This window comes from Bufo bufo, chromosome 9 (assembly GCF_905171765.1).
Source record: "Bufo bufo chromosome 9, aBufBuf1.1, whole genome shotgun sequence".
NCBI classification, from domain to species: Eukaryota; Metazoa; Chordata; class Amphibia; order Anura; family Bufonidae; genus Bufo; species Bufo bufo.
The window spans coordinates 70,015,063-70,087,151 of NC_053397.1; the positions used below are offsets into that span (position 1 = coordinate 70,015,063).

At 46.8% G+C, this 72,089-nt stretch overlaps 1 protein-coding gene across 2 annotated transcripts; it reads right to left on the bottom strand.

Moving 5' to 3' along the window:
- Positions 1 to 21,794: 21,794 nt before the first annotated feature.
- On the bottom strand, positions 21,795 to 53,606 carry NUF2 (NUF2 component of NDC80 kinetochore complex). 2 transcript variants are annotated; one of them, XM_040407288.1, is made up of 14 exons: positions 53,480 to 53,606; positions 51,684 to 51,853; positions 43,895 to 43,969; positions 39,956 to 40,032; positions 39,345 to 39,406; positions 38,482 to 38,579; positions 38,320 to 38,393; positions 36,046 to 36,142; positions 35,311 to 35,373; positions 34,972 to 35,109; positions 34,069 to 34,209; positions 33,776 to 33,951; positions 31,855 to 31,990; positions 21,795 to 21,980 (listed from the first exon to the last, which is right to left on the bottom strand). In XM_040407288.1, exons 2-14 carry the CDS (start codon positions 51,804 to 51,806, stop codon positions 21,852 to 21,854), a joined length of 1,389 nt encoding a protein of 462 aa, XP_040263222.1. In that variant the 5' UTR covers positions 51,807 to 51,853; positions 53,480 to 53,606; the 3' UTR covers positions 21,795 to 21,851. The 2 variants fall into 2 exon arrangements, with proteins under 2 accessions (XP_040263222.1, XP_040263223.1); XM_040407289.1 differs by lacking the exon at positions 53,480 to 53,606 and adding an exon at positions 52,320 to 52,358 and having other exon boundaries at positions 51,684 to 51,871.
- Between the last annotated feature and the right edge of the window lie 18,483 nt (positions 53,607 to 72,089).

The following is a 72,089-nucleotide window of genomic DNA, read 5'->3' on the forward strand; positions in this document are numbered from 1 at the left end:
AGTCTCCCGGGGGGGATTCCCGCTCCATCCTGTCACTGGTCGCCTCTAAGGCATTTGACAGGGTGGAGTGGAATTTCCTTTGGAAGGTATTAGAAAGGATGGGATTTGGCCCTAGGTTTATAAGTATGGTTAGACTTCTGTATAACTCTCCCACCGCGAGATTGAACATCAATGGTATCTTGTCCCCTAGCTTTTGGCTGTTTAGAGGTACTCGTCAAGGTTGTCCCCTATCACCATTATTATTTGAGATTTATGTTGAGCCCTTAGCACTCAGTATTAGACAAGATACAATTATAGAGGGCTTTGGAGTATCGGGAATAGGGGATCGGATTTCTTTATATGCGGACGATGTACCATTTTATATAAATCAGACCAATACTACTCTTTCAAGAGTTGTACAATTAGTTAAATCCTTTGGGGAAGTCTCTGGACTTGATATTAACTGGTCTAAAACTACACTTATGTTATTGGATAATTTTGAGTATTTGAGTGCGGTCCCCACTACAATGCTAAAGGTAACCGAAACAGTAGAATATCTTGGTGTAATGATATCACTTAGGATTGAGGATTATATTCAGCTTAATTTGATACCACTGATAAGCAAGCTAAGATCGAAAATTGCTATATGATCGCGACTATTTTTAACCAGAGCTGATAGAGTATCTTTAATTAAGATGGGGATCTTGCCCCAACTTCTTTACATTCTTAGGAACTCCCCAGTCTGGATCGAGGACAAGTTTTTCAAACTCCTGGAAAGGATGATGAATGACTTATTCTGGATAAGTAGAGTTGAGCGAACCCGAACTGTAAAGTTCGGGTTCGTACCGAACTTTAGGTTTTTTCGGCACCCGAACCCGAACATTTACGTAAAAGTTCGGGTTCGGCGCTTTCTTGGCGCTTTTTGAAAGGCTTCACAGCAGCCAATCAACAAGCGTCATACTACTTGCCCCAAAAGGCCATCACAGCCATGCCTACTATTGGCATGGCTGTGATTGGCCAACTGCAGTATGTGACCCAGCCTCTATTTCAGCTGGAGTCACGTAGCGCCGCCAGTCACTCTGCTCGGATTAGTGTAGGGAGAGGCTGCAGCTGCTGTGAGGGAGAGATCAGGGAGAAATTCTATCAAGAACAGTTTTTTGTACTCAGCGATCTACAGCAAATGTGTTTTGTGGGTGCAGTGCATAATTTTTTTAAGCCTGCCCTGAGCCAACTACTGCTGAAAACTAACTTTTTTTTCTTCAGTTAGTCAATATCAATACATAATCGGCAGCCATTTTATGCAACGATAGTGCACCAGCACAGGCTATCTGCATGTCTGCAAGTCCAGAAATACAGCTTTTTGCTTACTGGGGTTAAAAAAATACATCTGTTAAATATAGTGCACATCTGGGATTACACGTGCATAAGTGATTGTCACATTTAGAACAGAAATACAGCTTTTTGGTTACTGGGGATAAAAAACCCTCTAATATACTGCACATCTTGGATTAGACAAGCATAAGTGACTGTCACATTTAGGCCATAAATACGGCTTTGGCATACTGGGGTGAAAAAAGCCTCTGATATACTGCACATCTGGGATTACACGTGCATAAGTAACTGTCACATTTAGGCCAGAAATACGGCTTTTTGGTTACTGGGGTGAAAAAAGCATACTGCACATCTAGGATTATACAAGCATAAGTGACTGTCACAATTAGGCCAGAAATACAGCTTTTTGGTTACTGGGGTGAAAAAACCCTCTAATATACTGCACATCTGGGATTAGACAAGCATAAGTGACTGTCACATTTAGGCCAGAAATACGGCTTTTTGGTTACTGGGGTGAAAAAACCCTCTAATATACTGCACATCTGGGATTAGACAAGCATAAGTGACTGTCACATTTAGGCCAGAAATACGGCTTTTTGGTTACTGGGGTGAAAAAAGCCTCTAATATATTGCACATCTGGGATTACATGTGCATAAGTGATTGTCACATTTAGGCCAGAAATACGGCTTTTTGGTTACTGGGGTGAAAAAACCCTCTAATATACTGGACATCTGGGATTAGACAAGCATAAGTGACTGTCACATTTAGGCCAGAAATACGGCTTTTTGGTTACTGGGGTGAAAAAAGCCTCTAATATATTGCACATCTGGGATTACATGTGCATAAGTGATTGTCACATTTAGGCCAGAAATACGGCTTTTTGGTTACTGGGGTGAAAAAACCCTCTGATATACTGCACATCTGGGATAAGACGTGCATAAGTGAGTGTCACATTTAGGCCACAAATACCACTGTCATATAGAGTTAAAAAAAAATAAAATTAGTGCAATACCCTACATCAGGGTTTTTATTGGCGGTTAATTATTTTTAACAGACTTAACCACTTTTTACTTTGCTTTGTAAACGCTAACTATGAGACAAACATCTAATAAGGGACGCGATCATGGACGTGTTGGTTGAGCCTCTGGTGCTGGGAGAGGACATGGCCGTTCTGCCACAGCTACACGTCCTACTGAACCTACTACCTCAGGTCCCAGTAGCCGCCAGAATCTACAGCGATATTTGGTCGGGCCTAATGCCTTTCTAAGGATGGTAAGGCATGAGCAAGTACAGGCGCAAGTCAATTGGGTGGCCGACAGTGGATCCAGCACGTTCACATTATCTCCCACCCAGTCTTATGCAGAAAGCGCACAGGTGGCGCCTGAAAGCCATGCCCATCAGTCTGTCACATCACCCCCGTGCATATCGGGGAACCTGTCTGAGCCTCAAGTCAAGCAGCAGTCTCTTATGCTGTTTGAAGACTCTGCTGGCAGGGTTTCCCAAGGGCATCCACCTAGCCCTTCCCCAGGGGTGGAAGACATAGAATGCACTGACGCACAACCACTTATGTTTCCTGATGAGGACATGGGAATACCACCTCAGCACGTCTCTGATGATGAGGAAACACAGGTGCCAACTGCTGCGTCTTTCTGCAGTGTGCAGACCGAAAAGGAGGTCAGGGAGGAAGACTGGGTGGAAGACGATGCAGGGGACGATGAGGTCCTAGACCCCACATGGAATGAAGGTCGTGCCACTGACTTTCAGAGTTCGGAGAAAGAGGCAGTGGTGAGACCAAGCCAATAGCGTAGCAAAAGCGGGAGCAGGGTGCAAAAGCAGAGCAGCCGTCGCCAAAACAGTTCGCCTGCTACTGGCCACCGTCACCAGGCACTGAGCACACCAAAGGCAGCTTCAAGGAGTTCCCTGGCATGGCACTTCTTCACACAATGTGCTGACGACAATACCCGAGTGGTTTGCACGCTGTGACATCAGAGCCTGAAGCGAGGCATTAACGTTCTGAACCTTAGCACAACCTGCATGACCAGGCATCTACATGCGAGACACGGGCTGCAGTGGAGTAAGCACCTTCAAAACCAGGAAAGGGCTCAGGCCCCTCCTGCTGCTGCCTCGGCCTCTTCCTCCGCCTCTGGAGGAACGTTGGCACCTGCCGCCCAGCAAACAGAGGATGTACCACCAACAACACCCCCTCGTCACCAAGCATCTCCACAATGTCACACGGAAGCGTTCAGCTCGCCATCACACAAACCTTTGAGAGAAAGCGTAAATTCCCACCAAGCCACCCTCGATCCCTGGCCCTGAATGCCAGCATTTCTAAACTGCTGGCCTTTGAAATGCTGTCATTCAGGCTGGTGGAGACGGACAGCTTCAAACAGCTCATGTCGCTTGCTGTCCCACAGTACGTCGTTCCCAGCCGCCACTACTTCTCCAGGAGAGCCGTGCCCTCCCTGCACAACCAAGTATCGGATAAAATCAAGTGTGCACTGCGCAACGCCATCTGTGGCAAGGTCCACCTAACCACAGATACGTGGACCAGTAAGCACGGCCAGGGACGCTATATCTCCCTAACTGCACACTGGGTAAATGTAGTGGCGGCTGGGCCCCAGGCGGAGAGCTGTTTGGCGCACGTCCTTCCGCCGCCAAGGATTGCAGCGCATCATTCTTTGCCTCCTGTTGCCTCCTCGGCTTCCTCCTCCTCTTCTACCACCTCCTCATCCGGTCAGCGACAGACCTTCACCACCAACTTCAGCACAGCCAGGGGTAAACGTCAGGAGGCCGTTCTGAAACTGATGTGTTTGGGGGACAGGCCCCACACCACTCCAGGAGTTGTGGCGGGGTATAGAACAACAGACCGACGAGTGGTTGCTGCCAGTGGGCCTCAAGCCCGGCCTCGTGGTGTGCAATAATGGGCGAAATCTCGTTGCAGCTCTGGGACTAGCCGGTTTGACGCACATACCTTGCCTGGCGCATGTGCTGAATTTGGTGGTGCAGAAATTCATTCACAACTACCCCGAAATGTCAGAGCTGCTGCATAAAGTGTGTGCCGTCTGTGCGCGCTTCCGGCGTTCTCATCCTGCCGCCGCTCGGCTGTCTGCTCTACAGTGTAACTTCGGCCTTCCCGCTCACCGCCTTATATGCGACGTGCCCACCAGGTGGAACTCCACCTTGCACATGCTGGAGAGACTGCGCGAGCAGCAGCAGGCCATAGTGGAGTTTCAGCTGCACCACGCACGAGTGAGTCACACTGCGGAACAGCACCACTTCACCACCAATGACTGGGCCTCCATGCGAGACCTGTGTGCCCTGTTGCGCTGTTTCGAGTACTCCACCAACATGGCCAGTGGCGATGACGCCGTTATCAGCGTTACAATACCACTTCTATGTCTCCTTGAGAAAACACTTAGGGTGATGATGGAAGAGGATGTGGCCCAGGACGAGGAAGAGGGGTCATCTCTAACACTTTCAGGCCAGTCTTTTAGAAGTGGCTCAGAAAGAGGATTTTTGCAACAGCAGAGGACAGGTACAAATTTGGCCAGCCAGGGCCCACTACTGGAGGAGGATGAGGAGGATGGGGATGAAGCATGTTCACAGCGGGGTGGCATCCAACGCAGCTCGGGCCCATTACTGGTGCGTGGCTGGGGGGATACGGAGGACGCAGACGACAGCTTGTCCTTACCTCTGGGCAGCCTGGCACACATAAGCGACTACATGCTGCAGTGCCTGCGCAACGACTGCAGAGTTGCCCACATTTTAACGTGTGCTGACTACTGGGTGGCCACCCTGCTGGATCCCTGTTACAAAGACAATGTGCCGTCCTTAATTCCCTCACTGGAAGATACGCGACTACAGGCGCACGCTGGTAGACGCGCTCCTGAGAGCATTCCCGACTGATGCCGGGGGACAAGTGGAAGCACAAGGTGAAGGCAGGGGAGGAGGAAGAGGTCGCCAACGCAGCTGTCAGCGCCAGCACCTCAGAAGGCAGGGTTAGCATGGCCGACATGTGGAAAACCTTTGTCACCTCGCCGCAACAACTGGCCCCAACTGCTGATATGGAGCGTGTTAGCAGGAGGCAGCATTTGAACAACATGGTGGAACAGTACCTGTGCACACGACTACACGTACTGACTGATGGTTCTGCCCCATTCAACTTCTGGGTCTCCAAGTTGTCCACATGGCCAGAGCTTGCCCTGTATGCCTTGGAGGTGCTGGCCTGCCCTGCAGCCAGTGTACTCTCTGAACGTGTATTTAGCACGGCAGGAGGCGTCATTACAGACAGACGCAGCCGCCTGTCCACAGCCAACGTGGACAAGCTCACGTTCATTAAAATGAACCAGGCTTGGATCCCACAAGACTTGTCTGTACCTTGTGCAGAATAGACATTTATACCACCATCAAACATACATTCTTGCACTCAAGTCAAGTGCAATGATTCTTTGTTTCCTTTTTTTTTTTTTGTCCCAATATTTTGGGGGCTACCTACCCCAATAAAAAATAAAAAAAAACATTGTTGGCTACCTCCTCCTCCTCCATTGCTGCACCACATTTACCGCCTCCTCAACCTCCGACTCCATATCCACCTCCTTCTCTGAGTTGCAGGTATATAATTTGTAATTTTTAGGGCTCTTTCACACTTGCGTTGTTGGGTTCCGGCATAGAGTTCCGTCGTCGGGGCTCTATGCCGGAAGAATCCTGATCAGGATTATCCCAATGCATTCTGAATGGAGAGAAATCCGTTCAGGATGCATCAGGATGCCTTCAGTTCCGGAACAGAGCGTTTTTTGGCCGGAGAAAATGCTCTGGCCAAAAATCCTGAACACTTGCCGCAAGGCCGGATCCGGAATTAATGCCCATTGAAAGGCATTAATCCGGATCCGGCCTTAAGCTAAACGTCGTTTCGGCGCATTACCGGATCCGACGTTTAGCTTTTTCTGAATGGTTACCATGGCTGCCAGTACGCTAAAGTCCTGGTTGCCATGGTAAAGTGTAGTGGGGAGCGGGGGAGCAGTATACTTACCGTCCGTGCGGCTCCCAGGGCGCTTCAGAGTGACGTCAGGGCGCCCCACGCTCATGGATGACGTGTCGCATGGATCACGTCATCCATGCGCATGGGGCGCTCTGACGTCATTCTGGAGCGCCCCGGGAGCCGCACGGACTGTAAGTATACTGCTCCCCGCTCCCCACTACTACTATGGCAGCCAGGACTTTATTAGCGTCCTGGGTGCCATAGTAACACTGAACGCATTTTGAAGACGGATCCGTCTTGGATCCGGACAACGCAAGTGTGAAAGAGTCCTTAGTTATTTTATTTGATTTTAAGTTATTACCCTTTCCCCATTTGTTTGCAGAGCAGTTGCCATGCTCTTAAGCACATTTTACTGCCTTTTACATCCCTCTAGCCTTTTCAAGGACTATTTTAGAGCCCTAAATTGAAAAAAATTGTATTTTCAATTGTCGGGTGACATTTTACCATTTTTGGCGTATACAAACCCCTGCTGTGACTGGGGGACAAGGGCCTAAATCTCTCAAAATCCTCTGTTGTATTGCTGGGTGACATGAACCCCCTTTTGCCGTGAATGAACCCCTGGTGTGCCTGGGTGACAGGGGCCCAAATCTCTCAAAATCCTGTTCTATTGCTGGGTGACATGAACCCCCTTTTGCCATGAATGAACCCCTGCTGTGCCTGTGTGACAGGGGCCTAAATCTCTCAAAATCCTCAGTTCGATTGCAGGGTGACAAGAACCCCCTTTTGCCCTGAATGAAACCCTGCTGTGCCTGGGTGACAGGGGCCTAAATCTCTCAAAATCCTCTGTTCTATTGCTGGGTGACAAGAACCCCCTTTTGCCGTTTATGAACCCCTGCTGTGCCTGGGTGACAGGGGCCTAAATCTATCAAAATCCTCTGTTCTATTGCTGGGTGACTCGAAGCCCCTTTTGCCATGAATGAACCCCTGGTGTGCCTGGGTGACAGGGGCCTAAATCTCTCAAAATCCTCAGTTCTATTGCTGGGTGACATGAAACCCCTTTTGCCGTGAATGAACCCCTGCTGTGCCTGGTTGACAGGGGCCTAAATCTCTCAAAATCCTCTGTTCTATTGCTGGGTGACATGAACCCCCTTTTGCCGTGAATGAACCCCTGCTGTGCCTGGGTGACAGGGGCCAAAATCTCTCAAAATCCTCAGTTCTATTGCTGATTGACATGATCCCCCTTTTGCCGTGAATGAACCCCTGCTGTGCCTGGGTGACAGGGGCCAAAATCTCTCAAAATCCTCAGTTCTATTGCTGGGTGACATGAACCCCCTTTTGCCGTGAATGAACCCCTGCTCTGCATTGCTGACAGGAAACAAAATTTAGTGAAAACATCTGTTACTGATCGGAAGATGCGCGACTACAAGCGCACGCTGCTGATGGCATTCCCACCTGACAGCGGGGGCACAGTGGAAGCACAAGGCGAAGGCAGAGGAAGAGGTCGCCAACGCAGCTGGGGCACCGCCAGCACCTGAGAAGGCAGGGTTAGCATGGCCCAAATGTGGAAAAGCTTTGTCAGCCTTGGAGGTGCTGACCTGCCCTGCAGCCAGTGTTAGTGGGAACGTGTGTTTAGCACGGCAGAGAGCATTATCACAGGCCACAGCCAATGTGGACAAGCTTACATTTATTCAAATGAACCAGGCATGGATCCCACAGGACTTGTCTGTACCTTGTGCAGAATAGACATTTATACCAGCCTCAGCCATCCATTCTTGTACTCAAGTGCACTTATTCTTTGTTTTATTTTGTTATATGTCCCAATATTTTGGTGGATACCCCAATTTAAAAATAAAAAATAACACAAATCAGTGTTGGCTACCTATTCCTCCTTCACCGCCGCTTCCACCTACACCACCACCTCAACCTCCTACTCCTAGATCCAGATTGTTATTTTTAATTTTTCTGTATTTTATCCCTTTCCAGGACTCTAGCCCTCTAGCCCTTTCCAGGACTATTTTAGAGCCATTTTGGTGCCCAAAAGTTCGGGTCCCCATTGACTTCAATGGGGTTCGGGTCCCGAACCCGAACTTTTTTTTCAAGTTCGGCTGAACCTGCCGAACCTGAACATCCAGGTGTCCGCTCAACTCTATGGGGAAGAAAGCGAGTGAGGCTAAAATTAGGCTACTTTCACACTAGCGTTCGGGTGTCCGCTCGTGCGCTCCGTTTGAAGGGGCTCACGAGCGGCCCCGAACGCATCCGTCTGGCCCCAATGCATTCTCAGTGGAGGCGGATCCACTGAGAATGCATCCGCCTGCCAGCGCTCAGCCTCCGCTCCGCTCAGTGAGCGGACACCTGAACGCTGGTGTCCGCCTGGCCGTGCGGAGGCGAGCGGATCCGTCCACACTTACAATGTAAGTCAATGGGGACGGATCCGCTTGAAGATGACACCATATGGCTCAATCTTCAAGCGGATCCTTTCCCCATTGCTTTACAATGTAAAGTCTGAACGGATCCGCTCAGGCTACTTTCATACTTAGAAAATTTTCTAAGTTTTAATGCAGACGGATCCGTTCTGAACGGATGCGAACGTCTGCATTATCGGAGCGGATCCGTCTGATGAAACATCAGACGGATCCGCTCCGAACGCTAGTGTGAAAGTAGCCTTAGACTATTTCTATAAACCATTGGAACAGGGAGGATTAAATCTTCCTTATTTCAAGGGTTATTTTATTGCTGGGCAGTTATTTTTATTCTGTCAATGGGAGAAAAGTGCCTTATGTAAGACCTTGGTGAACCGATCTCACTTTGACCATTTGTTTACTCTATTAGAATTGGGGCAATTAATTTTGAAAAAGAATATAGAGTAACTGGGAAATTATTCTCCAGAGAGTGGACTACTATCAGAGGATGGATGGGGATAAATGGTTCTCTTCAGTGTACTCATTTGTGGCACTTTTTTTTTTTTTTCACAAGAGGTTGATAAATTACTTGCTGATAGATTCTGGTCAACAAGTAGAATTAGGTACAGTCATGTGAAAAAATTAGGACACCCTTTGAAAGCATGTGGTTTTTTGTAACATTTTTAATAAATGGTTATTTCATCTCCGTTTCAACAATACAGAGAGATTAAAGTAATCCAACTAAACAAAGAAAACTGAAGAAAAGTCTTTTCAAGATCTTCTGTAAATGTCATTCTACAAAAATGCCTATTCTAACTGAGGAAAAAGATAGGACACCCTCACATGTATTCCCTCTTAAATTGGCTCAGATCTCACCCAGGTATATCACACCAGGTGCACATAATTAGTAGATCGTTACTCTGCATGTTGAATGAGGCTTGCCCTATTTAAACCTCAGACATTTAGTTTGGTGTGCTCCTGACTGTTGAAGTGAGAGTGAGCACCATGGTGAGAGCAAAAGAGCTGTCAGAGGACTTCAGAAAAAAGATTGTAGCAGCCTATGAGTCTGGGAAGGGATTTAAAAAGATCTCAAAAGATTTTGAAATCAGCCATTCCACTGTCCGGAAGATAGTCTACAAGTGGAGGGCTTTCAAAACAACTGCCAACATGCCCAGGACTGGTCGCCCCAGCAAGTTCACCCCAAGAGCAGACCGCAAGATGCTAAAAGAGTCTCCAAAAACCCTAAAGTGTCATCTCGAGAACTACAGCAGGCTCTGGCTACTGTTGATGTAGAAGTACATGCCTCTACAATCAGAAAGAGACTGTACAAGTTTAACTTGCATGGGAGGTGTGCAAGGAGGAAACCTTTGCTTTTCCAAGAGAAACATCGAGGCCAGACTGACATTTGCCAGAGATAAAGTTGACAAAGACCAGGACTTCTGGAATAATGTTCTTTGGACAGATGAGTCCAAAATTGAATTATTTGGACACAACAGCAGAGGACATGTTGGCGTAAACCAACACAGCATTCCAAGAAAAGAACCTCATACCAACTGTGAAGCATGGAGGTGGAAGTGTCATGGTTTGGGGCTGCTTTGCTGCAGCAGGACCTGGTCAGCTCACCATCATAGAATCCACGATGAATTCTACTGTGTATCAGAAGGTGCTTGAAGAACATGTGAGACCATCAGTTAGAAAATTAAAGCTGAAGCGGAACTGGACCATGCAACATGACAATGACCCAAAACATACTAGTAAATCAACCAAAGATTGGCTGAAAAAGAAGAAATGGAGAGTCCTGGAATGGCCAAGTCAAAGTCCAGATTTGAATCCCATTGAGATGCTGTGGGGTGACTTGAAAAGGGCTGTACGTGCAAGAAACCCCTCAAACATCTCACAGCTGAAAAAGTTCTGCATTGAGGAGTGGGGGTAAAATTTCCTCAGACCGATGTCGAAGACTGGTAGATGGCTACAAGAACCGTCTCACTGCAGTTATTCAGCCAAAGGAGGTAACACTCGCTATTAGGGGCAAGGGTGTCCTATCTTTTTCCTCAGTTAGAATAGGCATTTTTGTAGAATGACATTTACAGAAGATCTTGAAAAGACTTTTCTTCAGTTTTCTTTGTTTAGTCGGATTACTTTAATCTCTCTGTATTGTTGAAACGGAGATGAAATAACCATTTATTAAAAATGTTACAAAAAACCACATGCTTTCAAAGGGTGTCCTAATTTTTTCACATGACTGTATGTCTCACAGGTGGTGAAGCAGGGGGAGATATTGCCTCTCTCTCTCTCGCCTAGCACTATTGGGGAACTTAGGCAATTTAAGCTAGTTTCGATATGGTCAGTTACGTTCAGCCCTGTTAAGGGTTAAACAAGGAACTATTTTGGAGATAGACACTTCTTCACCTTTGAATGTTGTTTTGGGAACTTCTGGTTATAAGGGTAAGATGTCCCAACTATATAAATTACTTGTTAAGTCACTCTTTTCTAGAGGTGCATCACTGGGTCAGAGGGCCTGGGAAAATGATTGCCCGAAAGTTATAGCACAGGAATGGGGAAATATATTCACTCACTTGAAATCGGTTTCTCATAACTTTAATCATATAGTGATTCTGTTTAATAGAATACATAGAGTATATATCACGCCGATTTGGCTTAATAAATGTTGTTTACGAGAATCCTCAAATTGCCCCCGGTGTGGGTCACAGGGGGCAGATTTCCTCCATCTCATCTGGTTGTGTCCAGATTAAAAAATATATTGGGATTCAATTTGTAATTTTATTACTCAAAAATTGAAGATAGTAATTCCGATGAGCCCTGAGTGTTGGATTTTGAATGATATTAGTAATGTAATCTGCCATAAGCATCGAAAGACTCTTTTGGTTAAAATTATGTTCCTGGCCAGACTATTAATCACCCAAGTCTGGTTTTCTCAAAACACTCCAAAACTCAATGATTGGATATGTTTGGTTAACAAGGTCAAGAGTTATGAGAAGATTTTGTAAACCCAGAGGAACTCTAAAGATAAATGGTCTAAGATATGGGGAGACTGGAAGTGGTAAGGCTTTGGTTTGCAACCCTCTCCTCTCTTTCCCTTTTCGCTCTCCACCCAATTATGTTTCTTTTTTTATATTAAGTTTATTCCTTGATGAAGAGAATGAGACGCATCGCGGGGATGGGTGGTCGGGGTTTGGATTATTGGGGTGGGTTTGGGGAGAAAATTATATTGTATGTTTTGATTATTTATGTAATTGCCTTCTATGACCAATAAAAAAAAAAGAATAGTCGTCAGTGCATATTGCGCCTCATTTATCATCCTCTTATCGGCAGAAATGGCTCAAATTGTTGCAGACAATTAAGCCAGTTTATGTGGTGGTGTTTTGTGTAAAAAGTCACATTTAAGAAAAGAAAAAGCAACTCGTCGAGGGAACAAGTGACAACGCAAAATTAAAACAGGATGCATTTATTTTAATCTAATAGAAACAAGCTAAAAAACAGGGTTTTGTCAGTAAATTGACATTCAACAAAAACGTCCCCCGAGTCTGAGAAAAAAGTTGTAATTTACTACTGGAAATGTAGCAAATATGCTTCAAAAGTCACAAATATGTTTCAAGAGTCTCAAGTGTTGTCTGGTAGGGTTGGCTGAAATGGGCGCATTTTGGTTTAAAAAAGTCGCATTTTAGTGCCATTGGCGTTAAAATGGCACATTCGAGAGAATAGGCGGACAATCAAGCTTGTAATTTAAAAAGTCACATTTAAAAGTGAAGTGCGCCTTTTGATATATTTGAAACAAATCACTACTTTTGATTTGTAATGTATTTTTTTTGCCACAAATTACGCCATTGTTGATATACACTCACCTAATGAATTATTAGGAACACCATACTAATACGGTGTTGGACCCCCTTTTGCCTTCAGAACTGCCTTAATTCTACGTGGCATTGATTCAACAAGGTGCTGATGGCATTCTTTAGAAATGTTGGCCCATATTGATAGGATAGCATCTTGCAGTTGATGGAGATTTGAGGGATGCACATCCAGGGCACGAAGCTCCCGTTCCACCACATCCCAAAGATGCTCTATTGGGTTGAGATCTGGTGACTGTGGGGGCCATTTTAGTACAGTGAACTCATTGTCATGTTCAAGAAACCAATTTGAAATGATTCGAGCTTTGTGACATGGTGCATTATCCTGCTGGAAGTAGCCATCAGAGGATGGGTACATGGTGGTCCTGAAGGGATGGACATGGTCAGAAACAATGCTCAGGTAGCCCGTGGCATTTAAACTATGCCCAATTGGCACTAAGGGGCCTAAAGTGTGCCCTGAAAACATCCCCCACACCATTACACCACCACCAGCCTGCACAGTGGTAACAAGGCATGATGGATACATGTTCTCATTCTGTTTACGCCAAGTCGGAACTCTACCATTTGAATGTCTCAACAGAATTCGAGACTCATCAGACCAGGCAACATTTTTCCAGTCTTCAACAGTCCAATTTTGGTGAGCTCGTGCAAATTGTAGCCTCTTTTTCCTATTTGTAGTGGAGATGAGTGGTACCCGGTGGGGTCTTCCGCTGTTGTAGTCCATCCGCCTCAAGGTTGTGCGTGTTGTGGCTTCACAAATGCTTTGCTGCATACCTCGGTTGTAACGAGTGGTTATTTCAGTCAACGTTGCTCTTCTATCAGCTTGAATCAGTCGGCCCATTCTCCTCTGACCTCTACCATCCACAAGGCATTTTCGCCCACAGGACTGCCGCATACTGGATGTTTTTTTCCTTTTCACACCATTATTTGTAAACCCTAGAATTGGTTGTGCGTGAAAATCCCAGTAACTGAGCAGATTGTGAAATACTCAGACCGGCCCGTCTGGCACCAACAATCATGCCACGCTCAAAATTGCTTAAATCACCTTTCTTTCCCATTCTGACATTCAGTTTGGAGTTCAGGAGATTGTCTTGACCAGGACCACCCCCCTAAATGCATTGAAGCAACTGCCATGTGATTGGTTGACTAGAAAATTGCATTAATGAGAAATAGAACAGGTGTTCCTAATAATTGAGTAGATTGGTGGTTGGCTCACACTCAGGTGATTATGGGTAGGTGCTGCAAACTCACAACTTGGGTGCCCGAACCCAAAGATTAGTAGACAATATAAAAAGAAGAAAGGAGTGAGCACTCACACTATCTGGACCATGGGGAATAAATGGTATTTAATAAATGGTAATTTGTATACAAATTACCATTTATTAAATACCATTTATTCCCCATGGTCCAGATAGTGTGAGTGCTCACTCCTTTCTTCTTTTTATATGTTCCTAATAATTCTTTAGGTGAGTGTATGTCCCTCATTATGTTTCATGGTTGTTGCCAGACTTTGGGGGAGATTAATCAAGGCAGAGTGTGCCTAATTTATTAAGAGCAGATGCACTAGAACAGAGATCAGCAACCTTCGGCACGCCAGCTGCTGTGAAACTACATCTCCCAGCATACTAACATGCTTGACTGTTCTTCTAACTCCCACAGAAGTGAATGAATCATTCTGGGAGTTGTAGTTTCTGAACAGCTGGAGTGCCGGAGGTTCCTGATCCCTGCACTAGAAACTCAAATCTATGCAAGCTAGTGGCTGGTGTAGACTTCAGCTATAATTTATTACGGTTTCTGGTGTAAATCCGGTGGGCTCGCATTGTCGCTTTCTTAATTGGCAGTGAATAATGGACAGCAGAAAATAGAACATGTTCTATTGTGTCCATACAGGCCCAATACAATTGAAGAGGGACTTTTTAAAGTTCCTTCAGAAACTGTGTGCAAGTGTACCTAGGAGAACTGATACGGATTTGAAGGCAAAGGGCGGTCACACCAAATATTGATTTGATTTAGATTTTTTTTTGTTCATTCACTTTACGTTTAGTTTATTGATAAAAGTACATTTTTAACACTTACATTTTTTTTTTCTAAGAAATCTTATTTTGCAGCTATTTTCCCACACCTGTCTGAAATGCTTGCACAGTAATGTATACTGAGATGAATGAGAGCTATATGAGGGTCCAATTTAACCTGAAAAATATTTAAAAATTAGCATAACCCTTATATATGCCAGGGATGCTGGGAAAAGGTTGACCTCAAATGATCCTTCAGGTCACAGTGGTGCTTGATGGATGATGAAGAGATCACCAAGAAGTCCAGAGCGACTCCCGGTTCTGGCGCCTGCATGTGAGGCAGCAGAGAACAGCAGCTCCTGGCTCCCTGACCGAAAATCATGATATATTGCCCCTTCAACAGTGGAAACTGGAGCTATTTTTGGCTCCTTCAACCCCCACAGGTCATGGGATACTGAATGGACCGTTTCGTCATCAGTATGGGCAAGAAAATAAGAATCAAAATGCAAACGGAACTTCCCGCCGAGCAGGCAGAAGAAGCAGACATGGCACCTAACACTCCACCACTCTCCACAGCCGATGGAGACAACTCACCCCCCCCCCCGAGGAGGCCAATTCCCAGACATACTGAGATATAATTTGACAAGCATTTTTCACCATTGTAGGGATTGGTTAGGTCAGACATCACATTACTCAAATATTTTTGGGGAAAAAGAATTAGCCAAAGGATGGGATCTGGGAGCCCTTTTACATTCCAAACTAGCATCATTACATTCTGACATAAAAACATCGGTGGTGATCAGAGACACAGTAGTAGCGTGGAAAGAGGTGAGGAAGATGTTCGGTTTGTCATTTTTAGCATATAAACATATGCCTCTGTGGAATCACCCACAATTTGCTATAGGGAAGACCATCAAGCTGTACATGTAGATCAATGGGTACATGATAGTATTACATAGCCTGCCCTGTAGGCAAACCATACCTATCAAACTATGGCATTTTGTAAATCAAGATTGAGAAATGTACAACAGGAATAGGTTTCTAATAGTTTTGATCTTCTCCTAGAACAAATGGAACATAAACTTCACTTTCTGATAGATAAAAAAAAAATTATATATATAATCTATCTAACTCTGAGAGAAAGAGAAAATAATAAGCTTACTCCACAATTATTTCATTGTTAGGATCTATAGTCTGGAGAGACAAATTGACAGAATGGGCAAAAGTGAGGAGAGCAGTATCATGTGAAAGATGGAGAGAAACAAACTTTAAGCTAATACATAGGGCAATTTATGCTTTGAATATCCCAGCTTCAGTTATAAATCCAAAGATAATAGTTTGCCCTAAGTGTAATCTGCCAAAGGCAGGTTTAGATCACTGCATTTGGGGTTGGCCACTGATTCAGGCCTATTGGGAAAAGATCTTATCTTGGATTAAAGCAACCTGGCAGAAAGAATTACCATATGACCCACTAGTGGTATTATTTCCTGGCTATCCGGAGACGATGAAAGTGCCTACTTTAGTAGATGGTGTCTTATTAGTAGCACTTCATTGTTTGATGTGCACTTGGTTAGCACCATACACACCCTCAGATGCAGAAATTCAGATGCAAATGAGATACTTTTTATTAATGGATCAGCTGGAGGCGGAAAAACAAAAAAAACTATAGATCAGCATGCTTCCTTGACAAGTGGAAAACGTATAAATCGGCAAACACTTGTCCAAGGAAGAGAGATTCAAAAACCATGTCGTAACTTTTCAATATACAGAGTGGTATTTGCTATTGGATCTGAAAGGGAAAGTTGGGAATCTGAATTGTAGTTTAAGTATACTTTTCAATTCGATTGGCTGAAAAAATTGGGGGGAAAGAGTATGAGAGAGGGGGAAGAGAGTAGAAGGTGGGGGAAGAGAGTAGAGAGGAGGGGGAAGAGAGAGAGGTAGGGGGCAGAGAGTAGAGAGGAGGGGTGAAGAGAGTAGAGAGGGTGGGGGATGAGATGGTGAGAGGGGGGGGAAGAGAGTAGAGAGGAGGGGGAAGAGAGTAAGAGGAGGGGGAAGAGAGTAGAGGAGGGGAAGAGAAGTAAGAGGAGGAGGAAAGAGTAGAGAGGAGGGGAAGAGAGTAGAGAGCTTGGGGGTAAGAGAGTAGAGTGAGGGGGAAGAGAGTAGAGAGGGGAGGGGGAAGAGAGTAGAGAGGAGGGGGAAGAGAGTAGAGAGGAGGGGGGAAGAGAGTAGAGAGGAGGGGGAAGAGAGTAGAGAGGAGGGGGAAGAGAGTAGAGAGGAGGGGGAAGAGAGTAGAGAGGAGGGGGAAGAGAGTAGAGAGGAGGGGGAAGAGAGTAGAGAGGAGGGGGAAGAGAGTAGAGAGGAGGGGAAGAGAGTAGAGAGGAGGGGGAAGAGAGTAGAGAGGAGGGGGAAGAGAGTAGAGAGGAGGGGGAAGAGAGAAGAGAGGAGGGGGAAGAGAGAAGAGAGGAGGGGGAAGAGAGAAGAGAGGAGGGGGAAGAGAGAAGAGAGGAGGGGGAAGAGAGAAGAGAGGAGGGGGAAGAGAGAAGAGAGGAGGGGGAAGAGAGAAGAGAGGAGGGGGAAGAGAGAAGAGAGGAGGGGGAAGAGAGAAGAGAGGAGGGGGAAGAGAGAAGAGAGGAGGGGGAAGAGAGAAGAGAGGAGGGGGAAGAGAGAAGAGAGGAGGGGGAAGAGAGAAGAGAGGAGGGGGAAGAGAGAAGAGAGGAGGGGGAAGAGAGAAGAGAGGAGGGGGAAGAAGAAAGAAGAAGAAGTCCAGAGCTTAAAGGGGTTATCCAAGAGTCAGGCAGACCTCCCACGGTGGCCAAACGCAGTTGAGATGATACTTACCTAGTCTGCACAGCTGGGTTCGGTGTATAACGCTCCTGGGACGCTTCATCTCCATACTGATCAACATCCACTGAAGGGTGGGGAACACGTGGCCGCTGCAGCAGTGACCTGCCCCCCCCGCGGCACGTGACCAGTTGTCATGACGCAAGGGGAGGGTCACGGGAGTGCTGAACGCCTTTTCTTCTACAGTTACAGCAAAGCGTGCATGTGACAAAAAATTGGGAGACGTTAATACAAAAGGATCAGGGATGCTGACTTTCTATCAATAACTAAAATAGTAAAAATGATGGCAGAGTTTCTAATGCAATTACAGTTGTATGAGTGAAACTGTATGCAGAACACAGACTAGATCCTCAGAACAAGACGGTCATTCATTACATCCTTGGTTGACAGCAGGAGTTCAATTCATTTTCAACTTAGAAAGGCAGCAATGTTTGAGATTGCTGAGAAAGGGATCGTATCCTGCTGTCATCTCCATGACTACTCAAAAGGGGTCAACATACAATGCTTTCGGAAAGTCTTCAGACACAAATATTTTTTCTCATTTTGTTGGAGTTGTGGCCTTGTGCCAAAATGACAAAAAATAAATAAAAATCAAGTTCACCCCCATTATTTTTCCTCATAATGATTCTAAACCATCTTTTTTAAAGGACCAATTCAGTTCTGAAGTCACTTTAAAAGGGCTTTCATAGTAGAAACCACCCATTTTAGAAACTACACCCCTCAAAATTATTCAAAACTGAATTTTGGAACTGTGTTAACCCCTTAGGTGTTCCACAGGAATTAAAGCAAAATGGAGGTGAAGTTAAATAAATAAAATAATTTTTCGACCAATTTTCCATTTTGATCCATTTTTCCCTTTAACACAGCAAAACAAACCTCATTATTAATTACCCTGATTGTGCAGTTTACAGAAACACCCCATATGTGGTTGTGAACCTCTACATTGGCACACGGCAGGGGTTAGACAGAAAGGAGCGCAATATTTTGCTGGATTAGTTTTCGGGTGCCATGTCACATTCAAGAGACCTGAGGTGTCCCTAGAAAGTAAACACCCAAAAGGTGACCATTTTGGAAACTAGTGAATGTTTTGACCCAACAAGCATTTCACAGAATTTAGTAACACATGGCTGTGAAATTGAAAAATTATTTTGTTTCCAAGAAAATGTTGCTTTAGCCCCAAATTAGTCACTTACACAAGGCGTAACAGGAGAAAATGCACTCCACAATTTGTTATGCATTTTTTCCTGAATATGGCAACACCCCATATGTGGTCGTAAACTGCTGTTTGGGGACACACTAGGGCTCAGAAGAGAAGGAGCGGCATCTGGATTTTCTAACATGAAATTATGTTAAAATTGTTTTTAGAGACCACAACTTTTGCAGAAACAAGCTGTAGCTTTTTCTCTTTTGTACCATTTTGGGGTACAAATGACTGATCGCTTTTTTTATACTTTTTTTGTTTAGGAGGTGGGCATTTGCAGGATAAAAATCACTTTTTTAGTAAAAATATGTTATATTTTGCATCGCCATATACTATAATCCATAACATTTTTAAGCAAACGTAGCTGTCTGGGGGCTTGTTTTTTTGAGGAACGGGCTGTAGTTTTTATTAGTACCACTTTAGGAGACATATGACTTTATGTTCTTTTTATTCAATTTGTATGGGAGAAGATGAAAAAATAGCATTTCAGTCATTGGTTAATGTTTTTTTACTGTGTTCACGTGGGATAAGTAATGTGATCCTTTTTTAGATCAGGTCGTTACAGATGCGGTGATACCAATTATGTGTTTTTTATTTTTTAATCAATGAGCCATTATAGGAAAAGGCAATAAAAAAATTAATAAAATTGTGTGTGTATATACACACACACACACACACAGTACAGACCAAAAGTTTGGACACCTTCTCATTCAAAGAGTTTTCTTTATTTTCAAGACTATGAAGGCATCACAACTATGAATTAACACATGTGGAATTATATACATAACAAACAAGTGTGAAACAACTGAAAATGTGTCATATTCTAGGTTCTTCAAAGTAGCCACCTTTTGCTTTGATTACTGCTTTGCACACTCTTGGCATTCTCTTGATGAGCTTCAAGAGGTAGTCCCCTGAAATGGTTTTCACTTCACAGGTGTGCCCTGTCAGGTTTAATAAGTGGGATTTCTTGCCTTATAAATGGGGTTGGGACCATCAGTTGCGTTGAGGAGAAGTCAGGTGGATACACAGCTGATAGTCCTACTGAATAGACTGTTAGAATTTGTATTATGGCAAGAAAAAAGCAGCTAAGTAAAGAAAAACGAGTGGCCATCATTACTTTAAGAAATGAAGGTCAGTCAGTCAGCCGAAAAATTGGGAAAACTTTGAAAGTAAGGGCTATTTGACCATGAAGGAGAGTGATTGGGTGCTGCGCCAGATGACCTGGCCTCCACAGTCACAGGACCTGAACCCAATCGAGATGGTTTGGGGTGAGCTGGACCGCAGAGTGAAGGCAAAAGGGCCAACAAGTGCTAAGCATCTCTGGGAACTCCTTCAAGACTGTTGGAAGACCATTTCAGGGGACTACCTCTTGAAGCTCATTGTATGGATGCTATGTTATCATGGTACTTTGGTTGGGGCTCCTATTGAGCATTGACTAGCATTGTTCTGGGAGCTTTAAAGAGGACCTGTTACCACAAAATGCTATGCAATCTGAAAGGAGCTTTCGTGTTATAGAGCAGGAGGAGCTGAGCAGATTGATATATACAGTCCTGATCAAAAGTTTAAGACCACTTGAAAAATAGCAAAAAAAAATCATATTTAAAATGGCTGGATCTTAACAAGGTTCCAAGTAGAGCTTCAACATCCAACAATAAGAAATGGGAGTGAGAGAAAACATTTTTTGAGCATTCAATTTAATGAGAACAACGAATAAACTGAAACAGGCTGTTTTTCAGCTGATCAAAAGTTTAGGACCACACCTCCAAAAAAACAAAAACAGAAATTTTTTATTTTTAGATGTGGGATATTTAGATGTGTAGTTTTCCCATATAGGTTGAGTGGCTTGTATGCTTAGTACTAAATAATGACTTTTTGTGCTTTGAATGGTTTTAATATAGTAATAGGATCCGATTTTAGGTTATTTTCTTCGATTTGGACCCAGTGTCCTTTCGTTAAGGTTGAATTTATCCACCAGTGTTTGGTCTAATAATGCTGCTTTATAAAAAAAATAAAAAAATTAAAAAAAATTGTCCTTTAAAAAGGGGTTCTCCAGGCTTTTAATATTGATGACCTATCCTCAATATCAGATCAGCGGGGATCCAAACCCGACACCCACACCGATCAACTGTATGAAGGGAAGGCGCGCGTGCAGTCTCCTTTCCTGCTATGTCTATGGCGAGCAGGAAGGGAGACGGCATGAACGCGCCTTCCATTCATACAGTTGATCAGCAGGGGTGTCAGACCCCTGCCAATCTGATATCGATGACCTATCCTGAGGGGACTTTGATTCGCTCATCACTAAATATAATCTTTTAGTCGCCATAAGGGATTGAAGGGACCTTTGAATTGTTCTGTTAGGCTACTTTCACACTAGCGTTCGGAGCGGATCCGTCTGATGTTTCATCAGACGGATCCGCTCCCATAATGCAGACGTTCGCATCCGTTCAGAACGGATCCGTCTGCATTAAAACTTAGAAAATTTTCTAAGTATGAAAGTAGCCTGAGCGGATCCGTTCAGACTTTACATTGTAAGTCAATGGGGAACGGATCCGCTTGAAGATTGAGCCATATGGTGTCATCTTCAAGCGGATCCGTCCCCATTGACTTACATTGTAAGTCTGGACGGATCCGCTCGCCTCCGCACGGCCAGGCGGACACCCGAACGCTCACTGAGCGGAGCGGAGGCTGAACGCTGGCAGGCGGATGCATTCTCAGTGGATCCGCCTCCACTGAGAATGCATTAGGGCCAGACGGATGCGTTCGGGGCCGCTCGTGAGCTCCTTCAAACGGAGCACACGAGCGGACACCCGAACGCTAGTGTGAAAGTAGCCTTTTTTCCATTGAAATTGGCGAGTGGTCAGACCACGAAACGTTGCCATTTGCCAATAGATGAATTTTGTGTTTTATGTAGGTCTAATCTACTTATAAGGGACATGTCTATTGTAGAATAAGAATTAAAGGGTATAGAGTAGAACATTATACAGACACTTGGACCATTCCCTTTCCACGTACGCTACAAAGAAAAAAAGTATCGTAGCTTAAAATGTTTGCCTATTTCCGTTTGAACATTTTTACCAAGATATAATGAAAAGTGACGCACTGTATAAATGACTATTTTGTACGATAGTAGTATTATACTTATTTAATGATCAATTAGTCAAACTATTTATAGATAAAAAAACATTAAAAAAAAATATTATCAAAAATAAATAAAAACAGACAATACAGACTGTAAATTTTTATCGTCGGCTCAGCCTCCGATTCAGCTCTGCTACTTTTTCTCTTCTCCGCTCAGCGTTGCGGTCAGATGCTTTTTGCAGATTGTCATGGTATTTCTCCAGTGCATTTCTAAAGCCTGTCATAACGTCCTGAAAGGGGAAAATTGGAAAATACACAATGAGGGAAGGGCAATATTCGAAAAAAGGCCAATATAGGCTTTGCTTATTCAAGTGAACTTACAGTTCTAAAGGATTTTGTTCATTGGTGGTAAAAATGTGTGGCGAGTGTCTGACCGTGTATCAATTATACCTCTAGCACAATTTGCTTTTAGGCCCAAAATTCTGTACCAATTAGTTTCACAACCATCAATTACTAGTGTTCTGCAATTTAGGTTTTTGGTCATGGGGCTGGGACAGGTGAATGATATGAAAATTATATTTTAGTTTGTATATAACCACTTGTGTATAGGGTATTGTCTATAGCAAGGCTGGCCAACCTGTGGCTCTCCAGCTGTTGTAAAACTGCAATTCCCACCATGCCCTGCTGTAGGCAGTCTGGGCATGCTGGGAGTTGTAGTTTTGCAACAGCTGGAGAGCCGCAGGTTGGCCATCCCTGGTCTATAGGGTTCTGAATATTTTGCATATGTCAAACTATTTAAAGAGGACCTTTCACTAGAATAAAAAATGTAAACTAAGCATACAGAGATTGAGAGCGGCGCCCAGGGATCTCCCTGCACTTACTATTATCCCTGGGCGCCGCTCCGTTCTCCCGGTATAGGCTTCTGTAGCTTCATATGTTCAGTTCAACTGGGTGGAGCCGGCCGGCGTCTCCTTCTCCCAGGCTGTAGCGCTGGCCAATCGCAGCGCTCAGCTCATAGCCTAAGAGAAAAAAAATAACCTCTCAGGCTATGAGCTGAGCGCTGCGATTGGCCAACGCTACAGCCTGGGAGAAGGAGACGCCGGCAGGCTCCACCCAGTTGAACTGAACATATGAAGATACCGGAGAGGCGCCCAGGGATAATAGTAAGTGCAGGGAGATCCCTGGGCGCTGCTCTCCATCTCTGTATGCTTAGTTTACATTTTTTATTCTAGTGAAAGGTTCTCTTTAAGGAAGATCATTTGGTCCCTTTTATCCCTTGGCTCCGTTATCTTGCTTCCTAATTTGGATTAGCACTCTCCATTGTGGTGAACAAAGGGAAACAAAAGGGCACCCACAGATCAGTGGGGTTCCTACAGCTAGGACCCCTGTACCCAATGTAGTCCCCCAAAATGAATGTGGTGGCTGATGGGCATGCGCACTGCTTCTCCAATCATTTCTCTGGGAGTTCCAGGGACAGGAGAGTACAGCGCTCAGCTATTTTTGGAACTCCCACAGAAATTAATGGAGTGGCAGCGTGCATGCCCAACTGTCCACTCTGTTCATTTTGGGGATCTCCAAGGGGTAAGGGGCCCCCGTTCTCGTAAACAGTAAGAGTCCCAGCGGCAGGACCCCCACCAGTCTAATAGTTATCCCCTATATAATCGTAATACCCCTTTAAAAGTCTACAAGATTGCTTACAACTCTGCATATTTTTTTTTGTAATACAACTGTAACTGCAGTGGCACTACAAAGTCTTAGTTCTAGCCTAAAGACGTAAATACCCACCTCTTAAAGGGGTTGTCTCACTTCAGCAAATGGCATTTACCATGTAGACACCCTGCAATCCAGCAGTGGTGATCGTGATTGCACACTATAGGAAAACGTGATTATGTGCACTCTTGCTGTCTCGGCCACCAGAGAGGCCGTTCATTTTCCCTGTGTGCAAGCACGGCCACCGCTGCTGGATTCCAGGGTGGTCATAACCATGGAAACGAGCAATGTATAACATGATGGAAAAATAAATCAAGCCAGCAAAAGGAGGCAACATGGATAATACTACATTAGTAAGTTCCTTGTATTAACTTTCTCTACATGATAAATGCCATATACTAAAGCGAGACAGCCCTTTCAGGGCTCCAGATGGCGACCAAAACGGTCGCCAATGCGCCTTAAAATTTGCAGATGGCGACAAGACTTTAGTCTTGTCGCTATTTGCGACTGTAGCGCCGCACTCCTGCGCAACCTAAGTTCTCTTCAGTAGCACAGAGGAGAAGGAGGGAGTCCCTCCCTCTCCACTGTGACGCGGCCGCCACTACTACCAATGGGGAGATAGCAGGGGAGGAGGAGGTGGTGAGGAGCTGTCCACTGCGCCACCAATGAATGTAAAACATAAGTATAGGCAGCGGTATCACAGACCCGGCCTCAATAACAGGGCATGCGATACGCGGCAATTAACCCCTCAGGTGCCACAGATCGCATGCCCCGTTATTGAGGCCGGGTTCCGGGTCTGTGATACCGCTGCAGACAATTGTATAAAGGAGTTAAAGAGGACCTTTCGTGGGTCCAAAGAATATGAACTTAGTAGCAGGCTGCATAGAGCGGCGTACAGGGATCTGAGTGCACTTACTATTATTCCTGGGCGCCGCTCTGTTCGTCCGCTGTGGCCCCCGGTATTTTCAACATTCAGAGCAAGGAGGAGGAGACGCCAGTGTCTCTCCGTCTCCATGACAGCAGCGCTGTCCAATCAGAGCACAGAGCTCAGAGCCAGGGAGAAAAAAATGGATTTTTTGTACTCACCGTAAAATCCTTTTCTCGTAGTAGGCATTGGGGGACACAGCACCATGGTATATGCCCAGCTGCCACTAGGAGGCTGACACTAGAAACAAGAAAAGTGTTGGCTCCTCCCAGGTGGGCTATACCCCTCTGCAAGAGCCGAGAAATACCAGTCGGTAAGAGAGCAGTAGGAATGGCACACCAGAACCAAAAAGGATAACAGAGCCAATAAGTCTTCAACTGGGGGACCCCGACAACTCCGGGGCCTCAAACAAGAAGAAACTCAAGGGTGGGATCTGTGTCCCCCAATGCCTACTACGAGAAAAGGATTTTACGGTGAGTACAAAAAAAATCCAGTTTTCTCGTGCATGGCATTGGGGGACACAGCACCATGGGACGTCCCAAAGCAGTCCCCGAGGGAGGGAAGCAGGAAACGCCATGCCGCAGTCTAAAGCACAGCTGCTTGCAGAACTTTGCGCCCCAGACTGGCGTCGGCAGAAGCCAGGGAATGAATATGGTAAAACTTAGAGAAAGTGTGAACTGACGCCCAGGTGGCGGCCCGGCAAACATGGGAAGCAGATGCCTGATGACGTACCGCCCAGGAAGCCCCAACTGCCCTAGTAGAATGCGCGGTCAACCTGGAAGGGGGAGCACGGCCCTTCGCAACATAGGACTCCTTGACGGCCGACCGAACCCAGCGAGAAATGGTGGCCTTGGAAGCAGGCAACCCCTTACGAGGGCCCTCAGGGACCACAACAAGAGAATCCGAACGATGGAAGGGTTCCGTGAGGCGAAGATACAGGCGAAGAGCCCGAACCACATCCAGGCAGAGATTTCTCTGGAAAAGAGATTTCTCCCTAGGGTGAGAAGGGTTAGGGCAGAAGGAAGGACGGACAATTTCCTCATTAATATGAAAAGAGGAGACCACCTTCGGGAGAAAGGAGGGGACTGGGCGCAAAACCACCTTGTCCTGATGGAACACCAGGAAGGGCGAACGGCAAGAAAGCGCCGCAAGTTCGGAGACCCGGCGGATGGAGGTAACGGCCACCAGAAAGGCCACCTTATACGAAACAAACGACAGAGAAATCTCTGCCAAAGGCTCGAAGGGCGAAGACTGAAGAGCGCTGAGAACGAGATTCAGGTCCCACGGCTCCACCGGAAAGCGAAAAGGAGGGGCTCGGCGAGCAACGCCCTGGAGAAAAGTCCTGACCTGAGCCCGCGAGGCCACAGGACGTTGGAAGAGGACCGAGAGGGCGGAAATCTGCCCCCTGAGAGAAGCCAAGTGAAGGCCCTTCTCAAAGCCAGCCTGAAGGAAGGCCAGGATGTTAGGGATGGAGAAACTGAGAGGGCGGAAACGGCCGGATTTGCAGCAGGCAAAATAAGCTCTCCAGGTCCGGTAATAAATGCGGGCCGACTGGGGCTTACGAGCGTGCAGCATCATCTGGATGACCGAGTCCGAAAGGCCGCGGGCCTTCAGGAACGCGGTCCCAGCCGCCACGCCGTCAAACGAAGCTGAAGTAAATTCGGATGGAACAGAGGGCCCTGGGAAAGGAGATCGTGACGCAGAGGGAGTCGCCATGGAATGTCCGCGAGCAGAAAAAACTGATCTGCGTACCACGCCCTGCGGGGCCAATCCGGAGCCACCAGGATTGCCGGAACTCGGGCTGCCTTGAGGCGCTTGAGCACTTGGTGCAGAAGAGGAATGGGGGGGGGGGGGGGGGGGGGAGATACAGCAGGCTGAACTGAGACCAGGGCAGAACTAGGGCGTCGACCGCGAGAGCCTGAGGGTCCCTGGACCGCGCTACATAGCACGGGAGCCTGCAATTGAGGTGAGACGCGAAGAGATCCACGTCCGGAGTCCCCCAACGGTGACAAAGCTGTAGGAACACTTCTGAGTGAAGAGACCATTCGCCCGGGTCGACGAGCTGACTACTGAGGAAGTCTGCCGCCCAATTGTCGACCCCGGGGAGGTGTACGGCTGAAAGGACAGGGACGTGATTCTCCGCCCACCGCAGGATACGGGAGGCCTCCTGTAGGGCCATCACGCTCCTGGTGCCCCCCTGGTGGTTCAGATAGGCCACAGCAGTGGAGTTGTCCGTCTGAACCCAGATCGGGAGACCGCGGAGACGTGGGGTCCAGTGAGATAGGGCTAGGAAAATCGCTCGGAGTTCGAGAACATTGATCTGCAGAGAGGATTCCTGAGCAGAGCAAAGACCCTGTACGGTGAGGGACTCGAAGACCGCCCCCCAACCCGAGAGGCTGGCATCCGTGGTGATCACTCGCCAGCTGGGGGGAAGGAAGGATCGGCCCAGGGACACCGTCCGAGGATCCAGCCACCAGGAGAGATCCTGGCGAAGCTCGGGAGGGAGACGTTTCTGGAGATCGAGCCCTGTCGGGGACTTGTCCCACCTGGATAGGATGAACAGCTGAAGGTCCCGGGAGTGGAATTGGGAATGGCCTCGAATGAGGCCACCATCCTCCCCAGGATGCGCATGCACGTCCTGATGGTCAGAGAGGACGAGTCGCGGAGAAGAGTCACCCCTGCCTGAAGAGAGGCAATCTTTTCTGGGGGAAGAAACACCCGCCCGAGGAGAGTGTCGAAGATCATGCCCAAGAAGGGCATCCTCCGACATGGGACCAGAGAGGACTTGGAGTGGTTGATGAGCCATCCGAATTGGAAAAGAGTCGAGAGGGTGATATGTAGGCTGGACAGGTTGTCCTCCAATGACGGAGCCCGAATCAGAAGGTCGTCCAGGTAAGGCACAAGTGCGACCCCCCTGGCGCGGAGAAGGGCCACGAGGGGTGCTAGCACCTTGGTGAAAACCCTCGGAGCAGAGGCCAGGCCGAAGGGCAGGGCGACGAATTGAAAATGAAGAGAACCTACCGCGAAGCGAAGGAACCTTTGATGAGAGAGGGCAATGGGGACGTGAAGATAGGTGTCCTGAATGTCGATGGACGAAAGGAACTCGTCCGCCTCCAAGGAGGCGATAACCGACCGGAGGGATTCCATGCGGAAGTGACGGACTCGGACGAAATGATTGAGCGCCTTCAGGTCCAGAATTGGACGGAGCGAACCGTCCTTCTTGGGAACCGTAAACAGATTGGAGTAGAAGCCCAGAAAACGTTCCGATTCCGGAACTGGAACAATGACCCCAAGAGCGCGAAGGGAACGAATGGCCTGAAAAAACTCGTCTGCTCTGACGGGGGACCTGGGAGGCGACGTCAGGAAGAACCGTCCCGACGGAAGATCGGAAAATTCGATCTTGTATCCGGAGGAGAGCACCTCCAGAACCCAGGCGTCCTCCACACTTGCTTGCCAGATATCCTGAAATGCAAGCAGGCGCCCCCCCACCTCGACTGGGGCAGAGTCATGCGGAAGGTGGTTTAGTGGACTGGGGGCGAGCAGGTTTGGGCAAGGCATGCCATGAGGGCTTGGCCTTAAAGGAAGGTCTGGTAGACTTCTTGTCAGATCAGGCAGGAGGGGCCCGAAAGGAACGAAAGGGCTGCGCATGAGAGGAAGAACCAGGAAAACGACGGCAGCGAGACTGATTCTGGGGAAGAAGAGAACTCTTACCACCAGTGGCCTCAGAGATGAGCTCCTCTAAACGTTTACCGAAAAGCTTCCCACCGAGGAAGGGAAGGGAAATTAATGCCTTCTTGGAGGCGGAATCCGCCGCCCAAGAGCAAAGCCAGATGGTGCGGCGGATGGCCACAGAGTTCGGGGCCACACGACCGGAGCGGCGGGCCGACTCCATAGAGGCATCGCAAAGAAACTTGGATGCCTGGTAAATTTGAGAAGCAAGCGCTGACAGCTCACCTTGGGCGGAGTCTGGAGGTAAGGCCCGAACAAGCTGTTTTGCCCAGATAGTGCAGGCCTTGGCTACCCAAGAGGTGGCAAACGCAGGGCGGATGGCGGCACCTGCTGCCACAAAAACGGACTTGGCCAAAGAGTCGACCCGTTTGTCAGCGGGATCCGACAAGGAAGCCGCGTCAGCCAGAGGAAGGGTAGTTGCCTTCGCAAGGCGAGCAACCTGAGGGTGTACCTGAGGAGGGACCGTCCAAAGGTTGACGGATTCCTCAAAAAAATGGATAAGGGACATCCGATGCCTTGGTAAGGTGAAGCGCCGATCAGGGTGACGCCACTCCTTAGTTAGAAGTGCATCAAGATCCTCGTGATTCGGGAAAACCATAGTGGACCGTGTAGAACGGCGGAAGGACACGGACGCCTGGGAGGAGGAGGAAGGGTCGTCCTGTATATGGAGCGCGTTCCGAACGTCTCTGATAAGATCCTCTATGGCCGCAGACATCGCCGAGCCCCGCTCAGATTCAGAATCAGAAGCGGAGGAGTCCCCAGGAGCGGCGGAAGCGGCAGAAGAGGAGATCTCACCAGACTTAGACCTAACCGGGGAGTGATCCGGGGTAGCTGAGGAGGAGTGGGATCCGGCCGAGACCGTACGAAGTCGCTTGCGGGATCTCCTGCCAGAACGAGAACGTACATCCTCAGCAGGAGAGTCCCTGCTAGAGGCGGCAGCAATCTGCGCAGGCAGACGGTCCAGGGACTGCGCCAGGGATTGTGAGAGGCTGGCCAGGTTTCCTATGGCTTGGGACAGGGTAGCAGCCCATTCCGGAAGGATCGACACAGAGGGACCCACAGGGGGGGCCTGGGCGGCCCTGGGGTTGAGGCACTGAGCGCAGAGGGGATTAGGTTGACCGCATGGAAATTTCCTACTACACAGGGAGCAGGCATAATGGGTTGAAATGGCGGCAGGGGGAGTGGGGTCCCGACCAGAGGAAGATATGATGGCAGGGAGGGCCTATAAGGAAAAAGAAAGTCAGCCAGCAAAGGCTGCCTACCGGACCCAATGGTGCTGTGTCCCGGACAGCAGGAGCCGAAAGCAGGTGAGCGAGAGCACAGCAGCTTGCAGCAAGATAGCGACCGAACACCTCAGGGAGAAGGAAGGAAGGAGCCGGCCGGGAAAGAACTCCCCTTCAGAAGCCCGCGCTGGCACGGGATTGGGGGAAACAAACCGCCTCCCAGGTCGCCGCCCACAAGGTGGAGGGAGACGAAGGAAAGGCCCGGGAAGCCAGAGGGGCGCGGCCTAGATTTTTTAACGTTGCGGCCGGCAGAGACCGAGCCGCGCTCTAATAACCACCCCACGAGCCCGGGACAGCGGCGACGTCTGGAGGCCTGGCAGGGCGGGGGAGAGAGAGAGCCGCGGAGGGGACGGAACGCCCGGAGGAAACAAAGAGAAACCGGTGGGTTCCTCTGCAGGAGAGAAGAGATCCCGCCATGAAAAGAACAGCCCCGACCAACACGATACTGCGGAGACATGCCAGCCAGATCTAAGTAAAAGTACCCCCTGCCAGCGGACCGCTCCGCATGATCGGAGCGCAACAGGAGGTAAGAAGTTACGGCCGAGACCTTAAAGGGGCCGTAACCAGGAAAAAAAGCCTGGGCCAGAAGCAGGAGCCCAGGAACTAAAATGGGCCCCAGTGGAATGGGGGAGTGCCAGAGGCACCTGGAAGAGGTGGGTGGAAGGAGGGGAGGGGGAACAGAGGCACTGCAGTGGATCCAGGATCCAACTTACCTTCCGACGTCTTCAGGCGCAGCAATAACCACCCCCTCGGCGGACTCAACATGGGAACCATGGGTCCACCGGGAATCCACTGCGGAAGCAGTCTCAAGTGGGGACTGGGTGGCTGCCGGGTACCTAGGTACGCGCCCGCAGGGGGGCAACTAATGTGGAACACGATGGAGCCACCCCTGCAGCAGGAAGAAACCTGCAAGAGAGAAAAAAAAAAATATAATAATAATTTTAGCAGGATGACCTGCGAAAATAAAATAGCAGGTCATGTCTGCCTCCTACGGACACTAGAACTAGACTGATATTTCAGGGCTCTTGCAGAGGGGTATAGCCCACCTGGGAGGAGCCAACACTTTTCTTGTTTCTAGTGTCAGCCTCCTAGTGGCAGCTGGGCATATACCATGGTGCTGTGTCCCCCAATGCCATGCACGAGAAAAAACCTCCCTCGCTCTTAGCTCTGATTGGACAGCGCTGCGGTCATGGAGACGGAGAGACACTGGCGTCTCCTCCTCCTTGCTCTGAATGTTGAAAATACCGGGGGCCACAGCGGACGAACAGAGCGGCGCCCAGGAATAATAGTAAGTGCACTTAGATCCCTGTACGCCGCTCTATGCAGCTTGCTACTAAGTTCATATTCTTTGGACCCATGAAAGGTCCTCTTTAATTATTCATTGGTGGCGCAGTGCGCCCCCCCAAATTATCACTGGCCACAAGTCCGTCCCCCCCCCCCCCCCCCCCCCCCCCCATTATCACTTGCCACAAATCCCCCCCCCCCCCTCCATTGTTATATGGTGGCCACAGGGTCACATCCCCTTCATTGGTGGCAGTGGCAGATTACACTGCTTGGGCTTAGATAGTTTCCATGGCAGCCAGGACGCTACTGAAGCCCGGGCTGCCATGTTCAGCTCCCTGCTGCTGTGTGCACAGAGCACAGGGCAGCAGGGAGAGTGTGAGATCCTAATCACCCTGATAGAGATCTATCAGGGTGAATAGGACAAGGGATGAAAAGATCCAAGTTCTAGTTCCTAAGGGAAGAAATGGTTATTAAATAAAAAAAGTTAAAAAAAAAACAAAAAAAACACCAAAATACTAAAAAGTTTAAATGGCCCCCTTCCCAGTTTTACATATAAAATTTACAAACAATAAAGAATAAAACATATTACATATCGCCACGTCCCAAAAAGTATGAGCTGTTAAAATATAAAAAAATATTTCCGCTCAGTAAAGGCCGTGACAGGAAAAAAAAAAAAACTCTAAACCACGCAATTCGCCATTTTAGTCACCTTGTCCCCCAGAAGATGTCACTGGATGTGAGAGGTATGTGGTGCTGTTTTCTCCTATATGTAGTGCTGGCTCACTACTGTGACCTGCCTCTCATCTTCTCCAAGTCCTTTTTTTAAATTATATGCATTTTAAATTTGGCGACTAAAAAATGTAATTTGGCTCCTAAATTTTTTATAGTTTAGGAGCCAATGGCTCCTGGTCATTTTTTTTTCTCTGGAGCACTGCCTTTAAGCTTCCAACCTACAATTCCACGTCTCCACTACAACCATATAAAGCAGATTCTACCTTCACCTACTGTCCCTTTCTCTCAGATTCTGCACCACAGGTCACTCAACAAGTACATGCTCATTGTACTCGCTCGTTTCTACACCTAGTTCATGTCCTGTATTTAAAACCCTCGGTATTTCGTAAGTGCAGTGCTCTGGATGATAATGGCTCGCTAAAATAAATCTGTAATTGAGAGAGAGAGAAAAGATGGTAAATTGCAATTATAAGGAGTGAAAGTGAACGCCAATGACCTTACCTGACATTTTTTCTTCTCCTGTTCTGAAGTTTCAAGGAGCTGTTCTCTCATAACGTCTGTTTGCTGGATTTCTTGAAGAACATGAGCCACCCGTTCATGCACAGCCTGTCTCTTTTCTTGAACATGGCTACAGATCCTGCGTAAGTGGGAGATGGAATAGTAAAACTGTCACTTTTCTAACACGTAACGTAGATCACGGTTCTATGCAGACAAGTGCAAGGCACTACAGAGTCATAGGCTTCTGGTGGAATTCATATTATGACCTAGACCACGGTTTCTTAATATTTCGTTAGTAAGGCCAAACCAATCAGAACATGGCAATGCTAGAGCTTCAACAATGGTCGTAGTCCATGGCAAAACCCCTTGGTGAATGTGCAGTTTTGCAATACAAACTCCCATGTAGGGTTGTTGCGGGTATCAAAATTTCGATACCCAATCTATACTTTTGTTCCGGTATCGATACGATACCGGGATTTCCATTTTTTGGATACTGTCCTGCGCTTCTGCGCAGTCTAGTATCTCTGAACATGAGCGCGCTGCTGTGAGCGCGCTTATGTTACCTCAGCAGCACAGGGGAGAAGGAAGCAGTCTCTCCCTCCCCCCTGTGCCGCTGCTGCCAATGGGGAGAGAGGGGCGGAGGAGGGGAGGGCACACTGCGCCACCAATGATGGTACTTTTCATGGGTCCAGACTTTAAGCAGCAGGCTACACAGAGTGGCGCCCAGGGTTGTCCCAGCATTTACTATTATTCCTGGGCGCTGCTCCATTCGCCCACAGTGCGCCATTACCGTCTCCTGCAGTCCTGCTCCATATGCTAATTACTATTGGAGCGATGGGGAGGAGACAGCAGCTTCTCTAGTGGGCGTTCCTTCTCCCCTGGCTGTGGCACTGTCCAATCGCCGTGCAGGGAGAAGGAACGCCCACTAGAGAAGCTGCGGTCTCCTCCCCATCGCTCCAATAGTAATTAGCATATGGAGCAGGACTGCAGGAGACGGTAATGGGGCACAGCGGGCGAACGGAGCAGCGGCACCTGAGGGGTTAACTGCCGCTGATCTGCTGCTGGCACCCCCTTCCTGTATTAAGGGTTATCATTGGTGGCGCAGTGCCCCCTCCCCCCCTCAGTATTATAATCATTGGTGGCAGTGGCCACAGGGTCCCCTCCCCTCATTAGTGGCAGTGGCCCCAGGGTCCCCCCCTCCTCATTGGTGGTGCAGTGGCAGCTTCTGATCGGAGATGCAGCAGTGTAAACCTGGGGCTCCAATCAGTTACCATGGCAGCCAGGATGCTACTCAAGCCCTGGCTGCACTATGCACAGAGCAGCAGGGAGAGTGTGAAGTCCTATTCACCCTAATAGAGCTCCATCAGGGTGACTAGGACAAGGGATTAGAAGATCCCAGGATAGTTATTAAATAAACTGTAAAAAAAAAAAAAAAAAAAAATATTAAGTATAAATCACCCCCTTTCCCAATTTTACATATAAAATATATAAACAAACATCGCCACGTCTGAAAAGTCCAAACTATTAAAAAATAAATAAAATATGCGCGATTCGCCATTTTTTAGGACTGTTCAATTATGGGCCGGTATTTTTGCGTGGTATTGAGTATGGCAATACTTTATGGTATCGAAACAACCCGTATCCGTATTATATATGTTTTTTTGCGGATCCATTGTAATGATGCTTATCCTTGTCCGCAAAACTGACAAGAATAGGACACGTACTATCTTTTTTTTGCAGGGCTACGGTACGGAGATACGGGTGCAGACAGCACACAGTGTGCTGTCTGCATTTTTTGCAGACCCATTGAAATGAATGGGTCTGCATCCTATCCGCCCCCAAAAAACGGAATGGACACGGACACAAAATATGTTTGTGTGCATGAGCCCTTATGCGGTAAGTGAGCACAGAAGAGAAAACTCACTGTAAGATCTCATTTTTTCGCTGTTCAAAGTCCTCTAGTTTCTTCTGATTCTTAATATCCATTTTTGCAAGTTTCTCTTTCTTTATCTGGACAGTTCTTTTTAACTGGATTTCTTCGTTAGCTAAGGATTTCAGCTCCAGGTTTTTATTCATGATTTGTTCCTCCTTTTGTCTAGCCTAGAAGGGTGGAGAAAACAAAAATGTTAAGAGATAGATCTACCAAATCTGAATCTATCCACAAGGTTCCATCAGTGATTCATAAGATGCAGAAGTGAGCAAGTGTGGCACGAGTACCTCTTCAAGGGTCTTCCTGTAAACCTCCAGGTTGGCCTCAATGCCATGTAGCTTCTTATTATACGCTTGCACATCTGACTGCCACAGAGAGGACATGGTCACTCGTTCCCGATAATGATCACATTTCTCACTGGTTTCTTGCTGTTAAAACAAAGAAAAGACTTTCAGTCTTTTTAAAAGTCTGGGCGATACAAAAGCAGGAGATGATATGATGCCTATAGGTTATATAATGCCTAGAGTCATTAAAAAGTAGTCAGAAATTAAAGGAGTTTTCCAAGACTTTTATACTCTGGATTAGGTAATCAGTATCTGATTGGTGGGAGTCTGACCTGGGACCCCCGCCAACCGGCTATTTGAGAAGGCACCTATGAGCACTGTGACCTTCTTGCAGCTTAGCCTAGGTCATGTGACATCAGGTTCATTCGTCACGTGGACTAGGCGCAGCCTATCCCCACAGTAGTGAATAGGGTTGAGCTGCTATAACAAGCGCAGCTGCTGTACAATATACGGCACTGTACTTGGTGAGCTGAGAGAAGGCCACGGAGTGACTGCGAGCACCGGTGCCTTCCCAAAACTGATCGGAGAGGGGAGGGGGGCTCAAGCATCAGGCCCCTACTGATCAACTATCCAGAGAGTAGGTCATCAGTATAAAAAGCATCAGAAAACCCCTTTAACACGGTCCTGGTGACTGCTAAATCGGAGCTATTGGGAGCAGATTAAAGGAATTGTCCTGCAATCGACACATCCACTCTACATATTTAAGGTTTATGGTACTGAGAGAACGAGTGCAGAGAGGACGAATGAGGGGTCTTGACGCTCCTGTTCTAGTGATCGGTGGGGCAGCGAGACATCCCATCTGCTAAACTCAGCCGATGATACATTGAAGGCGTTATTGTATTTTACCTTTGCTTGCTTCAGTCTGTGGACATTTTCTTTCATCCTCTCTGTTTTATTCTTGCGTTGTTCTGGAGATTCCACTATCTGAGATCTCATGCTCTCTTGTTCTTCCTTCATGGTGGCAATAGTAAGCTTGTGCTGATTCTGCGGTAAAGGAAAGTAAGTTCACCAGACAGCAAAGCCTCCATATTTGTAGAATAGGCACGGCTAGCATATTGACGTGGTGGGAAACCCTTCACCAAGACTCTACAGATGTGACGTGATAGGATATAGAGTATAAAAACTAAAAAAGTGATGGAATCAACCCCTCAGACCTTTTCTAACCTTTCTCAGCATTGTCCTTACCAGTTTCTTAGTTTTTTCAGCAAGGTCAGCTTTTTGATGAGCAATCTTTTCTTGAAGGACCAGCTATGGATGCAAAATAGAGATATCAATTACTACAAGTCATACAGTGCCAGTTCAGACTTTGCAGAATCACCCATCACCAGTGTATTAGTAAAAGATGGCAGAGTTTAAAGACTTGTGACCTGTGACACATCCTCTTTAAAGGGGTTGTCCCATAACCAATGCCTATGTCCACAGTACTGTAATAGGTACCGATCACTAGAACATTGCCCCATTTGGCATGCACGCTGCCACGCCATTCTACACCGCTGGAACCAATGACGATAGCTGGGCACTGCACTCCGCACTTCGGTCACACACACCTAATGAAGAGCCTGGGCTCAATTCAAGCAGGGGACCCCAGTTCTCAAGATCAGTGGGACCGTCAGCAATCTGACCCTTGTCACCTCTGAGTAGGTTGATTATGTCACAACGGCTTAAAAAAGAAAGAAACTCCATTCAAATTCACCCAGGCTGGGCACGCCAGCAGATTCGAAAAGTTCATTGGGATCCTGTCAACTATATGGGAAACAACCCCCCCTCCCCCCAATAGAAAGGGGCTTTACTACTAACCTCCACTGCCGAGCATATAGAGTCAAGTAGGGATATATTAATGAAAACATGTCTGACCTATAACATTTTTGAAAACCCAGAGAATCCCATTAACCAGACAGAACGGTATCAGGGGTGACTCACATCTCTTGCACGATATTCCTGGCTTATGGATTGCTGCAGGTCATGAATATCACTGGAAAGAGCTTTGAACTCTGCTTGTTGTTCAGGTGGGACGGTCCTAAGAGGAAAAAAAAAACAAAAAAAAAAAAACTAAGGGTTTAGTTTTACCTACAATATTTTTAAAGGGTTTCTGTCATCAGATAAATCGTTATGTAGCTGGCGGACATTAGCAGAACATAACTGTATGACTTATATCTCCCTGCCTGCCGCTGTTTGCGCTAAATAATTACTTTTTATAATATGCAAATGAGCCTCCAGGTGCAAGTGGGGCGTTGCTGCAGCACCTAGAGGCTCCATCCTCTCACCGTCTGGCACGCCCTTGTAAAGGTGATTGACATCCTCGGTCACCTCCGTGCCCCGCAAATCCCGCGCCGTCCATTTTAGTATTATCTGCAGGTGCAGTGAGTGAAGGACGCTTGCCTGCTGCTGTCCTTCACTCACTGCACCTGCAGATAATACTAAAATGGACAGTGCAGGCGCGGGATTTGCGGGGCACGGAGGAGACCGAGAATGTCAATCAACTTTACAAGGGCGTGCCAAACGGTGAGAGGACGGAGCCTCTAGGTGCAGCAGCAACGCCCCACTAGCACCTGGAGGCTCATTTGCATATTATAAAAGTAATTATTTAGCGCAAACAGCGGCAGGCAGGGAGATATAAGTCATACAGTTATGTTCTGCTGACATTAGCACATCGCTAATGACCGCCAGCTACATAACGATTTATCTGATGACAGAAACCCTTTAATGGGGCATCAACATGATTAAAATGTTCACACAACTGAACATGTCTGGCCAGGAATTAGACACATATATTTACCATAGGAATTCCTCAGTACTCTGCTGTGGTTCGTCCTCTACCCTAAGTGACAACTAAGCCCCAGTGACAGTCTTTAGTAACGTTAGAATGATCCCCATTTCTCAGCTTTACTGCTTCTATGTATGTGCAGCCATTATTTTTTTTATTAATTATGTTTGCTTTATGGATATGCACCTATGACTATGAATTAGAATATGCCAGTCTAAATTTTCCTGTAATATTTATCTGAGGGTAGCGCCTCTTTTAGACTGAGCACACGCCCATCTGCCTGGGGCTTCTGAGCAAAGTACAAATGTAGCTGGTTCCTTCACTGCCCTGATAATGTGGACTTGGATAAGTCCAGGAGAGACGGTATTTTAGTGATAGGAACCCATCTGCGGAAGCCACCTTGACGCTTGGTAGATGGGCCAGACACAAGTTTGATCAAAATGTGCGCTAAGAGCTTCCATTGATCCATTTATAGTAGGTATAGTACCACTTGGATTTACAATGATCCCCATTTCTCAGCTTTTCTGCTTATATATATGTGCAGCCATTATTTTTTTTATTAATTAGGTTTGCTTTTTGGATATGCACCCATGACTATGAATTAGAGTATGCCAGTCTAAATTTTCCTGTAGTAGTCTTTAGTAACGTGTTACGTAAGATGGAACAGTACATCGCTATGGACGAAACATAATTGCAGCTTACAGGCAGGGCTCACATGATACTGCTTCACTAAGGACAGGGTCATCAAGACCTAGTCATTGCAGAGGAAGACTGACAGAAGAGGACAGAAGTACTGTCTAGACCAGAAAGTATCTATCTGTCCAGGCTCCAAAATGATGCTGCAATGAGATGCTCAACTTCTTACTTGCAGCAAGATTTCCCTCTTTCCAGGACTTAAAAGGGTTATTTAAGTTGCATCATGATCCTGAGCGGAGGCCATTGGGAACGTGATCCTAGCCGAGGGTTAGAACTGACAGCACATGCACAAAGTATGATATGGCGAGAGATACAGATGCTGCGGATTCTAACCCTAGGCTAGGATCAGGTGCCCAATGTACGGAATATGATCCCGGAAGTGGCCACCGCATGGGATTGCAGTGGCAACACTGATAATACCGTGGATAGCTCATGAATATGTTCCGCACCCCTACAAACAGCTGTTTGAAGAGGCCACAGTCTCTTCATAGTATACCAAGCACAGCGCCGCACATTGTTCAGTGGCTGTGCTTGGTGTTGCAGTTTACCACCATTCAGTTAAATGGGAAAGCACAAATGTCATGCGACGTCACAGGCCGAGGAAGAAATCGTAGTGCTTCGCCAAGCCCCACATGATCAGCAGGATTCCGGGAGTCTGACCCCCACTGATTACATATAGATGACCTAGCCTTGGGATAGGCAAGCAGCCCCCTTTGAATGCAGCAAAGACTTACGTAAGTTTCTCAATTTTCGCCTCCAACTCCTGATTTGTCTTCTGCTGTTGGCTTATATTCTCCAAAGCAGATTTCTACAAGAGATAGAGACATTATCAGTGACAAATACAAGATATTACGTGACAGCAGCAGACCTGTCAATCTGTGGAAGTTCTTACTCACATAGCTTGAACAGAAGGATATGTAGTCCATTTTCCGGTCTTCCCTGAAATGCAGAAAGTTTACAACTCCACTCAACAAGAAGAGGGTTCGCTTTCCTTCTAAACATAAAAGGACAAGGTCCCGAAATCAGTACCAGCTCAACAGACTGCCATCATACAACCAATGCTTCCAACACACAAAATGTAGAAAAATTAAAAAGCACACTAGGAAAACTAAATATTTAGAACATCTATAAAAACAACATCTATAAAATATGTCTGTATATAAATAATACACAAAATGGAGCAATACATTACACCTGTGCCTTTATATCAGTGTTATATATACGTTTATATATATATTTATTTTCACTTTAAGGCCATGTACACCTTTGGTGCCATTTTTTTTTTTTTAGTTTATTATTATTGCTTTGTACTCATTTTGAGCTAAAAATCTTTTTTTTCAATTGGTCATTATTAAAAATGTTGAGCTGCTTTCCCTGCACAGCTTTGAGTTTATCTACTAGCAGGATCTGTATTTCCTCTCTGCTCCAGACAGGGAGCCGATGGGCTCCTTATCACTTCTCTCTGACCTTATAAACACTCATTATAGCTCAATCCTTATCTTACTGATAAAAATGTGGCTTAAATAAGTGTTTACGACCATTTAGTAATTTAGAGATGAGGTTTATCAGATGAAAAACAAAAGGGAAAGTACCATTCTCACAGCTAGAAAAACAGTTAACCCTTTGTGACAGAACAGCTTAATATATTTAATAAAGATTAAAAGAAAAAACAAAAGATTTTTAGCCCAAAAATGAATAAAATACAATACAAAACCTTTATAAAAAATACAACCAAAGGACTGGTATCAATAGCACTTACTTGGATTCAGGACATCAGATGGGTGAAAGTCATATATGAGGCACAGCGGTAAGAGACGGTCCCTTTATTATACAAACAAAAGAAACGGTTACCACCAAATACTGAAGTGGATTAGGATACTTTCACACTAGGGTTAAACTTTTCCGGTATTGAGTTCCGTCCTAGGGGTTCAATGCTGGAAAAAAACTGATCAGTTTTATCCTAATGCATTCTGAATGGAGAGCAATCCGTTCAGTATGCATCAGGATGTCTTCAGTTCAGTCACTGTACGGTTTTTGGACAGAGAAAATATAGCAGCATGCTGCGGTATTTTCTCCGTCCAAAATTCCGGAACACTTGCAGGAATGCCGGATCCGGCATTATTTTCCATTGAAATGTATTAATGCCCCAAGTGTTCCGGAAAAAACGGAGCCGTCTTTTTGCGGACCGAGATTGGTTATTGCAGCACTTCGCCAACTTATGTCAATGGGAGCAGCCCCTACCAGCTCCATCATGGCAGGAGTGTCACTGGTGAGGTCAGGGAAACTTTTTTTAAGCCACTCTGACCCTTTTTAAAAACATTTTTTGCCAGCCAGGCAACCCCTTTAAATTGAGTAAAATGACATACATACACGAATTTCAGAATAAAGGCCACAGGAGCGAAACCTTCCATGAGATGCGGGTACTGAGAATCTAAACCCACCGGTACCTGCAATATAAGAATTTGTACTTTGTTATATGTGTAAATGGAAATGTGATTTTATATTATAGTAGCGTGAACAAAAATAATACATGATCAATGCATCACGTCCGACTGTACAACTGAAGGCCCCATTACATGAGGCAATTAAAGGGAAGGCTCGGTTCCAGATAACTGCCCTGTGTAAAGGTGCCACCCATTGCTCATCAGGTGAAAGCATCGCTAGTACAGACCCCTAAACCACCATTTCTGGGCAGCAGATCGTGCTTTCTAAATACCAATCTCCTGCCCAAAAAAGAATGTGTATGGGGATGAGCAATCACTTGCCCCCACACAGCGGAGGTGATTGCTGCATGTAAATGGAGATTTCACTTCTTGTAACAAACAAACAGGCTATTACTTGCAATGAACAGTTCATTTCTGATTACTGTCTATATAGGGTACCTGGAGTCGGAGTCAGCAAAAATAAACCGACTCCTACTAAATTTAAATTGGAATAAAAAAAATAAAAAAAAGTTTAAATGTCCCAATTCACAAAAAGTTATTAGTTACTTACTTCTCTACTGTAAGAATAAAGGCCAATGCATGCAGTGCGTCACGTTACCGCAAAACGAACACGTTAAGTGACCATGAAGGATCATGCTTTTCACATGCTTCACTATATGGCACGCAACGCACAGTTAAGGAGCGGCAATACCTATACTTTCCATTGTGTTGTGTTCCGCTGTTACAGGGAACGCAACGCCCATGGTTAACCGTCCTAGCCTCTCGCTGATAACTGATTAAGTAAATAGGTTTTTTGCAGGACTAGACACTTGTATAAGTGAAGGGAATGGAGGGTCAATAGTTCAAGACTGAAGCTGTAAACCATTTGAAAAACTGCTGTCATTCAGCTAAGGGCTCTTTCACACCTGCGTTATTGTCTTCCGGCATAGAGTTCCGTCGTCGGGGCTCTATGCCGGAAGAATCCTGATCAGGATTATCCTAATGCATTCTGAATGGAGAGTAATCCGTTCAGGATGCATCAGGATGTCTTCAGTTCCGGTACGGAACGTTTGTTGGCCGGAGAAAATACCGCAGCATGCTGCGCTTTTTGCTCCGGCCAAAAATCCGGAACACTTGCCGCAAGGCCGGATCCGGAATTAATGCCCATTGGAAGGCATTGATCCGGATCCGGCCTTAAGCTAAACGTCGTTTCGGCGCATTGCCGGAGCCGACATTTAGCTTTTTCAGAGTGGTTACCATGGCTGCCGGGACGCTAAAGTCCTGACAGCCATGGTAAGTGTAGCGGGGAGCGGGGGAGCAGTGTACTTACCGTCCGTGCGGCTCCCCGGGCGCTCCAGAGTGACGTCAGGGCGCCCCAAGCGCATGGATCACGTGATCGCATGGATCACGTCATCCATGCGCATGGGGCGCTCTGACGTCATTCTGGAGCGCCCCGGGAGCCGCACGGACTGTAAGTATACCGCTCCCCCGCTCCTACTATGGCAACCAGGACTTTAATAGCGTCCTGGGTGCCATAGTAACACTGAAAGCATTTGGAAGACGGTTCCGTCTTCAAATGCTTTCAGTACACTTGCGTTTTTCCGGATCCGGAGTGTAATTCCGGCAAGTGGAGTACACGCCGGATCCGGACAACGCAAGTGTGAAAGAGGCCTAAGGCTATAAAAACTTGTAAACTCAGATTGTTAGTTTAAAGGGAGTCTGTCACCACAATTTGCCCTTATAGACCACTTACATAGCACTGTAGCATAGCTATAGATCAGTCAAATGGTACCTTTGTCTTTTTGTTTGGATGTTCACCAGGGGCAAAAACTGAGTTTTAGTCATATGTAAATGTGGGCTCGCAAGTGCCCAGGGGCGGCGTTCGGGCTGTAAGTGCCCAGGTAGCTCTGCCTTCTTCTCACATAACCCCTCCCCAGCCTGTTGCTTGGCCCACCCTGTAAGCCTCTTATGTCATCCAGTGTACTGGCCGATAACCCGCCCGCGCATGCGCACTGCATGGAATGATGCTGCTGCCCACAATGGTCATCACAGTGCGCATGCGCCGGCGGGATATCGGCCAGTACACTGGATGACGTAAGAGGCTTACAGGGCGGGCCAAGCAACAGGCTGGGGAGGGGTTATGTGAGAAGAAGGCAGAGCGGCCTGGGCACTTACAGCCCGAACGCCGCCCCTGGGCACTTGCGAGCCCTCATTTACATATGAATAAAACTCAGATTTTGCCCCTGGTGAACATCCAAACAAAAAGACAAAAGGTACCATTTGACTGATCTATAGTTATGCTACAGTGCTATGTAAGTGGTCTATAAGGGCAAATTGTGGTGACAGACTCCCTTTAAACAGGACTATGGGATTCTACTAGGGAAATCATGTTTTACAATAAATGCCCCTTCCTGGATCCCCCCACTGCCCTATCTTCAGCAGAAGATCAGCACACAAAGGAGAAGGCAGAAGCTTCTGCCCAACTACCTCTCTCTGCTATAAGAGCTTAGAAGAACTTGGTGGAACATCTGTATGTTGCCTTTCTTTCCTTCAAGGAATGTATAAAATACATTCGCATATTAAATACAGAGGAGTCGGAAGTACCAAAAACTGAGGAGTCGGAGCATTTATCTACCGACTCCACAGCCCTGCCTTAAGGGTCCATTCAGACGTCCGTATGCGTTTTGCGGACGGCACATTACTGGCACTCTCATAGAAAATGCCTTTTCTTGTCCGCAATTGCGGACAAGAATAGGACATGTTCTATTTTTTGGCGGAACGGAAGTGCGGATAGCACATTCCGGCCCCATTGAAAATGAATAGGTCTGCACCTGTACCGCAAAATTGCAGAACGGATGCGGGCCCATTTTGCGGACGTTTGAATGGACCCCAAAGGTGTCTCACTTCAGCAAACTGCATCTATCCTCTAGACAAAGTTAATAAATACAAGACACTTACTAATGTATTGTGATTGTCCATTTTGCTTCTTTTGCTGGCTAAATTAAAATTTTACCATCCCATTATACATTGCTCGTTTCAATGGTTGCAATCGCCCTGCAATCCGGCAGTGGTGGCCACGCTTGCACACTACAGAAAAAAAAATGCTGGACTATGGGCGCTCTGGCTTTCCTATAATGTGCAAGCACAGCCACTGCTGCTGAATTACAGGGTGGCCGTAACCCCCTGGGCACAAGTAGTGTAAAAAGCAAATCCAGCCAGCAAAGGAGACAATATGTACAATCACAGTACATTAGTAAGTGCCTTGTATTAACACTGCATGCTCCAAATCACAGTTCAAGTTCTTTTTAAAGGGGGTTTCCAAGATCTAGATCAAGGCGTTAAACACTGAAGAATGCAGTGCTCACATAAGACCCTTCAAAACAGCTAATTGGCAGGGGTTTCGGGAGTCGGGCCCCCGTTGTTCTGAGATTGATGACCTACTCCTGAGGATAGATGATCAATATTATATCAGGGCACAAACCCTTTTAATGGAGCTGACCGCCAAGCAAGCTGTGCTATGCCGTTATCATGCCTCCATCAGCAGTGTACAGAGGCTATGGAAACTGTTGCAGTTAGCCTCCGAGTTCCGAGCTTGCATCGCTACTCCATTCCTGTACCTCCCATCCACGTCTCTGGGAATTACAAAACATTGCAGCATAGCCCGCTAAACTGTTTCCGTAATCCCGGTCTTCTCCTACGATAGGTGTTCTGATCTGAGCCAGGAACGGCTCAGATGGGAATACCCATTTAAACCCAAAAAGGATGAACAGTCATGTCACTGCCTTTGATCTCTATGATCCCTAAAACAGACACAATCTGACCAAAACGCCTGAACGATTCATGGACCCAAGATGACGGACTCACTGCATATTCCGCAGATACTTACTACATAAAACTGTTCTATTCCAATATTGAACACTTTCTGCAGGACCCTCATGAAGAGCTTCTGGACCCATTCTGGCTGTAAATGGAGACATAACATTAAAGTCAGTGATGGCAAAGAGAATGGATTTATGACGACAGGTAAGTACCCCTCACAAAAGCCTCTGATGTCATCACGGCAGCCCTCGTGGCACCAGGGAGGGCTCTTTCCCTTGTAATTGAGGCTTCTACAGATGCCAGTTATAGTGAAAATACTGCACAGAGTAAAGAATAGGGATCGGCCGATTATCGGTTTGGCCGATATTATCGGCAGATATTGAGGATTTTGAACGTTATCGGTATCGGCATCTATTTTGCCGATATACCGATAACGTATGGGGAACACAGAACGCGCTGCTCTCAGCGTGTGTTCCCTTCGCAGCACAGGGGAGAAGGAAGCAGTGTCTCCTCCCCCTGTGCTGCTGCTGCCGCCAATAGCAGGAGAGGAGACAAGAGGAGGGGAGGGGCTGTGGCCGCTGCGCCACCAATGAAGATAAGCCTTTCATTCATTCATATACAGGAGGCGGGAGCTGGCTGCAGAATCACATAGCCGGCTCCCGGCCTCTATGAGCGATAGCTGCGATCCGCGGTAGTTAACTCCTCAGGTGCCGCGGATTGCAGGTACCGCTCATAGAGGTCGGGAGCCGGCTATGTGATTCTGCAGCCAGCTCCCGCCTCCTGTATATGAATGATTGAGAGACTTATCTTCATTGGTGGCGCAGTGCGCCCCCACCCCAATCCCGGCCAATAGTAAAAACATTGGTGGCGCAGTGCGCCCCCCCCACCACACCCAGTATTACTCATTGGTGGCAGTGGCCACAGGATCCCCTCTCCCCTGCTCCTCCGATCGGAGCCCCAGCTGTGTAAGCCTGGGGCTCCGATCGGTTACCATGGCAGCCAGGACACTATTGAAGCCCTGGCTGCTATGTTCAGCTCCATGCTGCTGTGTGCACAAAGCACAGGGCAGCAGGGAGAGTGTGAGATCCTATTCCCCCTGATAGAGATCTATCAGGGGGAATAGGACAAGGGTTCTAGTCCCTAAGGGGGCTAAAAGTTAGTAAAAAAAAAAAAAAAAAAAAAAACACAAAAATATTAAGTATAAATGAAAAAGACACATTAACAATAAACATATTAATTTTCAGCAGATTTGTGTAGGAATTTTTTTTTTTCTCAAAAATGAAAATTCCCAGAATATCGGTATAAATTATCGGCTATCGGCCTGAAAGTTCACAAATTATCGGTATCGGCCCTAAAAAATCAATATCGGTCGATCCCTAGTAAAGAAGTCGGGACATGTATGAAAACAGTCTAAAAGAAAAACTATTTGGTGTCCAAATGAAAGATAATAATTACAATTATCGGTAATTGGATTTTCCGGAACCCATGGCAGCAGTGAGAGGGATCCGCCACCACAGCTGGACACAAAGCCTTACAGCAATTAAATAAAGGGAACGCCCACTTCCTTCTTCAGTGGATTTTGAAGTAGACAAGTAGGAGCTGTACAGATGCATTGTTAAAATCTTCTTAAATCTTTTTTTTTTCTACAACCAGCAAAGACACAGAATTGCCATAACGTACAAGCACGAGGTAGGGATTAAGTAGGGTGCTGTCATGGGTTCTGGAAAATCACCCATGACAGAACCAGAGAGAGAGAACAGAAGAGTTAAACCCCAAGAAGGGACAACCGCTTGTAAGTTCTTACTCCAAGAAGACCTCAAGGCAGAGGCAACCCAAGGCCAACAAGAGGTCAGACCTAAAAGTCTACCACCACCCTATTTTTGCAGAGGAGGACAATAGGAATATGAAAACAAAGCCCCAAAGGCTGAGATATGAACCTTTAAAGAACTGAACATTAGACCTTATACCAGAAATAATCCTAGCGAGAAACCTACATGGGTTAGAATTTCCTTTCCAAATTCTCTGAAGTAAAAAGAGAAAAATCTCCTGAAAGTAATTCTCTTGACAAAGGATGACTATTACTGAAGATGCCCGATAGGAAGAGGCAACTTTAATCCATCCCCTGACTTCTTCGGTGCAGTCTTGTGTTGCAGGACAGATGCTTGGATCCAAGGTCTGCTGGTGTGCCATACCAGTCAGTGTGGGCCACACACTTAGTGCAGATCAACAGGGCTCCAGATGGCAAACAAAATGGTCGCCAATGAGACTTAGAATTGCAAAATAGCGACAAGACTTTGCGCCTAGACCCTACGCTGTTCTGCCTCTTTAAGAAGAAAGGGGTTTCATCCAGCAGACGTCTGCTAGGTGAAGACCCACCCCTCACACTACCCGGCATAGAGGGTGGGCGTGGCTTAGGTTCCCGCGTCTTGGGCTCCTGTCTGCAAGGATTCCGTTTCCTAAGTAAAGTAATAATAATATACCCGCGCTGCCAAGGGGGAAAAAATAAGGGAAAAAGGGATAGAGAGGCTTTGTGTGGTTTAGGCCGCTGCTGGTTCAGAGAGGGTTAATTGCCAAAACACCCTCCAAAAGTATAACTCAGTATAAATAAAATAAAGGGTCCTGAAACCGCGCTGGCCACAAAGTAAGAGCACCACTGGTTATCCCTGTGTATTTGCAGGGAAGTGGTTAATAGATACTACTAATTGGATGAGCGGAGCTTGGTCCAAATAGGGTTCTATTCATAGATGGAAAGACTACACTAACTAGAGAATAACACTGGGGTAGTCGCGACCCAGCTGACCTAAACTACTTAGAAGCAACAATTCAGTATATTATAATGTCTGGTTGGATGTATAACAGCACACTGCTAGTCAATTGCACAAAGATATCAGCAAACACTGAAAGAATAATAGCTGCTTGGTGGCCATACTTACTGCAAGTGCAGTTAGAAGCTCTTTGCGCATATAATTGATCAAACATATGTCAGGCCCATCTACCAGACGACAAGGTGGCTTCTAATCAGATGGGTCCTACTCTAACATGCCTCCCCTGGGCTTACAGCCTACAATCTGGGCAAAGTAGTACCCAGCTGTATCCTACACATGCCTCTCCCAGGCTGTGAGCCTGCAGTATGGGCTGGGTAGAATACAGCTGTACAAGCTATCTGATTAAAAGCACATGGTAAATAGGTGGTGGTGCTCGGTTCAAACTCACCACCAGGGGGCACCACCCCCCAGTGGCAGTGACACTAGGGAAGAAAAACAAACGAACCAGCACCTCCATAATAAGTAAATTTGAGAACGCAGGTGCACGCTACCTTGGCTGAAACACAATTGGGGGGTGGCGCCCCCTGGTGGTGAGTTTGAACCGCGCACCACCGCCCATTTACCATGTGCTTTTAATTAGATAGATTGTACAGCTGTATACTACTTTGCCCCACCGGCTGCAGAAATCATATATAGGGGGTGTAACGGATCACCTGGCACCCCGACCGGGTACCTCCGTTGAATGAATGCTCCTAGTGCTTTCCGAGGACTCCAAGCACTCCACTTGACACCGTACGCACTGCAGACCACACGAACTGCCGAAGCTTGGTTGAGGTCTCACCGTCTCCTACCCACCCTGGACCTACGACAAGGCTCCAGGCTCCAGTGGGTGGACCTCTCCTAAAACCAGAGATCAGGAACAGCCCTTAAAAGAGCTAGTAGTTATAGCCAGGGGAGTATACACGTATAGCAATCCCCACACACATGAGACGAGGCTCTATGTTGAAGGTGAAACAGGAACTGACTGTACTTCACGTACAGCCTCTTTTATTTACAAACCAAAAACATAGTACTGCCCACAGGGGTTTGAAATACAACCAATCAGTAATTAACAACACATACAATGTAACTACAGCAACCAAACGTTCCCGCCCCCAGAGGACCAGAATGAAGACTGACATAGGACAACATATCCCCACAATGCATCATGGTCTCCTCCCCTCTGTCTGGAGACAACCTGAGGAGCAATCCAATTATCTCTCAGAACAAAGGGAGATCGCCAATACACATGTAGATACAACAGGACAGACATCACCATTTAAACACACAATGGGACAATGGCACAATAGAAACACACCCAGCATTTTCCTCCCAAGCTGACAAGTTACAATTATTATAGATTGTTACAACTTTGTGAGTTTACATTGGCCATACATATAACTTACATTAATTCAAACAGTATAACGTGGGGACAAACCTATCCAAAATTCACTTGAATCGGTTCAGGGGTTTAAAAGTTAGTATATGGCCCATAATCCTGGGGCAAGAGGCCAGCAGCCAGTCCTCTCCAAAACCCAGTGGCGAGGTCGGTTTCGCCACAGGGGGGCACTAGGGTTGAGCGATATACCGGTATCACGATATACCGCGGTATTAAAAAAACGGCGATATGGCGATATCGCCGTTTCGTAAATACCGCAGTATTTCGTGACGTCATAGGAGCGGTCATGTACGCTGACCGCTTCTAAATCTGCGGCCGCCCGCCCCAGCATGAACCGATACGGGACATTTGCAGAGTACTTCTACTCGTGCAAATGTCCCCGATACCTGCTGGCTGCTTGCGGCGGCGCTCTTAGCAGTTCGGCCGGCGTGGGGGAGGGAAGGAATTCTGTCACTCGCATTTCCTGCACCCGACCTCTGAGAGGACGCTGTGATCCGCGCAATTAACCCCTCAGGTGATCACAGCGTCCTCTCAGAGGTCGGGTGCCGGGAATGTGGGCAGTGCCCCCCTCCTCCCTCCCTCCCCAGTATTAATCATTGGAGGCCACAGGGTCGTCCCCCCATCATTGGTGGCAGTGGGCCCCCCCTCCTCTCTCCCCAGTATTAATCATTGGAGGCCACAGGGTCGTCGTCCTCCTCCTCACCCCATCATTGGTGCCAGTTTGCAGTTCCGATCGGAGTCCCAGCAGTGTAATGCTGGGGCTCCGATCGGTTACCATGGTAGCCAGGACGCTACTGAAGCCCTGGCTGCCATGGTATGTTAGTGAGCAGCATTATACTCACGTGCGTCGTGGCCGCCGGGCGCGCCTTCTTCTCATAGGTCTGTGCGGCGCATTGCTAATGCTATAAGCCTTAGCAATGCGCCGCACAGACAGAAGGAGCGACCGGCAGCCACGACGCACGTGAGTATAATGCTGCTCACTAACATACCATGGCAGCCAGGGCTTCAGTAGCGTCCTGGCTACCATGGTAACCGATCGGAGCCCCAGCATTACACTGCTGGGACTCCGATCGGAACTGCAAACTGGCACCAATGATGGGGTGAGGAGGAGGACGACGACCCTGTGGCCTCCAATGATTAATACTGGGGAGGGAGAGAGGAGGGGGGGCCCACTGCCACCAATGATGGGGGGACGACCCTGTGGCCTCCAATGATTAATTCTGGGGAGAGAGGAGGGGGGGCCCACTGCCACCAATGATGGGGGGAAGACCCTGTGGCTTCCAATGATTAATACTGGGGAAGGAGGGGGGGCCCACTGCCACCAATGATGGGAGGGGGACCCTGTGGCCACTGCCACCAATGATTAATACTGGGGGGGGGGTGCACTGCCCACTGCCACCAATGATGGGGGGGAGACCCGGTGGCGACTGCCAGCAATGATTAATACTGGGGGGAAGGGGCACTGCCACCAATGATGGGGAGGGGGACCCTGTGGCCACTGCCAGCAATGATTAATACTGGGGGGAAGGGGCACTGCCACCAATGATGGGGAGGGGGACCCTGTGGCCACTGCCACCAATGATTAATACTAGGGGGGGGGGGGGGGGGGGGGGGGTTACCAGAGGGGGCTGATAAGAGGGAGAGGCTGGGGGGGGCTGATCAGAGGCTGGGGAACTGCCCGTCTGCCCCCATACAGTATAACGTCTCCTTGTGGCTGCCCCCATACAGTATAACGTCTCCTTGTGGCTGCCCCCATACAGTATAACGTCTCCTTGTGGCTGCCCCCATACAGTATAACGTCTCCTTGTGGCTGCCCCCATACAGTATAACGTCTCCTTGTGGCTGCCCCCATACAGTGTAACGTTTTCTTGTGGCTGCCCCCATACAGTGTAACGTCTCCTTGTGGCTGCCCCCATACAGTATAACGTCTCCTTGTAGCTGCCCCCATACAGTGTAACGTCTCCTTGTGGCTGCCCGGCTGCCCCCATACAGTATAACGTCTCCTTGTGGCTGCCCGGTTGCCCCCATACAGTGTAACGTCTCCTTGTGGCTGCCCCCATACAGTATAACGTCTCCTTGTGGCTGCCCCCATACAGTGTAACGTCTCCTTGTGGCTGCCCCCATACAGTGTAACGTCTCCTTGTGGCTGCCCCCATACAGTGTAACGTCTCCTTGTGGCTGCCCCCATACAGTGTAACGTCTCCTTGTGGCTGCCCCCATACAGTGTAACGTCTCCTTGTGGCTGCCCCCATACAGTGTAACGTCTCCTTGTGGCTGCCCCCATACAGTGTAACGTCTCCTTGTGGCTGCCCCCATACAGTATAACGGCTCCTTGTGGCTGCCCCCATACAGTATAACGGCTCCTTGTGGCTGCCCCCATACAGTGTAACATCTCCTTGTGGCTGCCCGGCTGCCCCCCATACAGTATAACGTCTCCTTGTGGCTGCCGCCATACAGTATAACTTCTCCTTGTGGCTGCCGCCATACAGTATAACGTCTCCTTGTGGCTGCCCCCATACAGTGTAACGTCTCCTTGTGGCTGCCCCCATACAGTGTAACGTCTCCTTGTGGCTGCCCGGTTGCCCCCATACAGTGTAACGTCTCCTTGTGGCTGCCCCCATACAGTGTAACGTCTCCTTGTGGCTGCCCCCATACAGTGTAACGTCTCCTTGTGGCTGCGCGGCTGCCCCCATACAGTGTAACGTCTTCTTGTTGCCCCCATACAGTGTAACGTCTCCTTGTGGCCCCAAGTGTTTTTTTCTTCTAAATGGGCATTTATCGCGATATATATCGTTATCGCGATAAATTTCTTAATATCGTTATCGTGGGAATATTTTTGATATCGTCCAACCCTACTAGGAACCTCGACTGGACCTCGGCTGCCTCCACCAGACTCATCCGACATCACATCTTTTAGGAAAAGTAATAGATGTGAAGCCCCAATGCTGGAACAGCAAACCAGCCAAGCCAATGGCAGAGGAAGCCAAAAAAGGCAGATAAGCAGACGGCCAAGTGGGCAGAATGGCAGAGGCACAGACAAAACCAGACAAAGACAGATAACGAAAACCAGTTACAGAAGCAGTCGACCAAACCACGGCCAGCAACCTAATAAGGCACAGAGACAGCGAGCCAACACGCATAAAGGCTGCGAGCCAACACGGTTCACAGCCACCAAATGAAGCAAAGTAAAAAGGTATCCAGACTACTAGACTATTCCTCCAGTGGAAGGCCAGAGGCCTACTAGACTCAAGCATTCCCTGCAGATCCTAGCTTCATTCCATCATTAAGGTATTCCCTGCTTTATTAGTTGCTCTAAGGCAGGGATCAGCAACGCCTGTCACTCCAGCTGTTCTGAAACTACAATTCCCAGAATCCTCCTTTCACTTTCTAGAGGAGTTACAAGAATAGCCTGCTGGGAGTTGTAGTTTCACAGTAGCTGGTGTCCAGCTGTGGGGCAGATCCCTCCATCTGGTGCTGTCATGGGTGAAGAACATAGCTGCACTGCGGTTGGTTGCTGTGGGCAAGAAGGAATATTACAGTTTTCATAATTCTGTCCCAAAACTAGAAATACCTGGAACAGACAGGTGATCGTACAAGAGACAGACAGCAAGAATCCAATACTTCCCACAGACTGTAATTAACAACTACTGTACCTTGGGGTTGGGGTAAGTGTCGTTTTTGGTAAAAATTTTTGCTTCAGCACCGGTCAGAACCTTCAGGCGGAAAAAGTTTACCAACTCTTGTGCAGGAAACTGAGGAAATGTAAGATTATCCATAACGGCAGCCACGTGTGATCAGGCGAAGGGGTCAATGGAGCAGATGTCTGAGGAGGAAGGAAAAACTAAAAACATTAACATTATACAGAATTCTATGAAGGGCCTGTCCAGGATTTTCATACTAATGGCCTATCCTCAGGATAGGTCATCAATATCTGATTGGGTGGGGGTCCAACTCCTGACCACCCCGCCAATCAGCTGTACATGGTATAGCGGCTGTGCTTGGTAGACTGAGCTGCTCCTTGGCCACATGACGTCATTGGTCTAGGACAGGGATTCTCAACCTGCGGCCCTCCAGCTGTTGTAAGACTACAACTCCCACGATGCCCTTCTGTATGAGGATAGCTCTAGGCTGTCAGGGAATGGTGGGAGTTGTAGTTTTGCTGCAGGTTGAGCATGCCTGGTCTAGGAAGAGGCTGCAGGGATCGGTAATGCCGGGTGCCGGACCCCCACAGATGAGATATTGATGATCTATCCTGAGGAAAGGCCATCAGTATCAAATTCCCAGACAACCCCTTTAAGTCAGTTTCTCTTGTGTCTACGCCGTCTTCATTTGCACCTAATATAACAAACCGCACATGTTATTTGACAGCACTTTTGTCTAGAGAGGTTACTGCGGTTTTTGGGCTCTTCGCCTCATTAGCATAATTATTTTTTATTATAATTGTTTTTAGGGGCAAAATAAAACCGATCAAGACATAACGGTATATTTGAAAATGGGTAAGCTACAGCGCCAGGCAAATGGTTAAAAACGGTCCAGCGCTGCAGCTTGTGCGGCCGGCGGTTTAACATCTCCTTCCCTAGCACGGACAGACACTGCTTGATGCCCTGGCAGGTATCGAATCACGGTACAGGGCCATGTACTGCATCCAAAGTGAAGAATCACGACACGATCCGTGGCAGTAGACGTGGAGGATTTTGACAGCATCAATATCCAGGGTGTGAACATACCCTTACAGTACGCACCTACCGGTGCCCGCAGCGCGCCTGATATAAGTCCTGTGACGCTCGCTGCCCCCAGATGATTGACCGTTGTCTCTCCTGTTTTGCACGGAAAACTGTCAATCGCCTAGAGGTGGGAGCGGCGCGGGACTCCTCTCACAGCGCTGGCGGCAGACAGATTCCCTTTAACGGGGTTGCAAGAATTACAATTGGTTTTAAGGCATATTGGAATAAAAAAAATAAAAATAAAAAAAACCACACCCTTCCTGACCCCCGCTCTGCCCCAGCATAGTCACTGCTGTAATGCTCTGGCTGCAGCGGCATACCACACAGGACGGCAGAGGCCAGGGACTGGCTGCAGTCAGGAGGACAGCGCTGGAATGAAGCTGACTTGGGACTAGGCGCGTACTATTTTTTTAACCATTTAATAGCGATTCTGAATTTTACAATAAATTGCCCCTCATCTCTTTAGAGGTGAAGCCTCGGAAAAGCAGAGTCATGGACGGGGAACCTGCTCCGGACTACTCTACCAACCAGAGGCAGCATGTCAAGTTGGCACTGCGGGTGGCACTGTTGCCTGGCAACACTGGGGTGCTGGGTCTCATCAATCACAAAATCCGCAGAGAACACCCTAGCATTGAGCCCCATTAGGGACAGAGGCTCCACTGATCCTTCCTGCACTGCCTCCATACAGCCCGGGTACTTCTACCACCCATGGCCGAAGCACTTACCTCACCTCCAGGCTACCGTCATCCGTCTCTCCTCTTCAAGCCGTTTAGATGCCGCTAACTTTTTCAAAAATAAGCCGCTCCCTCCTGCCGTGACGTCACCATCCGGAGCCTGAAACGCACGGCCAACAAATAATGCAGTCAACCCCCTCCATGACGTCATCACCCAGCGCCTAAAACGCACGGGCCACGCCTTTGTTTGATGACGTGCCCAGCAACTGAAGCATTCCCGTAACAAAGATGGCGCCCATTTGTTCAATGACGTAATTGCCTTCGAAAGCCTAGATGGTTGTCGCTTACAATATTTTGGCTCGTGTTAGGGCAGAACATTGCTCGTTTTATTTCTCTACGTCCATAGAGGATGGGGGGTGTAGTCACTGAGCGAGAAACTGCATTAACCACAAGATGGCGCTGTACAAATGGGCTATAGTCAGAGTTGTGGCTAGAAGCTAGTGAGGAGGAATGGACGGGGTTGGCAGCAGTGTGCTGTGCAGTCACTGGGGGCACGAGGACCTCCAGCTGCCAGTATTTGGCAGGAACAGCACCTATGGTGACTGCTTTCTTCAATTCTATCAACTGAGCTTTAGGGGACAGCCCCTAACATGGTGGAGAGGAGCAAAGTGGGCGATACATCTAAATAATGCCCTCCCTGTGGTGCCCACTGCCATTAGTGCCACAGCATGTAATATGGCAGTGGTGTGGCCTTCGGGTTTACACATGGCCCCTGTCTGTGTTATGTACAGGACAGAGAAAGCGTGTGCGTGTGTCACATAATGACCGCTCTAGTAATCAGTGTGTGGCACAGACCGCCGCTGCCGGTGACATGTCGGTAGATGTGTTTGTGGATGCATTCACACAAACGTATGTATTTTGCGGTCCACAAAATGTGGATTTGCAAAAAGATACGGATGACGTCCGTGTTGCATTCGTATTTAAATTTTTTTGGCAGATCCATTGTAACAATGCCCATGCTTGTCCGCAAAACGGACAAGAATAGGACGTCTTTTTTTTTTGCGGGGCTGTGGGATTGACGTACAGATGTGGACAGCACATCTGATCCACAGCAAAAATACTGTCATGTGAATGGGGCTTAAAGGTGACACTTCGCTTCAGAAGACAGCCTGATATAAACTGGAAGGCGGCACGGCGATCGGCTGCAGAGGACAAGGACTCCTGTCAAATGGGCCAGCTCCAACAGAGATCATACAGCAGTTGTCACCTGATAATAGGGCATATGGATAACCCCACTAAGTCTAAGGGCTCATGCACATGACTGTATGTATATTGCGGTCCGCAAAAAACAGGTCAGCGAAAAATACGGATGACGCCCGTGTGCATTCCATATTTTGTGGAACGGAACAGCTGGCCCCTAATAGAACAGTACTATCCTTGTCCATAATGTGGACAATAATAAGTCATGTTCTAATTTTTTTGCTGAACGGAAATATCGACATACGGAAACGGACTGCACACTGAGTAACTTCAGTATTTTTTTGCTGATCTGTTGAAATGAATGGTTCCGCATACGGTCCGCAAGAAAAACGGAACAGACACGGAAAGAAAATATGTTCGTGTGCATGAGCCCTAAAGCTGTTGTCTGGGCTACAGATATTTATCACTTTTCCACAGGATAGGTCATCGGTATCTGGTCGGTGCGGGTCCGACACCTGGCAAGCCCACCAGTCAGCTGTTTTGGGAACTGTGGCACTGGAAACTATCAGTGTATGTAGTGGAAGCACTGACCTACTAGCCCGAATGGGAGCTGAGCTGCAGTACCCTGGCATAGCCACTATACTGTGTACAGAGCTGTCTGTCTCCAACTCCATACACCGACTAGGGGCCGTGTTGGGGTACTGCTTTAGTACGCCAGTGAACGCAAACTACACTGTACAGAGCCTTTCTGCTTCTGCTCTGTACATGTTTTCTGGACCTCCTTCGATATGATATTGATGACCTATCATGAGATTTGGTCATCAATATCTGTAAGGCTAGGGCAACACAACATTTGTTGCAGTAATGTTGCACAATATACACTGCTCAAAAAAATAAAGGGAACACAAAAATAACACATCCTAGATCTGAATTAATTAAATATTCTTCTGAAATACTTTGTTCTTTACATAGTTGAATGTGCTGACAACAAAATCACACAAAAATAAAAATATGGAAATCAAATTTTTCAACCCATGGAGGTCTGGATTTGGAGTCACACTCAAAATTAAAGTGGAAAAACACACTACAGGCTGATCCAACTTTGATGTAATGTCCTTAAAACAAGTCAAAATGAGGCTCAGTAGTGTGTGTGGCCTCCACGTGCCTGTATGACCTCCCTACAACGCCTGTGCATGCTCCTGATGAGGTGGCGGACGGTCTCCTGAGGGATCTCCTCCCAGACCTGGACTAAAGCATCTGCCAACTCCTGGACGGTCTGTGGTGCAATGTGACGTTGGTGAATAGAGCGAGACATTATGTCCCAGATGTGCTCAATTGGATTCAGGTCTGCGGAACGGGCGGGCCAGTCCATAGCATCAATGCCTTCGTTTGTATGAACTGCTGACACACTCCAGCCACATGAGGTATAGCATTGTCTTGCATTAGGAGGAACCCAGGGCCAACCGCACCAGCATATGATCTCACAAGGGGTCTGAGGATCTCATCTCGGTACCTAATAGCAGTCAGGCTACCTCTGGCGAGCACATGGAGGGCTGTGCGGCCCTCCAAAGAAATGCCACCCCACACCATTACTGACCCAATGCCAAACCGGTCATGCTGGAGGATGTTGCAGGCAGCAGAACGTTCTCCACGGCGTCTCAAGACTCTGTCACGTCTGTCACATGTGCTCAGTGTGAACCTGCTTTCATCTGTGAAGAGCACAGGGCGCCAGTGGCGAATTTGCCAATCTTGGTGTTCTCTGGCAAATGCCAAACGTCCTGCACGGTGTTGGGCTGTAACCACAACCCCCACCTGTGGACGTCGGGCCCTCATATCACCCTCATGGAGTCTGTTTCTAACCGTTTGAGCAGACACATGCACATTTGTGGCCTACTGGAGGTCATTTTGCAGGGCTCTGGCAGTGCTCCTCCTGTTCCTCCTTGCATAAAGGCGGAGGTAGCCGTCCTGCTGCTGGGTTGTTGCCCTCCTACGGCCTCCTCCACGTCTCCTGATGTATTGGCCTGTCTCCTGGTAGCGCCTCCATGCTCTGGACACTACGCTGACAGACACAGCAAACCTTCTTGCCACAGCTCGCATTGATGTGCAATCCTGGATAAGCTGCACTACCTGAGCCACTTGTGTGGGTTGTAGACTCCGTCTCATGCTACCACTAGAGTGAAAGCACCGCCAGCATTCAAAAGTGACCAAAACATCAGCCAGGAAGCATAGGAACTGAGAAGTGGTCTGTGGTCACCACCTGCAGAACCACTCCTTTATTGGGGGTGTCTTGCTAATTGCCTATAATTTCCACCTGTTGTCTATCCCATTTGCACAACAGCATGTGAAATTGATTGTCACTCAGTGTTGCTTCCTAAGTGGACAGTTTGATTTCACAGAAGTGTGATTGACTTGGAGTTACATTGTGTTGTTTAAGTGTTCCCTTTATTTTTTTGAGCAGTGTATTTATATATTTTTTAAACAATAAAGAATGAATCTATATTATATGTGTGTGTTCAGATTTTCTAAGTGCACGAGCATGATGTCAGTTTGATGTAGTCTACATGCATGTAGTATATAGCATGTGCAGCATGTTTGAAGTTTGAAATCTTCTCTGAGCATCCTGCACGTGCTAGACACTACATGCATGTACACTAGATCAAACTGACATCCTCTTTTTTTTTTTATTATCTTCTAACAAAAAAGGCAACATTTTATTATTAATTTTTATTTAAATCACAGTAAAAAATCTTAAGACCCGATGGGATTCCTGCCGGGATCAATTCCGGCACGAAGAAACAGCCCGTAAGGCCGAAAGTGGCGATAGCGGTGGAAAGAAAAAGAAGCCCTATCTCTACACACAAGCACTCTATTGATGTCACCACAGGAGCCCTCCTCTCCAGCTCACACTTCACCAATGGCTGTGACACCACCACCAGAGATCAGAACACCCGAGGTCCCACATCCACAGGCAGACATTACCACAAGGGGTTCAAATCAGAAAAGGAATCCTCCTCAGCCTGTTTCCGGTTCCAGTACTCGAGACCTGATTGATTGTCAGGTTCTTGAGTATTTATCCCGAAACAAGCCAGAAACTCCAGAGGACAGCATTGTGCTGGGCCTGGGGCCTTTCTTACAAAGGGTACCCAAATCCAGACAGCATATGTGCGTGTCTTCCTTGACAGCAGTTTTGGAGATATTTGCAGGCCCCAACTATGCCAATGAGAGTGACTTCCTCAATGATACTCGGAAACAATTGCATCAGCCTGCAATGTCTTCGATGCATCATTCATTTCCTTCTCCAGTCCAAGGTCCAAGTGCTACACGGGTCTTCCAGCAGCCCACTGTCACGGCTGAGGATGGGAAAAACCCTCAGCCGTGCGATGACAGAAGATGGTGGTCGCTGCTAGGCCAGGACAGGAATCAGGTCACATCCTAATACGTCCCTAATTCTGACCCTGTCTCCTAGCCGTATGAGCCGACCCTGATGGTGGGATGGCTCATACTCTGGATGGAACCTAATATCCCTACTAGCCCTCAGGGTGGCCCTGGACTAGGAGCAGGGTAGGACGACCTGTTTCTCCAAGACACGGACGAACAGGAGTCTCACTGGCCAGACTGAAAAGGAAGGGGAACATAAACAGCATATGGCAATGGCAGGTAAATGAAACAAATAAAACACCTACCTGCCACAGACACACAGCCTGGAACCCATGTACAATAGATAGATCATCAGCTTCTGATCGGCGGGGTTCCGACACCAGGGATCCCCGCCGATCAGCTGTTTGAGAAGGCAGCGGCGCTCCAGCAGTGTTGCGGCCTTCTCACTGTTTACCGCTGGCCGAGTGACGTCACGACTTGTATCAATGGCCTGGGCGTGGCTAAGCTCCATTCAAGGGAACGGAGCTTAGCCGCGCCCAGGCCAGTGATACTAGTCGTGACGTCACTGGGCCGGCGGTAAACAGTGAGAAGGCCGTGGCGCTCCTGGAGCGATGCTGCCTTCTCAAACAGCTGATCGGCGGGGGTCCCGTGCCCCTGCCGATCAGAAGCTGATGATCTATCCAGAGGATAGATCATCAGTTTAAAAAAAGTGCAGACCCCCTTTAAGTAAATATTTATAACATTGAGAAATCTTAAGGCCCCTTTCACACGAGCGCATTGTGCCCGCACGGAATCTGGACCCATTCATTTTAATGGGGCCGTGTACATGTGCATGTTCTATATTCTGCAATTTTCACGCAACGCTGGCCCCATAGAAGTGAATGGAGCTGCGTGAAAATCGCATACGCAAATGTGATGTGTTTTTCACGGATGGTTGCTAAGAGATGTATGTATACATTCAGTTTTTTATCACGCGCGTGCAAAACGCATTGCACCCGCACAATAAAAACTGAACAACTGAACACGATCGCAGGCAAAACTGAATGACTTTGCCTGCGAAATCGTGCATTTTTTACTGAACATATTCACAACGCATCCGGACCTAATCCGGACACGCTCGTCTGCAATGGGCCTAACTCTTTGTGCTGGCTTAATGTCAGGAAGCCGGGGACGTCATCTCCCCCCGGGTTCGGAGGGTGCGGCGTGGGATACGGCCTGGCAGAACCATGGGCACCCCAGCAGCTACTGCGCATATTTAGATATTAGCTGTGGCCTTGCTGGGGGAGGTCCCTGGTCCACACCCCCACCCTCTGGCTATAAATACCTGATTAGATCCTGGCTCAGTGCTGAGTTATTCCACCTTATGGTGAGACATACGAAGCTGCCTAGGCATTTTGTTCGCCGTTCCCTGCTGACTTTCCGTGTACCACTTTGACCAACCTCCGCTTCTGACCCTATGCATTCCGCCTTAACCTTGGATTTTGCCTGACTACTCTGGGATTTACTATTAATCCATGCAAAAAAGTAAAGGGGCTATATAGAAAAGAGATTTATGTTTTATGCTAGAAAGTGCCAAACGTAGCTGGAAATACAGAATCCAAGATATATTAAATGTGTTTTCCCTTTGTGCTAACTCTGAGAAAGAAAGAATATGCCCGTTCCCAACAACCTGTGCCAGATAACAAATATTATTATTTTTCCAATATTCATCCGCAGCCAGTTCATCTAAGCCCTGTAAATAATAATTGTGCCAAAGGGGCATACAGCAGAGGGATCCCTTTATTCCGAACCAGTTTCTAATAATATTCCAGGACTTGGTGAATAGCTTCACAGCAGCTCTATATTCCTGTTGGAGCCTAATTAATTGACCGGATTCCAAAAGAGCAAAGATATTATCATATGGAGAGTTCTTAACCAAGATTCTGCAAAGTGGGCTCTTCTCCCATTCGTAATACAACCATAACTGTGATGCTATAAAATAACCCTTGAAACAGTGAAGATTTAATCCCCCCTGTTGTAACGGCTTATAAAAATACTCCAGTTTGAGCCTTGATCGCTTTCTCCCCCAGAGTAAATCATTAATAATTCTCTCGATCAATTTAAAGAATTTATCTTCAATGCATACTGGGGAGTTCCTGAGAATATAGAGTAATTGAGGCAGAATCACCATCTTCACCAAAGATATTTTATCAGCTTTAGATAACAGGAGACGGAGCCATGTCTTTATTTTAGATCTCAGTCTAGTTATTAATGGGGTCAAATTGAGCTGTAGAAAATCTTCAGTCTTAAAATAAATAGTAATCCCTAAGTATTCAAGTGAATCAGAAATCGTCAAATTACTAAGCAACTCTTCAATCAAAGGTTCTAATCTATCTATGGGAAGAAGAATAGTTTTAGACCAATTAATATCAAACCCCGAGACTTCGCCAAAGGAGTTAACCACTCGAATAACCCTCGGAAGTGTAGTGTTGGTCTGTTGTAAATAGAATAGAACATCGTTGGCATATAGAGAGATACGGTCTTCCGTTCCCAACGTCCCAAACCCTTCAATCACGGAATCCTGCCTAATCCTAATAGCAAGGGGCTCGATATAAATATCAAATAACAATAGGGAGAGTGGGCACCCTTGACGCGTGCCTCTCTCCAGATAAAAACTCATTGTTAGCATCTTATTAATATTCAGCCTGACCTTCGGGGATTTATACAAAAGCTTCACCATATTGATGAACTTAGTACCAAATCCCATCTTCTCTAATACTCTCCAGAGAAATCTCCACTCCACCCTGTCAAAGGCCTTAGAGGCAGTCAAAGATAGGATGGAGTGAGAAACCCCCCGGGCAGACTGAATATTAGCAAACAAGCGATGCAAATTATAATGAGTACCCTTATTAGGAATAAATCAATTTTGGTCGGGGTCTATAATAGATTAAATAACTTTGGACAGCCTGTTAGTGAGAATCCTTGAAAAGAGCTTAACATCTGTATTTGACAAGGAGATCGGCCTATAAGAACCCATATCTAAAGGATCTTTGCCTTTTTTCAATATTAATACTATTACTGCCTCTGTCATACATTCCGGAAGACTGCCATCCTCTATTGCCTGAATAAATACCTATAGGAGGCAGGGAAGAACAACCTCCCCATATTTACAAAGGAATTCATATGGGAATCCATCAGTTCTTGGAGACGAATTTCCCGCACAAGCTTTCAGAGCGGCCTTTAACTCTTGCAAGGAGAGGTCCGCATCGAGGGATTCTCTTTTGATATCTGTAAGGACTGGAAAGGAAATAGAATTCAAATATAACTCAATTGCTTCATCTGAAACAGTATCCTATGATTTGTACAATTCCAAAAAATATTTCACAAATGCCTCTTTAATTGAATAATTGTACCTTCAGAAGAACGGATGCTAACTATCTCCTTTTTTTTTGTTCCTGATTAGAGATCACCCTGGCCAACATTTTCCCTCGTCGACCTGATTCAGAAAAATATTTTTGTCCCTTAAAAAAGAGTCTTTGCTGGGCCTTATCCAGAAGGAAGTCAATAAGGGCCTGGCTTGCCCTCTGCATAATTTCCCTAGTTTGTTCTGTATTTTTACTGAAGAACTCATCCATGCTGGCTACGGCTGCCTCTTGTAGATCTCTCTTTTTTCTAGTCTGACTTTTTCTTAAATTAGACATATTACTAATAAACACCCTTCTCATAAATGCCTTAAACGCATCCCACACAAAGTAGATCTTTGCTGAGTTATAATTCGTGTCCCAAAAAAATTCCATCTCCTGTTTAATCGATTTGTGGTTATCCATTACAGAGATCCAATGAGGATTTAATATAAATGGAGATCTAATACTATGTTAATCATCCATCATAGATAACTCAATGAGCAGAGGAAAATGATCGGATAGTGACCTATCCTTATATTTCATACATTTTACATATTTCAAGTAATTTTTACTAGTCAGGGCTATATCTATCCTAGACACTGATCTCCCAGATTTGCTGACACAGGAATATGCTTGTTTCCCCTTCCCTAGATGTTCCCATATATCCACAAAACCAGACAGAGGAGACCCCTGACGCGGGGTGTGTATGTTTGTCTCCATGGAAACCCTATCTCTTTCTGGATCGATAATGCAGTTAAAATCCCCAGTCTCAATGACTGGGCATTCAGGCCACCGATCAACAAAGGAATAAACAATTAAGCACATATAAAGAAAAAGGAGGGGGAATATAAATAAAGGCCAAGATACATAACTTCCCGTACAGGTTTCCATAAAGAAAAACAAACCTCCCCTGTTTGTCGATGGAGGAAGCCCGGGAGGCAAAATCGATTCCTTTATGAATTACGTTAATACAGTAACACCTCTTGAATAACTGGTATAAGTGGAGTGATAAGTCTGCGCGGACCAACCCCCACAGAGTCGAGAAATCTCTCCTTTAGTAAAATGGGTCTCCACTAAACCGACAATCGCAGGAAGATGTCTCCGGACTCGATCACAAACTGCCTGTCTCTTTAATTTATCACTAAGACCTCTAACATTCCAGGTTAGGATTCTAACTGAAATCAATTAAAAAACAATGATCCGCTTCTTCAAAAACCAGATCTCTCTCCGTGGACCATCCCTCCCTCTGTCCTACTCCTGCCCCCTCACAGTTTAAACATTATTTCGATCCAACCAGTCCATAGCCGAAGCCGGAGTTTCAAAAAGATGAGTTACTCCATCAAAAACTATCCAGAATTTGGCTGGGTAAAGAAAGGAGTACTTGATATCTTTGGCCTGTAGACGCTTTTTAACAGTTACAAAGTACATCTCCTTTCTTGGAGACGTAAAAAATCCGGAAAGAAGGACAATTTGTTACTATTGTGAAAAATAGGGGGGCATTCCCTGGCTCTCTTTAGGATCATGTCTCTATCCCGGGAAACAAGAATTTTTGCTAGAAGGACACAGGGTGGCATTCCTGGATTTGTTTTACCCCGGGAATTCGGTGGGCCCTTTCTATTAAGAACATGGGAGATAAATGTTCTTTTCCAAAATTCTTGAGGATCAAAGACTGGATAAATCCAACAGGATTTTTCTCTTCTGCCCCTCAGGAAGCCCCAGTGTTCTAACATTAGATCGTCTCGACCTGTCTTCCAGGAGTTGAAAAAAGTTACATAACCGTAATACCCCTTTAATTTAAAAAAGACAGAGATACTTCTCTGCATTGGCTTTTGGTCATAACTTGGTAATAAGGCCTGGATTGCTGGAGTTAGGGGAGAGAAGGACAGGCTCCAAACTCCACCTACTCCACTCATCATTTTGTGCTGACTTAGGGTACTTTCACACTTGAGGCAGAAGATTCCAGCAGGCAGTTCCGTCGCCGGAACTGCCTGCCGGATCCGTCAAAATGTATGCAAACTGATGGCATTTGCATTGAAATGCCGGATCTGTCTCTCCAGTGTCATCTGGAAAAACGGATCCGGCATTTATTTTTTTCCCCATTTTTTGTGGTTTGAGCATGCGCAGACCGCAAAAACTGATCCGTTTTGCCGCAACACTCGGGGCTGGATCCGGCATTAATGCATTTCAATGGGAAAAAAAGTGTTCTGGAATTTTGAACGGAGATAAAACCGCAGCATGCTGCGGTATTATCTCCGTCCTGAAAAGGCAGAAAGACTGAACTGAAGACATCCTGATGCATCCTGAACGGATTGCTCTCCATTCAGAATGCATGGGGGTGAAACTGATCAGTTATTTTCCGGTATTGAGCCCCTAGGACGGAACTCAATGCCGCAAAAAGAATAACGCTAGTGTGAAAGTACCCTTATTAGGACGCACCTGGTCGAGCTCTATAAGAAAAGTGTGAGCCTTTTAGACAGTCTCCAGCCTGAGCATTTGAGACTGTGTGAAAAGGGATCTGTGCGTATCAGGTTGTACGGACTGTATTGTTGAGGTTTTACCTTTGGTGCCAAGTAGCAGACCTTCACTGTGTCAGCTAGGAGCTATGCCTGCTTAGTTAGTGCCAGAAAGGAATAGGTTTTTCTTTAGCTTGTTTTCTTTCTGTTATTTTAATCTGATGATAAAACTTTGTGCAATTTCAACCGAGCTGCCGTATTATTGTGTGCCTGCTGCGGTGTGCGGTCTACCTCAGGACCTACCTAAACCCTTACACCCTTAGGCCCCATGCACACGACCGTATTCATTTGGAAGTCCTCAAATCGAGGATCTGCAAAACACTGATTCTGGTCGTGTGCGTTGTGCATTTTCCCATTCCGCATGTCCCACCCTATGTTAAAAAGGCATATTGTCCACAAAATGGGCAAAAATAGGACATGTTTTGTCTTTTTTGCGGGACAGCGGTACGGACATACGGATGCAGACAGCGGACGGTGTGCTGTCCTTTTTTATTGTAGCCATATTGAAATTAATGGGTCTGCATCCGATCTGCACCAAAAACATGGTCGTGTGCATAGGGCTTTAACCTCTTAAGGACATAGGGCGTACAGGTACGCCCTTGTGCCCTGGTACTTAAGGACACAGGGCGTACATGTACGCCCTGTGTATTTTCGATCACGGCCGCGCGGCGGGCGGTGATCGGAACCCCGTGCCTGCTCAAATCATTGAGCAGGCACTTGGGGCAAATGCGCTGGGGGGTCCGGTGACCCCCCCATGTATGCGATCGCAGAAAACCGCAGGTCAATTCAGACCTGCGGTTTTCTGCGTTTCCGGGTTGTTCGGGTCTCTGAAGACCCGATAACCCGGAACAGGATGGTGATGGTGGTGTGATTTCACCCCACCAATCACCATTGAGCGATCCTGAGTGGTGATGGTGACATCACCACTCAGGATCGCTTCCTGATTGGTCTGTGGGCGGTCCGGCGGCAAATTCAAAAGAGGCAGGCGCTCCTCTCTTCCTCCTTTTGTGTTCCGGAGCCGGAGGAGAGAGGAGCTGCCTGCACGTGTGTCTGCCAGCACCCCCAGGACCCGATCTGTGCCCCCAGGACCCGATCTGTGCCCCAGCACCCCCCATCAGGTACATAGGGACAGCATAGGGAAAGTTTGGTTTAGGCAGGGAAAAAAAAGGGAAAGTTAGTTTTTGAACTTTTCTAACTTTTATTGCATCACCCTAAGTTAGGGTGTCTGGGGTCCACAGCACAGCTGTGTGACCCTAGACCCCCCAGGGGTGCTGCCACTTGCCCCCCCCCCCATCCCCCTGCCCCCCCCCCACCTTTTTTGGGGTGCATTTTTTATTTTTTTTTGTGTACGCTGATTGTGGCCGGCACTTAGTGTCCGGCCACTGTTAGCGCATCGCACACCCCACCGCTGATCAACTTCGGACGGTTGATCAGCGGTTTTGATTTTTTTTCCCCACATTTTTTGCATTTTTTTTTGTTAGTTTATTTTATTTTTTTTCTGTTAGTTTTAGGGTGAGTTCGTGAACACCCGTGCCCCCACACACACGCACACAAAATAAAGAGTTACACACACGCACATATACACGCAGACACACACTCCCCTATGGCCCGCCGGACGTTCTCGGCCGAGGAGGCATACGCCCAGCTTGCCTCCGACTCCGAGAGTCCCAGTGAGGATGAGGATGACCCCACATTCCTGTTGTCATCCGCATCCTCCTCATCATCTAGCGATGATGATGAGCCCCCAAGGCGGCGGAGACGCCGCCAGGCGGAGCAAGGGGACCGCCATGTTAGGGACCCTGTGGCCCACACTAGTACGAGCAGCTCTGGGGCTCGTACTGGTTTCCCGGCCCACCAGTTAAATCCACCGGAGCCCCCTGCCGGTGAACTTGTCTGGTGTAGCCCAGAGCGATACGAGCCTGTGATTCCTGATTTTGTAGGCCAATCAGGAATCCAGATTTCCACAGTGGGCTACACTGAATATGACTTTTTTTGTCATTTTTTCAGTGACCCACTGGTATATCTGATGGTGGAGCAGACGAATCTGTACGCCCAACAGTTCGTCGCTCAACACCCGGGCTCCTTTTTGGCCAGGCCCGGTGGCTGGACACCGGTCAGTGCAGCCGAAATGAGGACATTTTGGGGCCTCGTGCTGCATATGGGCCTGGTCAAAAAACCCAGTGTCAGGCTGTACTGGAGTGGGGACGTCCTATACCAGGCCCCACTTTACAGTACAGCCATGACACGCTCCCGGTTTGAGGCCATCCGGAAATGTCTGCATTATTCCGATAATGCAGCATGTCCCCCCCGAGGTGATCCTGCCCATGACCGTCTGTATAAGATACGGCCGGTCATCGATCACTTTGGGGCCAAATTCATGGAGGCCTATGTACCTGGAAGGGAGGTCGCGGTTGATGAGTCTCTCATTGCGTTCAAGGGGAGACTCATTTTCCGCCAGTATGTGCCCTCCAAGCGGGCGAGGTATGGCGTAAAGCTATACAAAATTTGTGAGAGTACCTCAGGGTACACTTACAAATTTCGTGTGTACGAGGGGCGAGATTCCCGGATTCAACCCCCAGAATGTCCCCCCACTCTGGGTGTTACCGGGAAACTTGTGTGGGACCTTATGTACCCACTGCTGGATAAGGGTTACCACCTTTACGTGGATAACTTTTATACCAGTATCCCCTTGTTCCAGTCCCTTGCCGCCAGATCCACGTCCGCTTGTGGGACCGTGCGGAAAAATCAACGCGGCCTCCCTGCCCACCCCCTCCAGGTACCTATCCCCAGGGGTGAGACCCGTGCCCTTACCACTGGAAACCTGTTGCTGGTCAGGTATAAGGACAAGAGGGATGTCCTTATGCTGTCCACAATTCATGGTAACGGCATCACCCCTGTCCCTGTGCGAGGTACCGCGGCAACAGTCCTCAAGCCCGATTGTATCGTCGCCTACAATCGGTATATGGGAGGAGTTGATCTCTCTGATCAAGCCATATAATGCCATGCGCAAAACCCGGGCATGGTACAAAAAAGTTGCGGTTTACTTGGTGCAGGTTGCCATGTACAACTCTTTTGTACTATCCCGAAGCGCTGGCAGCACAGGGACATTCCTCCAGTTCTATGAGGCAGTCCTCAAGGCCCTGATCTTTTCGGACCGGGAAAGAGCAGGCCGGAGTACCTCGGGAACTGTAGGTGCCCGGATCGTCCCTGGCCAGCACTTTCCAGGTGTGGTCCCCCATACTGGAAAGAAGGGACGAACCCAAAAAAAGTGCAGAGTGTGTCGCAGGAGGGGGATACGGAAGGACACGACTACTCAGTGTGACACGTGCCCCGATCATCCGGGCCTCTGCATTGACGGTTGCTTCAGGGAGTATCACACTTCCATGGAGTACTAAATTTATATCCCAATTTAGCACTGACATCGGATAACAAAAAATGGTTCTCAGACCTGAGACACCCAAAAAAACTAAAATAATTTATTAAAAGTAGACATATTAGGTATCGCCGCGTCGGTAATAATCTCCTCTATAAAACTACCCCATGACCAACCCCCCCAGATTAACACGGTCAAGAAAAAAAAAAAAAAAAGTGCAAAAAAAGTTTTTTTTTGTCACCTTACATAATAAAAAGTTTAATAGCAAGCGATCAAAAAGTCATATAGCCCCCAAAATAGTGCCAATAAAACCGTCCGCTCATCCCGCAAAAAATGAGCCCCCACATGAGATAATTGGATAAAAAATTTTTTTTAAAAATGACCCTTAGACTTTAGAGATACCCAAAAAATAATTTGTATCAAAAAAGATAATATAGTCTAAAACCTAAATAATTGTAAAAAAAGTAGACTTATTAGGTATTGCCGCGTCCGTAAGAATCTCCTCTATAAAAATACCCCATTACCCAACCCCCCAGATTAACATGGTCAAAAAATAAAAATTAAATAGGTGCAAAAAAAGAATTTTTTTGTCACCTTACATAACAAAAAGTTTAATAGCAAGCGAAAAAAAAGTCATATAGCCCCCAAAATAGTGCCAATAAAACCGTCCGCTCATCCCGCAAAAAATGAGCCCCCACATGAGATAATTGGATAAAAAAAAAATTAAAAAAATGACCCTTAGACTTTAGAGATACCCAAAAAAAAGATTTGTATCAAAAAAGATAATATAGTCAAAAACCTAAATAATTGTAAAAAAAAAGTAGACTTATTAGGTATTGCCGCGTCCGTAAGAATCTCCTCTATAAAAATATCCCATTACCTAACCCCCCAGATTAACACGGTTAAAAAAAAAAAAAAAAAACGGTGCCAAAACCGCTATTTTTGGCACTTTTCCATTTCAATCCGTTTTTTCCGGTAACAAAACAAGGGTTAACAACCAAACAAAACTTAATATTTATTACCCTGATACTGCAGTTTACAGAAAAACCACATTTGTGGTCGTAAACTGCTGTATCAGTAAAAGGGAGGCCGCAAAAGGAAAGGACTGACATGGTTTCTGGAAGGCCGATTTTGATGGCCTTTTTTATTGACACCATGTCCCTTTTGAAGCCCCCCTGATGCACTCTAGAGTAAAAACTCCCCAAAACTGACCCCATCTAAGAAACTACACCCCTCAAGGTATTCAAAACTGATTATACAAACTTTATTAACCCTTTAGGTGTTCCTCAACAGTTAATGGCAAATGGAGATGAAATTTCAGAATTTAAATTTTTGGTAACCTTGCCTCACAAAAATGTAATATAGAGCAACCAAAAATCATATTTACCCTAAAAATAGTCCCCAAAAAAATGCCACCTTATCCCGTAGTTTCCAAAATGGGGTCACTTTTAGGGAGTTTCTACTCCAGGGGTGCATCAGAGGGGTTGAAACAGGACACGGTGTAAATAAACCGGTCCATAAAAATCAGCCCTCCAAAAACCAAACGGCGCACCTTTCACTCTACGCCCCGCTGTGTGGCCGTACAGTAGTTTACGGCCACATATTGGGTGTTTCTGTAAACGGCAGAGTCAGGGCAATAAAGATACAGTCTTGTTTGGCTGTTAACCCTTGCTTTGTTAGTGGAAAAAATGGGTTAAAATGGAAAATTAGACAAAAAAATGAAATTCACAAATTTCATCCCCATTTGCCAATAACTCTTGTGCAACACCTAAAGGGTTAACGACGTATGTAAAATCAGTTTTGAATACCTTGAGGGGTGTAGTTTCTTAGATGGGGTCATTTTTGGGTGGTTTCTATTATGTAAGCCTCACAAAGTGACTTCAGACCTGAACTGGTCCCTAAAAATTTAGTTTTTGTAAATTTCTGAAAAATTTCAAGATTTGCTTCTAAACGTCTAAGCCTTATAACATCCCCAAAAAATAAAATATCATTCCCAAAACAATTCAAACATGAAGTAGACATATGGGGAATGTAAAGTCATCACAATTTTAGGGGGTATTACTATGTATTACAGAAGTAGAGAAACTGAAACTTTGAAATTTGCTACATTTTTCCAAATTTTTGTTAAATTAAGTATTTTTTGGTGCAAAAAAAAATAATTTTTTGACTTCATTTTACCAGTGTCATGAAGTACAATATGTGACGAAAAAACAATCTCAGAACGGCCTGGATAAGTCAAAGCGTTTTAAAGTTATCAGCACTTAAAGGGACTCTGGTCAGATTTGCAAAAAATGGCCTGGTCCTAAGGTGTAAAAAGGCTGTGTCCTTAAGGGGTTAAGGAGATCTCATTGATATACTGCGGAAAAACAGGTATCTGCACTGAAGTTGACTTGGTGTGGATTTTCTGTCATCAACTGCCAAAAGATGGTGCATTTCACGCCAAATCCCATCAGGCTTAAACATCAACACCAGAATTCTGTGTGTGAATCCAGCCTTATAGATCCAGGAAAGCAGCCACAGGGAACTTTCTGAACGCATATTTTCTGCATTAGCAGAGATACTGTTGAACATTTGTGTTACCACTGGAGGGCGCTAACGGAATACAAATGATTATTAGGAAGTTTATGCTGGTGCTTTTACAGAAAAATACGGTGATCATCCCGGGAAACACGGTCCCTGTGTCACCTGCATCTCCTTAGCCGTCCGTGGCCCCGTCGCCTGACCTGATGTGACTGTATCAAGGAGTGAGAAAAACGTGAAGTGCACATGGAAGGTATCCGTATTTTCTGGATCCGTTTTTTGTGGACTGAAATACAGACACATCAATGTGCATCCTAAGTGAAAGTTTGATGCTGAAATATTAATGTTATGCAGTACGTCTCTCTTGCAGTGGCGGCACAGTGTAATTACGCTGTAATTATAACACTGTGCCACCTCTACAAGCGAGGCAACGACATATAGGTAATTTTGAAGCAGAAGCAGGGTGTTAGGGTTCCCCCAGCCGCTGCTGCCTGCTGCTGGGGGAACACGACCGGGTGAGCAGCCCACTCTGATGTCGGAGCCCCAGGCTAATCATGAGGTACACCGGGGCTCCAGAGCATCAGGACTCTCAGCCGGCAGCTCTACCCGGTGTACGTTGTTCCCTGCTCAGTATTAGGCCCCTTCACATGACCGTATTTTTGGTCCACATCCGATCCACATTTTTTTGTGGAAAGGATGTGGATCCATTCATTTCAATGGATCCACAAAAAAAAAACGGATGCCACACAGACCGAAAAATACATACGGTTGTGTGAATGCAAATGAAAAGCCGGCGCCTGCATGTGCAGATGTCGGTGAATTTCTAGTCCTCTGGCTCCTCCTGGTGTTTCCTTGCTGTAATTGAATACTCCTGTGGCTTAGATTTTTTAGATGAAACATCCAAAGTCGATTCGCATAAAACTTCGTTCTAATACTGTACTAAGCCAGAGCTCCGTACAGTATTAGAATGTATTGGCTCAGATGAGCCGAAGTTATCGCTTCGCGAAGTCTCACGAGACTTTGCGTAATAACTTCATAAATGAATTTGTACTGTAAAAAATTATTTCCCGAACTCGGGTTCGGTTCCAAGTGGTGACTTCGCGAAGCGATAACTTCGGCTCATCGGAGCCAATACATTCTTATACTGTACGGAGCTCCTGCTCAGTACAGTATTAGAACAAAGTTTTACGCGAATCGACTTCGGATGTTTCATCAGAAGCCGATTTGCTCATCCCTAGTGACTACATTTTTGGCTTGTGGCGATTTGGTATTGTTTTTGACTTTCTGGCATGTTAGTTTTCTCGTTTGCCTCTGGCATTATTAGTACCTCATTGTACGACTGGCATTTGACCCTTTACCATTATTATTCTTCTTAGTGTTTGTCTGTTTGTGTCGCTCTCACACATATTTCAGTATAGGGACTGCCGCCCAGTTGTGGGGTCACTGCCCAGGGTGACCGTGCAAGTAGGTAAGGATAGTAGCACCGGGAAGCCACTATCCCTGTTTGTGTGTGACAATAGTCGCCTTATCCTGACACAGGCCTTCAAATATATTTAGTTTGTTATACCACTGTGAGACTTTTTTTTAAGAATACCTTTAACCCAGAAAAACCCTTCAAAGAGGACCTGTCAACTCTTCCTGATGTGTCTGATTTAGTGCATTCCCCATGTAATAACCATTCTGGAGCATCTATTCTTATAGCTTTATGTAGTCATTCCTCTACTATTCCTGCTAGAATTTTATCAATAAAGGTACCACTGGGTGTTACCAGTTAGGGGTGTGTCCCTGCATAGTCTGACACTGTCCAATGAGTGCTGCCAGTGTGAAACTGTACAGGGACACACCCCTAACTGGTAACACCGTGTTGGCTCTTTATTCATAAACTGAACTTCTCAACTTCTTGCAGGGATAATAGAGCAACGGCACAACATACAGTTATAAGAATAGATGCTCCAGAATTTATTATAAATTATTTAGTAAAACAGACATGCCTGGAGAGCTGACAAGTCTTCTCTAAGCTTGGAAGCAAGGTCAACTTTCAGCAGGACAATGATTTAAAGGCATCAAAGGCCATAACAACACAGGAGTGGATAAAAAGCTGTTACTTTAGGTAAGTTATTTAGGTAAGTGGTTGTTTAAACAAATCGGCGGACAAATACGGAGTCGTAAATGTGAGAATTTGATTAAGCAGGATCCTAATTTGCATTAAAAATACTGGCAGGTATAATCTGCAGGGCACTGTATAGCCAAACACAGGATTAGACGAGTTCAAATCCTGTTTTTCAGCTGGAGGC

Bases quoted from the DNA above. Each gene is read 5' to 3' on its own strand.
- NUF2 (XM_040407288.1), bottom strand. From the start codon at position 51,806: ATGGATAATCTTACATTTCCTCAGTTTCCTGCACAAGAGTTGGTAAAC. The intron at 40,033-43,894 runs GTAAGTATCTGC...CTTATATTGCAG, and splicing joins GAATAGAACAGTTTTATGTA to GTACCGGTGGGTTTAGATTC. The intron at 35,110-35,310 runs GTAAGGACAATG...CCTTTACCGCAG, and splicing joins CTGAAAAAACTAAGAAACTG to AATCAGCACAAGCTTACTAT.